At 39.3% G+C, this 69,484-nt stretch overlaps 1 protein-coding gene and 1 non-coding gene across 2 annotated transcripts; both read right to left on the bottom strand.

The window, feature by feature from the left end:
- Window positions 1–12,003: 12,003 nt before the first annotated feature.
- LOC141613540 (uncharacterized) lies at window positions 12,004–12,969 on the bottom strand. The gene has a single exon (XM_074432277.1). It carries the CDS (start codon window positions 12,967–12,969, stop codon window positions 12,004–12,006), a length of 966 nt encoding a protein of 321 aa, XP_074288378.1.
- A 32,954-nt stretch (window positions 12,970–45,923) lies between these two features.
- Window positions 45,924–46,030, bottom strand: LOC141615566 (small nucleolar RNA R71). The gene has a single exon (XR_012529982.1). It is a non-coding gene; the product is annotated as a small nucleolar RNA R71 (small nucleolar RNA).
- Window positions 46,031–69,484: the final 23,454 nt, after the last annotated feature.

The raw sequence follows: 69,484 nt of genomic DNA, 5'->3' as shown, positions 1-69,484 counted from the left end.
TCTATTGTAACTAGTAGTGTCTAGGGGTGTCACAAATTGGGTTGGTGTAGAAGGTCACTAAACTAAAATAACAATGAAAATAAACTAGCAAGGTGAATAAAATAAGGGGTGTAAACAATTGATTAAAAGCACTAGGGTGTCATGGGATCATAGGGGAATCATGGGATATGATCATACAAACATGTTCTCAAATTATAAGCAAGCAATTATTGTTGTGATGGATTAAGTTGGGTTATATCTTACAATCCTAGGAAAGTTTTGGTCCCGGAGCCGAATCGATTAGATTGTACAACACCTACAAGTCGACTTAATCTTTCCTACTCAACACATGCATGGTCTAATGAGACTCGAGTTGGGTTATGTCTTACAAGTCTCATTGAAAAGATAGAAGATGATAGTAAATGCAAGGATTCATAGGCTTAGCATTTCATCAAATATAACATGTGCATGTATTAAGACCAAAACAAGCAAGCAAATAAGATATGAAAGCATATTAATTTAAGCATGAATCATTCCCCATGTTGGTTTCCCCTAATCACCCATTAAACCCTAGCTAAGAGACTACTCACTCATTATCATGTTGATCATGCTAGCAAGGTTGTCAATCATACCAACAATATGAAACATGATGAATAAATGAAAGTAATTAACAATAATTAAAAAGGGATTAAGAGATTATACCTACTAATGATTCCAATAATAAAGCAAGAATAATAGAAGTACTTGAATCCTAGATTGAGAGGTTGTCAATCTCCCAATAATAACCCAAACAATCTTCAATTACCCAAAATAAAGGAAGAACAAGAGAGAGATTAAAGAACTAAAACTTGGATTAAAACTTGATTAATACTTGATTACAATATTGAAGAGAGATTTGATTGATATTAACTACACTAATTATTGATAAGAAGAACATGCTCCTCTAATTAACTTAATGGGGTATTTATAGTGAAAATTAGGGAGGATGCATTAGGGTTAACTAAGGGCTAAACTAGTAATTACACTTTTTAAGTTGAGCAAGGAGACTCAGGTATTTTACGAGAGAAGGGCTTCTCTTTTCGTAGCTTGAAGAATGAAATCCGTCTTTGTCAAGCGAGAATCCGTGGGGATTAGAGTCGGGACGGCCGGATTTGGGCTGTGCAATCCGAGCGGATTCAGGAGAGGGACGCTCGGATTGTTGAGGGGGAATCCGAGCGGATTCCAAGGAGGGACGCTCGGATTGTCTTTGGCCGGACGGGCGGATTGTCTGCAATCCGTTCGGATTGTTGGTCAGCGTCAATTCTTCTTCTTTTCTTCTCTTTTCTTCATAAATTCCTTGGGGATTTCCTTGGGGACGCAAGGATCCTTTCTCAACATTGTTCTTCTACTATAATATGTACAAAGGCCTTCTAGTCTTGTCTCTTCTTGATGCTTGGTCATTGAATACAATCAATTTAGCCTCGTTTTGCCATGAAAATGCAAGACTCTTACTCCTTTCCTACCAAGGGATCAAAATCTCAAAGAATATGCAAAACAAAGAACTAAAGATAAGAAATGACCCAAATAGGCACTAAAAAGCATGGAAACAATGGTAATTCGGGGGCTAAATATGCGCCAATTATGGTCACATCAGGATCCAAGGCCTTCCTAGTAATAAGTTGAAGGATGAGGCCACATCAATGACCTGACAACTAACCTTCCTTTCAATGAGCCCAGTTTGAACTACTAGGTCGATATCCAGTTACCCTGCGAATCGTCCCATCAAAGGCTTGAACCGTTTGAGTGGTTGGAGTAAGGTCATTTTTGTCATGGCCTAAAACTGTTAGTTATTTAGACCATATTAATACTCATCTTATGATATTAAAATTACAAGTTAATTAAAAGTGGTCTAAATCTACATGCATGCAAAAGAATGTATAAAAGAGATGGTCTAAAACCATCTTAAGACAAAAATTCCTTACATTGTTATAAGGCAAAATGGGCACAACTCAAGGACTCCTTCCTTGATGTTGTTCTTGTGCTAATGCAATAAGGATGATCCTCCAATAACACCAATTACCAATATAGGTAATCTCTTTTGGTGGCACCCAAGAATCAACCCAAAAACTACTAAAATTAATAACTAGTTAATAATAGTAGTAACCTTGTAATAGTATATTTGATGTACTAATTAATATTATTACTTTGATAATATTATTAGTAGGTATTTATGTGTGTTTTATATAAGATGATGAAGAAAAATAAGAAGGAAAAAAAGTGGTCTATGGTAGTAGAGTAATTCGGCCAACAATGAAGAACAACCAAGACCAAAAAATTTTTTTCTTCAATTTTTTCCACTACCTTAGTTAGTGGGATTGATAATGGGTATTTGTAGTAACAAAAGGGAGACAAATATAAGTGGCATAATGCCACATATTGGACACTTGTTGTCCTCTCATAAGACCGAATTTAAGTGGACCAAATATGGCTCCATTTCGGTTTTCTACATTTGCCCCACAAATGCTTATAAGTCTTATATTTAATTATCTTACATAATTAAATATTAATTTAATTATTTAACCCTTAAATAATATAAATTAACTACCAATGACTACTTAACTATTAAGTAATCATAAGACCATATTATCAACATACAATGTGTCAATACTAACCCATTTAGCTAATTTTACAACCTCTTGTAAAATACAAATAGCTAATAAATTCCACCTCAAAACTTATATACACATCTCGTATTAATTAACTATTAATTAATAAATTTATTAATTAATTATCCAATAATTAAATAATAAATCCCCTTGGCCCGAGTTCGTAACTCGTCATCAAATAATATATTCACATGACTTGTTAAAAGTCAAATAATACAAGGAATTAATTATCTCGTATCTCATACAAATAATTAATTTATTCTATTTGGGTGTCATCCTATAGGTGTGACCTTAAGGGATCAGCTGATCACCGCCGTCAAACGACAGTAATGTCAAACTCTAGTCAGCCAATCATTACCGAATAACGATGACCAATGACAAATAAATAAATAAATCCCTGATATTCCTTTTACGAGATTTAATATGTAAACGCACTCATTGTGGAGGACACTACTCCAACAATCTCCCACTTGTCTGACACAAGTGTGCGTTACCAATTCTCTTGTCCAATAATATCTCCCACTCAATGCAAGATGTCTTTCAGGTCGTTCTTGCACGTGATCATATCATAAAGTGGTTTCCTCGATCGGAGAATGACTATCGACCGGATAATCTACTATAGATCTCATCCGAGCGTGGCCACGCATTCACAGTCATCTCTCCTCGAGTGGCCTTGAGATAAAATATGACTTATAAGGACAATCCCGTTGACCTATTTTCTTCATTCGATACATATCACAATGACCCAGGAAATGCTCATCAGCCTCCTTTTACGGTGCGACCTAGAGCAAAAACCAAAGCCACCGGAAAACCATACCAACTCAGACAAATAGTCACCAGTCTAAAGAATTGACTCGAAGGAATAAATAGAAGTCCTCGCCACGACCTAGCAACAAAAGGACTCTATAAACGGTCACTGTCCGACAAATTGTCTCACAATATACCTATGTAATCGACCAGTCATCACTATGACCATATGACAGTCGAACCTGTCATCTATCGCCTTACAATCTAGTCACTCCGAGACGTCACCTCATTAAGTAACTAGGGACAAAATATAATGTTAATCCAGTTCACTTAATAGGGTTCGACGTTGTCTTTACAACCTATTTGGAGAAAACAAAGTATATAAATTCAGACATAAAACTGAATATAACGATAAATGCAACTTATCATATATGAAATAATAAATACAATATTTTGATTATTACATATCATATAATTTACAACAGATTACGGCATTCGTCTCAACCCCATCGAAACTACATGACTATCATGTTTAGCTTGAGACAATGGCTTAGTTAAAGGATCGGCGATGTTGTCACCGTCCCAACCTTACAAACTGTAATTTCTTTCCTTTCGATTAAATCTCTAATTACATGAAATTTCCTAAGTACATGTCTAGACTTGTTACTAGACTTGGGCTCTTTTGCTTGAAAAATAGCCCCACTGTAATCACAATACAAAGTGATAGGATCCTCGGCGGTTGGAACTACTTTCAGTCCTTCTAAAAATTGCCTAATCCAAACGACTTCTTTTGCGGCTTCGGAGGCTGCAATGTACTCACTTCCGTTGTAGAATCGCGATCACGAGACTCTTTGAAACTTCTCCAAGAAACCGCCCCTCCGTTCAACAAAAAGACAAAACCAGCCTGGGATTTCAAATCATCCCTATCGGTTTGAAACTGGCATCCGTATAACCTCTTATACGTAATTCAGATTCTCCTCCAAACACTAAGAATGAATCTTTAGTCCTTCTCAAGTACTTCAGAATATTCTTGACGGCTATCCAGTGACTCTCACCTGGAATTTTATGAAAACGACTCGTCATACTCAAAGCATACGAGACATCAGGACGAGAACACATCATAGCATACATGATCGATCCAACAGCGGAAGCATAGGGAATCGATTTCATGCGTTCAATTTCCTTAGGCTCAGTAGGAAACTGTGACTTACTCAAAGTGATCCCTTTGCCCATAGGTAGAAAACCTCTCTTGGAGTTTTTCATATTGAATCGGTCAAGAATCTTATTGATATAGGCTTCTTGACTCAATGCTAATATCCTTTTGGATCTATCCCTATAGATCTGGATACCCAAGATGCGCTGAGCTTCTCCCAAATCTTTCATTTGGAAGTGATTTCCCAACCACTTCTTAACAGAAGCAAGCATATCAACATCATTCCCAATGAGTAATATGTCGTCCACATAAAGAAGTAAGAAAACAACTTTACTCCCACTAAACTTCATGTATAAACATGGTTCCTCAATACTTCAAGAAAAACCATTCTGTTTAATAACATGATCAAAACGATGATTCCAACTCCTTGACGCTTGCTTAAGACCATAAATGGATCTCTTAAGTTTTCATACTTTGTTAGGATTTTTAGGATCCACAAAACCCTCAGGTTGTGTCATGAACACTTCCTCTTCCAGAAACCCGTTCAGAAAGCGGTTTTGACATCCATTTGCCATATCTCATAATCATGAAATGCAATCGCTAACATTATCCGAACAGATCTAAGCATAGCAACCGGTGCAAAAGTTTCATCATAGTGTAAACCATGAACCTGAGTGAAACCTTTTGCAACCAATCTAGCTTTGTAGACATCTTTATGTCCATCCATGCCGATTTTAATCTTGAATATCCACTTACACCGAAGAGGTCGAACATCTTTAGGTAAGTCAACCAGTCCCATACCGATTATCGTACATGGAATCCATTTCGGATTGCATGGCTTCGAGCCATAGCTTAGAGTCAGAACTCATAATAGCTGCTTTATAGGTCTTGGGTTCATCACTTTGTAAAAGTAAAACCTCATAGTCACCATCTTCCTCGATAATACCAAGGTATCTATCAGTGGCGACTAACCCTTTCGACCTCCTAGGTTCGAATGAACAATAACGATTCGGACGTAGAAGGAACATCTTCCTGTATTGTCATATCAGTTTGTGGCTCTTGAACTTCGTCAAGTTCAAATTTTCTCCCACTCTGTCTTCTAGAAATAAATTCTTTTTCTAGAAAGACAGCTTCACGAGCCACAAACACTTTGTTCTCGTTACTATTGTAGAAGTAATATCCACAAGTTTCCTTAGGGTAGCCTACAAAAATACACTTTTCAGAACGAGGTGCAAGCTTATCGTCAGACTTGCTCTTGACATAAGCATTACAACCCCACACTTTCATGTATCGCAGATTCGGGACTTTCCCTTTCCATATCTCATATGGAGTTTTGTCAGTTGCTTTAGTGGGACTTTTATTAAGTGATTGTACAGCATATAAAATGGCAAAACCCCAGAATGACTTAGGTAATTCTGTTTGACTCATCATCGATCGAACCATATCTAATAAAGTTCGATTCCTCCTTTCAGCCACACCATTTAATTGTGGTGTGCCAGGAGGAGTTAACTGAGATACAATACCGTAGTTTATAAGGTGATCTTTAAAGTCATTGCTTAAATATTCCCCACCACGATCTGATCGTAATGCTTTAATCTTCTTATTTAATTGGTTTTCTACTTCATTATGAAACTCTTTGAACTTATCAAAAGCTTCACTTTTATACCTCATTAAGTAGATATACCCATATCTACTCATGTCATCGGTAAAAGTAATGAAATAGTCATAATTACCTCTAGCGTGGATCATTGGGCCACAAACATCAGTATGTATTAAACCCAATAACTCACTAGCTCGAGATCCTTTTCCTAGAAAATGTGAACGAGTCATCTTGCCAAGAAGACAAGATTCGCATGTACCAAATGATTTGAAATCAAAAGGATTAATTACACCATTCGACACTAGTCTTTTAATGCGCTTCTCGTTAATGTGTCCTAAACGACAATGACATAAATAAGATTGATCGGGATCACCTGTTTTGAGTCATTTATTATCTAAATGATAAACATCGTTGCAAGTATCTAGAATATAAATACCATTGTTTGAAATAGCTTGACTATATACAATCCCATTAAGGGAAAAAGTACAACACTTGTCTTTAATTACAAAGGAAAACCCTTCTGTGTCTAACACAGATACGGATATTATATTTCTAGATAGCGTTGGTACAAAATAACAATTATTAAGATGTAACTACAACCCCGAAGCTAAACTAAGTATATAAGTTCCTACTGACGGCAATGACTACTTTAGACCCGTTTCCCATTCGGAGATCGACATCACCCTTGTTTAGCTTTCTTATGCTTTTTAGGCCCTGCAAATGATTGCACAAGTGAGAACCACAACCAGTATCTAATACCCAAGTTGTATTTGAAGCATAATTTATGTCTATCATAAAAGATTCGGTTGAGAAATTACATGTCGGCTTCACAATGCCAGCTTTTATGTCATCCAGGTACTTTGTACAATTACGTCTCCAATGTCCCTTGTTATTACAATAATTACAAGTATCTTTAAGAGGATTACCCTTTATGGATTTTGGCTTGGTAGAGCAATTCACAATTGCTTTACCTTTGCCCTCCACCTGAACGGGCTTCTTACTCGCATTCCTCTTAAATCGCTTCTTCCCCTTCACATTAATCGCAAGCACATCTTTCCTTGTACTCCCACTCAATCCCATGTCCTTCTCTGCTTGCACAAGCAGAGAATGGAGCTCATGTAAACTCTTTCTCATGTTCGTCATATTGTAATTTACCCTAAATTGGGTAAATCCCTTGACGTGCGAGAGAGAGTGGAGCACTCGGTCCACCACAAGTTCGTCGGGATCTTGCATCCCAACCCCTCTAAAGTTTCCACGTACTCAATCATTTTAAGTACGTGTGAACTTACAGTTGACCATCTTTGAGGTTAGCCTCAAAGAAACGAACAATGGTGTCGTCTTGAATTATTCTCGGGGCTTGAGAAAACATAGTTGAAAGCCTCGAGAATACTTCATGTGCATCACGAAATTTGACACATTGCCTTTGTAAAGCAGGATCCATTGAAAAAATCAAAACATTTTTTATTGCAGCGGATTCCTTTTGATAATTTGAAAAAACCTCCCTTACATCGGCAGTGGCCCTAGTACTAGGCGAAGGGGGAGAGGGATCGACAAGGTAACGTAATTTGCCATCACCTGCGGCAGCTAATCGAAGTTGTTCTTCCCAATCTTTAAAATTACTACCGTCGGCTTTTAATACATATTTGTCCATAAAAGAACGTAGCCATGAATCTCTAGCTATGGTGGCGGTTTGACTAGTAGAAGCCATCGTGATTACTACAAAGGAAATAAAGGAAAGATTAACATTTATCGTCTAGAAACATTTAACTTGTGAAACTATTTAACAAGTTCCCATTTATATAATGATCTCCCACTGAATTATATAAATGATTCCAAGATCCAATTTTATATAAACACGGGCACGGTGGACCGATTCAACCCATATTTATATAAATTTGGTGAGTCAACAACTTTGACTGATTCTACGACTAGAACTCTTGGTTGACGGATTTTCTTAAAATCTATCTTTTAGCCCCAGAATAAATATGGGCACGGTGGACCGATTCAACCCATATTTATCCCCTTGAGTCCAACCAATTTTCACGCGTAATAACTTTTATTACCCTACTTACCCAACGTAAAAAGAGTGTACCTCGGTGATCCGAACCTACCTCTAATGAAGAAGGGATTCATAGGTGCTATTATTTGGTAAGGCTTAATCTCAATTTTAAACAAATGTGAGAGATCTTATCAATTTAATTGTCTATCACTTTTAAGTGAACTAAATTGGTGAATGCTAGACAACTAAATCGATAACAACAAAAAATAAAACATGTAGTGACGATTTGGCATGAATGCATAAAAGAATTAAAACAAACAAGTCCTAATATGGCCACCTAGTTAATCTAATTAACTAAAATTATTACACTTCGGAAACCAACTCCTTGGTCCCTTGAGTCTTCATAAATAGGCCTCCTTCTTTAGGATTTCGGAACACCTTTCCGTAAACACCGTCTTCATGAAAACTCCGTCTTTAGAAGCTTCATCTAATTACTAATAATTAAATTACATAACAATACCCTATTATACAATTTGTAATAAAATTAAAATAAAAAACTATTAATTAATTACAAATTAGGCGATACGAAATCGCAATTAATTACAAAACAAGTCGATATTCCCTTACATTTCGGGAAATACCAACTTCTACCTATGGCCATATTAGGCAAAATTACATAATTATAATTCTAAAAAAACATTCATCTAAATGAATAATAAAATGCATTATGGAAAATGACATGCCAAATCGTATAACTTACCAACAACGATCATTTGAGCTTGCCTTGACGGAATTTTTACCAATAAAAATTCATAATCAATTCTTAAAACAATTTTAAGACTTACTCATCATACTAATCTGGTCTATTATCAAAATAATTATTCTCAACAATTATCTTCAATTTATATGGGAATTAAAACACAATTGTGACAAAAAAAAAGATATAATAATTCACAATTATCATACAAAAATTCCATTTAATATAAAAATTCTTGGAAAAATAAATTTCAAAACCATGACCATTCTGGTCTTACACCAAAAATGCCATGCAAGTGAAAATTTTTGTTTTTAAAATTTATTTAAAAAGATTTCACAATTTAATCGGTAAAGCGATAATTTTTACGATTTAATTCTAAATCAAACCATAAAAATTGAAATGACTTAAAAAAAAATTTTATACATTTTGTAACAATTTCCAGGAGCTATAAATTCAGAAATTTCGAGCCCTAAAATTAAATCAATATTTATTTACAAAATAACCATTATTTACCCATTTTTATCAAATAAAAATCAATAAACTGCCTTAATTAATCACATTAATCTAAAGTATCTACTTATCTCATAAATAGAACATGCGTGTGGTTATTTCTAAATAAACATGCATAAAATTAACATGCAACCAAATTTAATTATTTCTTAATTAATTTTAATGCATTTATACTCAATTTTATGCCAATTTAAGTAATAAAAAGTGGAAAAATTTAACAAAAATCAAATTTTCGTCCCATATCATCCTAAGACTAGATTATTTACATGCACGACTATATTATGTGATAAAATGAATTTTAGTAACATAATATCAATTTTATTAATTTATCTCATAAATTACTAAAATCGTCTTAAGATAACATGCATGTATTTAACAATGCTCTGATACCACTTGTTAGTTATTTAGACCATATTAATACTCATCTTATGATATTAAAATTACAAGTTAATTAAAAGTGGTCTAAATCTACATGCATGCAAAAGAATGTATAAAAGAGATGGTCTAAAACCATCTTAAGACAAAAATTCCTTACATTGTTATAAGGCAAAATGGGCACAACTCAAGGACTCCTTCCTTGATGTTGTTCTTGTGCTACTGCAATAAGCATGATCCTCCAATAACACCAATTACCAATATAGGTAATCTCCTTTGGTGGCACCCAAGAATCAACCCAAAAACTACTAAAATTAATAACTAGTTAATAATAGTAGTAACCTTGTAATAGTATATTTGATGTACTAATTAATATTATTACTTTGATAATATTATTAGTAGGTATTTATGTGTGTTTTATATAAGATGATGAAGAAAAATAAGAAGGAAAAAAAAGTGGTCTATGGTAGTAGAGTAATTCGGCCAACAATGAAGAACAACCAAGACCAAAATTTTTTTTCTTCAATTTTTTCCACTACCTTAGTTAGTGGGATTGATAATGGGTATTTGTAGTAACAAAAGGGAGACAAATATAAGTGGCATAATGCCACATATTGGACACTTGTTGTCCTCTCATAAGACCGAATTTAAGTGGACCAAATATGGCTCCATTTCGATTTTCTACATTTGCCCCACAAATGCTTATAAGTCTTATATTTAATTATCTTACATAATTAAATATTAATTTAATTATTTAACCCTTAAATAATATAAATTAACTACCAATGACTACTTAACTATTAAGTAATCATAAGACCATATTATCAACATACAATGTGTCAATATTAACCCGTTTAGCTAATTTTACAACCTCTTGTAAAATATAAATAGCTAATAAATTCCACCCCAAAACTTATATACACATCTCGTATTAATTAACTATTAATTAATAAATTTATTAATTAATTATCAAATAATTAAATAATAAATCCCCTTGGCCCGAGTTCGTAACTCGTCATCAAATAATATATTCACATGACTTGTTAAAAGTCAAATAATACAAGGAATTAATTATCTCGTATCTCATACAAATAATTAATTTATTCTATTTGGGTGTCATCCTATAGGTGTGACCTTAAGGGATCAGCTGATCACCGCCGCCGTCAAACGACTGTAATGTCAAACTCTAGTCAGCCAATCATCACCGATTAACGATGACCAGCTGACAAATAAATAAATAAATCCCTGATATTCCTTTTACGAGATTTAATATGTAAACGCACTCATTGTGGAGGACACTACTCCAACAAAAACGTGTGTTGTCCTTAGTGGTAGAACATTAACAGCTGATCTGTCATCGACAAGGGTCATAGGGACATGCTTTTGAGGACATGTCACAGCAATGTACATGGCTAGGCCGTGTTTGGGCCCTCTAGAGGGTAGATCCTCATCAGAAAAGGTTACCGCATTGACAAGTCGTGGTGGGTTGTTGACAACATATGCCACCACGTCATTTGGAGCAATATCTGGAGACACGTTCATGCTCATTAGTGCTTGTAATAGGGCTTGTCGATGTTCGAATGAACTCAAAATGAGCTCCCAGATAGAAACATCGGCCTTAGTCTTTTGTACCTGCTTAATGAGAGGGACCTCTTGGGTTATCCCCTCACTAAGGGCCTCAACTACAGTAGGTTCCTTAGCTTGTGCAGTTGGAGCATTGGTGGCCTTTTCCGTTCGAAATGGGCGGCCAGCTCGTGTCAAGTTATTGGACTCGAGAGCCTCTTTCCTTAGCTTTACGACTTCGTCCCGAGTATAGGGGATTGTTGCGCCCTTCTCAAGGTACACATCATTCTCATCATCATTCCAGATGCCATTGATTTCGTTGGTACTTCTGAGAATGTAAGGGGTACAGTCGATGGCAAAATCCTCAAATCGAACTTCGTTCTCTATGCTTGCGAGATATTTAGAGAAATCGATGAAATGTTTCCCCACAAGGAAACCATTTAGGCGGCATATAGGACGGATTAGGTGGGACACATCAATGCTGTCTTCGACGAACACCGCATTTGAATGATCCCCAAATGGATTGGTGACATTATTGGGCTTCACAGTGGGTATTGGGATTGTTCCATTCTCAATCATATCTTGGATTTCATGCTTGAGGCGGAAATATTTGTTTGTATCGTGCCCCTTCCCTTGGTGGTAGGCACAGTATGCCTCCGGCATGTACCACTTCGGTCATTGTTCCAAGGGTGGTTCAGGAGTTGGGCCACTTTGGTTTAGCTTCCCTTGGGCCTTGAGTCTTTCAAGTGCATACGTATAAGTACACCCAATGTCAGTAAACACTCTTGGAGTAGAGCGTTGTGGTTTCTTGAAAGTTCCTCCTAGGAAATTAATAGCTTGAACATGATTAGCACTAGTAGTTGCTTTTGATTTAGAGGAGGAAGCCCCAGGGTATCCCTTGGGTTTAGAAAACTCCGCCGTACGGAGGTCATCTTCGATTTTCCTCCAAATTCGAGTCAAGTCTTTGAATGTGCTAAAGTTTTGATATTTTAGCTCATTACGGTAAGCTGGTTGCAGATTGTTTACAAACCTATTGACCATATCGACCTCTTCGGATTTCTTGGTCAATTTCACGCTTTCAGCGCGCCAACGAGCCAGGAAATCAGTAAAGCATTCCTTTTCTCTCTGGGTCATAACTTCGAGAGTCCTCATTGTTGTCTGGATTTCAGCATTGTCAGCATAATGCCTACAGAACTCAGTAGTTAGATCTTCGAATGTGGGGTAATTCTTTAGATCTAGGTTGTAAAACCATGCCCTTGGATGTTCCTCCATGGATTGGGCAAAGATAGCAGTTAGCATGCTCGCAGGCAAACTCTTCAGAGCAAGGTGCTCCTTATAGGACCTAATGTGCTGTAGAGGATTTTCAGTTCCCTTGAATTTAGGGATATCTGTGAGCACGAAGTTCTTAGGGAGCTCCTCCTGGATTGGGGCATAAGCCCTAGCATTCTCGTAGTGGATGCTCTCCCCTTGAGAGAGCTTCAGTTGGTCTTCCACAAGCTTGAATCGCCTTTCAAGCTCAGACATTTCCAGGGTGGTGGTTACAGTAGTCTCCCCACCTACCTTAGTCTCAACTGCAGCCAAGCGAGCTGTAAGCAGCTCCAAAGTGTCGTTCATCTTAGCCAATAGTGCTTCCGTTGACATTTTCTGGTCTGGGGCGGCCTTTGACTCAAAGACAGACTTAGATCTGGGAAATGAGCTAAGTGACTCACTTGTGCAAGGTCAAAGTGTAGGAGAGAGGTTCTAGACCTAACTAGGACTAAAACCTGACTCAACTGACTTAGACTGGACTATAAATAGACTTGATATAGACTTAGCATAGACTTGACATAGACTTGGTGCGACTAAACTGTGATCGAAACCATACATGGCTCATTGGTTTGGAAAGGGGGACGCCCCATAGTGTCTTAGATGGGGTGTTTTTGTGGCTTAGACTTTGACCAAGTGGTCGACTTACTTGACTTGGACCTAAGAGGTGACTTAGGTAACCCACTAGGGTTGTGTTCTAGCCTAGATAAGCTTGGTTCACTTGAACCCTAGATAAAATCAAACATGGCTTAAACTAGAGCAACCAGACTGGGCATGACCCAACTGACTCAAACTCTATTCTAGGTTTGGGTTAGGTTTGGATTATGGTTTATTGGATTTTAAAATTGGAAAGGAATGATTCGAAATAAGCTTTTAAAATGGGCAGCATGCCGTTTTGTAAAAGGCTTGATTTGGTCAAAATTCTAATCCTAATTCGGCAGCACTTTGACTTGGAAATGATTCTTTTTTTCAAAAGAGGTAGGTTCAAAAGTTCGGGATTGAAAAGAGGTTTAAAGATTTGGACCTCAGTAGGTCCAGAAATTTCGAAAATAAGGAGTGGACAGACCGTTTATTTCGAAAACATTGATCCAAGGATGGGTTTTGAAAATGGACTTGGTTTTGAAGACAGACTTGGGAAGACAAGTATCACTTAGTCATTCACATATTATGGATGTTATGCATGAGCCTAGACTCTTCTAAGTCTCGGTCGGTCTTCTAAAAGAAGGTCTGTGTCAGTGATCCCACGAGATTAAAGGAGTGGTCTCCCCTCATACGCACGTTGCTATATGGTAGGTATGGCACTTGATAATCGCATGGAAGCACCTTTGATATTTAAATCAGACACATTGGACGTAATCCCCTTATCTCGAGCTTAAAAGAAAGCTCTCGAGGAGGATGGTCCGAATCCTAAAGTCTCGAGTGATTTATGCATGATTAACATAAAAAAAAAATGCATGTGATAGATATTCCTAATAGCCATTGTTTTACTTTTCAAGTTTCACTGTCCCCAGCAGAGTCGCCAAATTGTTAACAAGGGAATTTATATCCACTTTATGTTTATTATTTCATATTAAACCCTTTTGATTTTGAAAGAGTCGCTACTAAATTTTTAAATGGAATTTAGAAACCAAATTGTAGATATTTTAAGTTCTTGTGAGATTACGTGTTGGGAAATCTATTTTAATTTCATTAATTAACACCCAACCCCGCCCGTAAATATAACGTTCTCTAATAAATAAAACGATGGCTATTATGGATACGTATCTCATGCGAGTATGCAATCATTGTTTTAAACCCTAACATGTGAATTTCATTCTATGTCGATTTAATGCATTTAACTTGTCAAGTTATTTTAGCATGTGAATATTGGTTTAAACTATTCTAGTAAAAAATAAGCATCAAGCAGAAAAAGATTAGAGTATTTCCTACCCTTTCGCGGCGCTGCATAATTTGTTAATTTATTGCAATAAAGATAACAAACTAATAAACAAGCAATTGCAAAATAAAACAAAACAGACCAAAAGAAACGCCCTAATGCCGTGAAGAACTACACGGTTTTCTAGGTGAAAGGGATTCACGCTTAACCTATTCTAAGTCAAGTTGGATTGTTAACATGTAATTTAAGATAAGATGCAATCGTAACATATTTAAACCCAACATACAAGCATATGATTCAAATTAATAACAATCGATAAAATAGGACGAAAAGGGGAAGAGGCACACGGCCCTAGGGTGCATACTACACGGTTTTAAGACGGATTCAAGACAAGACCCATGTTTAATTCTTAAACATGTGAATATGATGTAATAAGACACTAGTAACAAGCATACTATAATCAAGAAGATGCTCTGAACATTCTATTTAGATATTTACAAGAATAAAGAAACTAAATTAGAGATGCATTAGATTAAATTGCAAATTGCCAAAACAAATTAGGAAACTTTCCACAAAAAAGAAAGTGTCTGTGCCACACGCCACCCAAGGTTACGGCTTAGGGGTTGAGTTGCTAGGTTATTTAGGTCATCGAGTGTTAATAAGACGGTGTTAGGCACGCGGTCTTATGCTAGCGAGAAATAAGTTGAAAGATGAGAAAAGATTGATTAATTTAAAGAAAACCAAGATTTTCAAGATTCAAGGTTAAAAGTTGCCTTTAAACATATTCTATATGTCTAATGAACTCGTATGTATGACCTATTGTGTCTAATTGATTAAATTACCAAGATTTGTTACTCCATTGAATTGGGAAGCTCATTATGTTATAAGGTTAGCCACAAGACAACTATTTAACTAAAAAGGTTATAAGATGAGTTAAAAATTAATTACAAATCAAAAACTAAACAGATTAATTAAAAGGGCATGGGGACGTGTGATACGGACAAAGTGAGAAGAAAGAACAGTAAATCAATTTCATCAATTTGCAACTCAATCATGTTCATTAAATGGACCTCTTACAAACACAGGGACATGTAAACAAATAAGGCAAGGCAAATCGATCACTTCAGACGAATTAAGCCCTTTCTTATTCAAATCAACACAAGTGTTTCTAAGGGTATTTTAACTCATACTCATATCTATTATAATATTAGATTTAAACAAAAACCAAACCAAAACAATAATATACAATATGATGAACAAAAGACATAATTAAAAGACATAAACGAAAAGGGAGAAAGGAGGATGTTTTTGGCACCCTCAACCTACATGTATCGTTGTCCGTTGTCTTAAGTCGTGATTTGAATGCAGGGTTTTATCCCAAGGGGCCGTCGTCGACGAAAACAATTGAATTGATTGAAAGGACTCTCGGGTACACGTTTGAAAAAGGTGTTGTATGCGCAACGATTTTCAAATGAACACCACGACTTCGATTCTCAATATTTTTGAGATCCGAAAGAAGTTCTGGAAACTAGATCTATGAAATTACGAATTTTATAAAGAAACTTAGGGTTTAGAAAAGAACTGGGCACGGAAATCGAGAAACAAACCGATGCAGAAACTTTAAAACAAGAAAATGAATCCTTGTTTCCAAGTTGCTACTTCCTTTTACTTGCTTAAGTTTTGGGAGATTTTTGAACGTGAGTATGATGTGAGGGGACTAATATTTTTGGATCCTCTGCTAGGTTTGAGGTGTGGGGGTATTTATAGGGATAGAATTAGGGTAGAAGTAGGAGAGGACAAGGAAGAGTCCAACCGTGTTCCTGCTTAGCCCCACCCGGTTTCTCTCAACTTCTTGATAGGGTTTAGGTTTGTTTTTGATAGATTTAGGATAGGTTCTTATTATGGGGAGATAGTAGGATAGATATTGATGGGAATAGGATTTGGAAATAGGGAATTAGGATCAAAAGAGGACCCGAAAAATAGCTCAGCAAAACCGTGTGGCTTCTACCGTGCGGCTGTTTTGAGTCGGTTTTCTTGGATCCTTTTTGGGCTTTCCTTGGGTGTTTTTTGTAGGCTATAGTAGGGTGGTAGTATGGACTAGGAATATGTTTAGGTTTGGGCCAAAATAGGTAAGGTTTGGGGCTGTTTTAGAACCTTAAAAGACGGTTGCGCAAACGCGAGCCAAAATGGCATGGTTTCGGGTATGGGGTTTTGGATGGGTTCGTTGAGGGGCTAAATGGGGGGTCTACCTGGGGTGGTTAGGTAGGATGGGTAGGCCGGTTAGAATACTCAAAATTCGTGCCAATTCGCAGAAAAAACGGGCTTGACAAATGTGCTAAAACCGAGTTCTAAATCGCTTGTTCAAACGAGTTTTAAACTTGATTTTCAAAGCATTAAAATCCAATTATTCAAATAACACATTTTCAAATTGAATAAAAATATCTCATTTTATTTTCAATAAAACAAGAAAAATAAGATAAATTAATTCAAATTAAATAAATAAAATGAATTTCTTTAAATGAGACGGTAATCAAACGGTTTTTTAAATCGTTAAATTACAAAGATTACTCTACTTTCAAATAAAATAAAATCAAGAAAATAAAACTCAAATTATAACAATAAAATGAATTTACTAATTGAAAATATTAATTCAAATTTCATTTAAATTAAATAGAAAGGATGAAAACATTAATTTAAATCTCATTTAAATTAAATAATAGAATTGTCATCGACAACGGCCATTTTACATCGTAAAACGAACTCAAATAATGACACGGTCAACTTAGCAAATACATGTTTTCCTATCATCATCGGGTGTTTTGACGGGATTTCTATATATGCCAATATCGACAGATATGGGTATCTACATAGACGAATATCTATAATAAGACTAATTGAAAAAGTTAAGCCCAATAAAAGAAGTGAATAGGCAACCACATTTATTTCTAGGCGGCTAGCCTAGGTGTAAGGAGCCGCACTTTTAGCCGCACAATCCCAAAAAATTGCGCGCGCGATCCTTTTATGTATTTTTATTTCTGTTTTTAGTTTCATTTAGTACTCCAAGACTACTTCCCGCATGTCGAATCTTGGAGTCCCGTTTTTAATTTACAATACATTTTTAGGTGTTTACAAAACATATCGCTATTCTGCACAATCAATGTATCCTGCTACAGGACTCAAACTATCAAATTTGACTCTATGAGAGGTGCTAGTCTATTAAAACCGCTTCTCATCTTTAAGCTTGATATTCCTTTCCTATTGCTTTCAATAATCCTATTGCTTATTTTTATTGCTTTTGTGTGCCGGACTTTGATTATCGTGACTAGGATTCCCGACACACCTCAACCGAAACCGATTACGAATGCACTAGTGATCCCTCACTAGTGCTTGAATTCTCTCTTTCACTCTTGTCGTGTGATAGACAATGGTGCGCCGTATTGTTGGCCGGGTTCGATGTGGAGTTCACTTATCGATCGGGAGCAGCGAATAGGGTTGCTGATGCCTTAAGCCGTAGGTGTGATTTATCTGCACTGCACATAATTACTCACTTGTCCACTACTACAGTGGTCACAGCTATTCGAGCTATGGCTAAGGAACACCTCGACCAAGACCCAATGGTGAGGACTCTGAAGTAGTTGGCCTTAGAAGGGAAGACTCGCAAGTTTTGGATAGAATATGAACTTCTATTCACGAAGTGACATCGGATCTTTGTTCCAAAGGTGGCAGGATTGAGGAAGATTCTCCTACAAGAGTGCCATGATACCTTGTAGGCGGGTCACCCGGGATTGCAGAGAACTTTATGCTTATTGAAGAGAAGCTACTACTGCCTAAAATGAAGGATGGTGTAATGGAGTATACAAAGACCTCCCTCATTTTCCAGCAACATAAGGGAGAAAAACAATAGCCGGGAGGGCTGCTGAATCCGTTGCCAGTGCCAACACGGCAATAGGAGAGTATCTCGATGGACTTTATCTCTCGGTTAGTGAAGGTAGGGGTATTAATTGTGATCATTGTCATTGTGGATCGATTTTGAAATATGTGACCTTCATCCCCATTCCTAAGGCGTGCAACGCTGAAGAAACAGCCACGATGTTCTTCAGGCATGTTGTTAAATATTGGGGATTGCCTCAAAGTATAGTTAGTGACCATGATCCTCCCTTAATGGGACTATTTTGGGAAACGTTGTTCAAGGTGCTGGGTTCCAATCTCCGGATGTCCTCAAGTTACCAGCCCTATATGGGTGGCCAGACTGAACGATTCAATAGCATGTTTAAAGAGTACTTGAGGCACTTTGTGGAGGCAACTCAAATGGAGTGGGTGAGACTCCTTGATGTTGCCCAATTTTGCTTTATTGTTCAAACGAGCTCTACGTCCAATAAGAGCCCGTTTCAGCTTGTTACAGGTCAACAGCCGTTTTGCCTCCCACAGTTGCAGATACATATGGAGGCCGGACAAACAAAGCTCACGAGTATGTCAAAGAATGGAACGTGAATGCCGAGATTGCTCGAGCTTACTTGGAGCAAGCACCTCGCCACATGAAGAAGTAGGAGATGAGAAACGGAGACCAAGAGAGTTCAAAGTAGGCGACATGGTCATAGTGAAGCTGACCAAAGAGCAGATGACATTCCTCCAGGGACGGGACAAGTGACTGGTGCGAAAGTACAAAGGCCCCATCTAAATGATCCAGCGGATTGTGGAATTAGCATAAAAGCTTGCGCGGCAATGTCCGTTCCAATCAACTTCCAGCAACATTAACTGACTTAACCAGCCATGCAGATTTTAAGCAATTCTGAGAATGACAACAAACTAGGTGGGGGAGAGTGTAAGGAGCCGCACTTTTAGCCGCATGGTCGGTCCGCTTTGAGCTTAGATTTCGGTTACTTGTCGTTAGGAGCACCTAGACCAAAACAATTTTTATAACTTCACAAACAACTCTACTATTAGTAAAGAGGCAAGTAAAGGTCGGACCCAAGGGACGGGTATTGATGTAGGATTTTCGATTGCCAGTAGTGGTGTCTAGGGGTGTCACAATTTGGGTTGAGATAAGAAGATCACTAAACTAAATAACAATAAAAGTAAACAAGCAAGATGACTAAAATGAGATGTAAACAATTGATTAAAAGCACTAGGGTGTCATGGGTTCATAGGGGATTCATGGGAATTGATCATACAAACATATTCTCAAATTATAAGCAAGCAATTATTGCTGTGATAGGATCGAGTTGGTTTATATCTTACAATCCTAGGAAGGTTTGGGTCCCAGAGCCGAATCGATTAGATTGTACAACACCTACAAGTCGACTTAATCCTCCCTACTCAACTATATGCATGGTCTAATGAGACTCGAGTTAGTTTATGTCTTACAAGTCTCATTGAAAAGGTAAGTGATGGGTAAAAAATGCAAGCATTCATAGGCTCGCATTTCATCAAACATAACATGTGCATAAGTTGAGATCACAACAAGCAAGCAAATAAATTATGTGAACATATTAGATTAAGCACGAATCATCCCCTATGTTGGTTTCCCCTAATTCCCCATTAACCCTAGTTAAAAGAACTACTCACTCATTATCAAGTTTAACATGTTAACAAAGTTGTCAATCATATCAACAAAGCAAAACATGATGAATAAGTAAAGATGATTAACAATAATTAAAAAGGGATTAAGAGAATTATACCTAATGATGATTCCAAAATAATAAGAAAAGAATAATAGAAGTACTTGATGAATGATTGGAAGGTTGTCAATCCTCCAAATAAACCCAAATAATCTTCAATTACCCAAAATAAAGGATGAACAATAGAGAAATTAAGGAAATGAGATTTGTATTAATACTTGATTAAAAGTTGATTATAAGATTAAAGAGAGATTAGAATAATATAAACTATACTAAAGATTGATAAGAAGAACATGATAATCTAATTAGCATAATGGGGTATTTATAATGCGGATTTGGTGCACAAATTAGGGTTACTAAGGGCTTAAATGACGATTAAGTCCTTAAGAAAAGTTGAGGAAATGATCCTCTCGAAGAAAGATGCGAGTCTCCTTTTTGCTAGTCTTTCGAAAATATGCGCATCCCGAGTAGAACAAGAAGAAGCCGGGCTGCACTGAAGAACAATCTGAGCGTCCAAAAGGTCGGAACAAGCGGATTGTGCAGGTGGTGGATGAGCGACTTGGTAGGTGGAACGAGCGGACTGTGGAGTTCTTGGACGAGCGGCTTGGTGCTGGGACGCTCAGATTGTGGCTCTTGGACGAGCGTCCCGATGCTGGGACGAGCGGATTCCAGTCCAGTGAGCTTTTTCTTCTTTCCTTCTTTTCTTCTTCCAACAATCCTCCGAGATCTTGTCAGAGATGCAAGGATCTTCTTCATCATTGCCCATCTACTTCATTATTTACAAAGGCCTTCTAGTCTTGTCTTTACTTTGATGCTTGGTCATTAGATTCGATTAATTTAGCTCTATTTTGCCATGAAAATGCAACGTTTGCACTCCTCTCCTACCAAGTGAACAAAACCTCAAAGAATATGCAAAACAAAGGACTAAAGATAATAAATAACCCAAATATGCACTAAAATGCATAGGAACGAGGCTAATTCGGGGACTAAATATGCTCAAATATTGGTCACATCAAATATCCCCAAACCGAACCTTTGCTCGTCCTGAGTAAAGAGGTGACAAAACTAGGACCCTTATTTAAACTAACCTACTAATATAGCCGACATGAGACAATTAGCGGGTCTCACTCCGCCCCTTCAACTCACAACAAGACAACCATGAGGTAGGATGCCTTCTTGCAAGGCAAGGTGGGTCTTGCCAAAATGGCGACACATCCAATCGTTAAAGCACACAAAATCAAGCAATGGATGCATCTACAAAAGGAATAGCCACTTTCCTCATCTAAGTGGCGGAAATTATCTACAAGGGAAGCAATTCAAGGGTACACACTCCTTCATAGATATGGTTTCATCAAACTACTAAGCCTAGAAGGATACCAATAAATCACCTCCAAATTGTGTCAAGCTAGGGTACCTTTGTCCTCAATCGTTAAATGCTTTCGTCAAGAGTAGACTCCCTATGGTGTTAAGCTATATGCCATGATGCAACAAACATTTATGTCCTCAATCGTTAAATGCCTATGTACACTTGTCAAGCTTCCCAAGTAGATGGTTTCACAAAAATTTTCCCAAATGCAACTATATGCCATGATGCAACTAACATTTATACATCCTAATGCATATGTTTCTACCAACTAATATGCCAAATAATCTAAATGCAATCCTATAATCACATTTTTTATACCGCATCAATCAAAATAAAGCCACATAGTCATTAACATAAAGAGGAAATAAGAGATTGGAAAGATCATACCATGCGGTCTTCAATATCCTCATGTCTCGGATGTGGCGTAGTCGATCAATGTGAAAAAGGATGAACAAACACAATATATACAATACAATATATATACAAGACTACACTACAAAAGAAATGAACATGTTTTTGGATTTTCAATTTTTCAATTTTTTTGGTTTTTTCGAAATTTTTTGATTTTTTTGGATTTTGTATAAAAGTCAAGTTAAAATTTCCCATCCCCACACTAGTATGGGCATTCTCCTCAATGGCCAATACGATAGGAAATTATGCAATGAGAATGCATGATTTTAAACTAAATGCAAACTATACTAAACTACATTACATGATGCATGTGTTTTTGTTATGGCGGAGAGCATAATTTAGATTAGCTCCCAATGCATATGTGATACGTGCATTTTATATAGTCTTTTTAGGCCTTTTTATGCACGTATTTCTATGTTATTATCGTAGTTTATGCTACGAAATGCCCCGAATATGCTACTTTGGTGTGTTTTGCTCTATTTGCAGGAATGAACCAGAAAATAGTGAAATCAAGCCTTTTATCGTCCGTTTAGCATGCATTTGGAGGAAGAGTGAATTTGGAGCGGAATTATAGCTGTCTTGGGATGCGTGAAGCTGTTTCGGGAGCTAAAAGGACAAGTCAAAGCTAAACTAACGAGATTATGAGATGCTGAAGTTAGATTCTACTCGATCGATTACTTAACTAGTCGATCGAGTGGTTTTAGATCAAATAATAAGTCGATCGAGTACTTTAGTTGGTCGATCGAACAGTTGCTATTTAGTGTTTAGTCGATCGAGTACTTATTTTACTCGATCGAACGGTTTGAGCTCGGATTTGCTCGATCGAGTTGTTCTAAATCACTCGATCGAGTGGATTCTCTTACGGGCTTGGGCTTTTTGCTTTATTTCGTTATTAGGTTAATTAATAATCCTATTTTCATATAAATAGGAAGTTAAGACGTCATATTTAGGGGGCTTCTCCTCTCGGTTTTTACCACATACGTTACTTTTACTGCTGCTACTTTATTCCTCTACTAATTCCAGATCTATTTCTGTAATTCTTTCTTTCCCTCTTCTCTTTAATTTATTTAATGTTTATTATTCTCCCTTCCCTTGTTCTTGCTCTTTTATTTATGTCTAGCTAATCTCTCTGCTAGGATTAGGTGATTCAATGGACTAATGTTAATTACTAATTAGGTTATTAGATTCGTCGTTGTTGTTTTTGTCTTTGTTGTTAATCGCTGCCTTAACTGTATCCTGCTAGTTGATTCGAAGCAATTAGCCTTTTAATTTAGGTAAGCCTTGACCTAGACCGAAAGGTTGGAAGGGGTGAGACCCGCAGTGAACAATAGGATGCTTTAGTGAGGGCGAAAGTTAAGCTAATAGCATTTTAGGGTGAATTGAGACCGAAAGGAGATATTCATTGCCCCTTAGACCGACACATCGACTGATTTGTAACCTTAACTGTGATTAACTGACGTTCATTGATAACCTGAAATCCTAGTTCCCTCTTTCTTCTGCTAATTTCTCTTGTCTTTATTTCTCTTGCCTTAGTCTCTTTAGTTTAGTCAAAACAAATCAAACCCCCAACTTGTGACATAGACAGACCGAGTAGACAAGTGAATAGTGACCGCCTCCCTGTGGAGATCGACCCTACTTATCGCTAGCTTCTGTTAGTTATATTTAGGTATTTATTTTTGGTACAGAAATGACCGTATCAAATTTTGGCGCCGTTGCCGGGGAGGCAACTATTTATTTATTTGTTTAATTCTGTCTGTTTTTAGCCTCAGGGGATTTTTTTCCTTGAGGCCGTTCTAATCTTTTTCTTTAGTGCTGTTTTGATAGGCCTTACAGGTTCTACCTAGACAGTTCTAGGTGAAAGATCGTCAAAGGGAAGGCTTGAGTACCTTTGACCCGTCACCTATGTCCCATTATATGGCACAAAGTGATTTCTCATGGGAGATGTGGTGTTTGCGAGCACAATGCGCCTTTTGCATGGCGAGAAATCGACGAGGTCCTCGAGTTCGGGCTTTAGGGACGAGCTAGCCATTCCTCTCGTAGTTGTCTTTGCCCGCATCTACCCTATCAACGAGGCTACCAAGAGCCTCCGTTTGTCTGGCCACCGCAACAACAAATTCCTCCTGATATACGGAAAGAAGAGATTGCGGAGCTAAAATCTTTGCTGGAGACACTTGCACTACAAGTGCAAGAAGGTGATAGAGACACTTGTTCGCGATTTGATAAGCTCGAGTCTGAAATTGCTCAGTTAGCTGCTGAGTCGGATAGTAGGCAACCAGAAGAGGTATACTTTGCCGAGAGCGGTTTTTCCCGTGAAGAAACCGTGTTGCCCAATGCTGAGGATGATTTTTATGACTAGGATTACGAATTTCTATCATATTTCAATGCCTTACACGAAGATTTCAGCACTGTACAGGAAGAATCACTCGATCGAGTGACTTATATTAGTCGATCGAGTGAATTTCCAGAAAAAGCATTCGATCGAGCTGTTCAAAGCACTTGATCGAGTGAAAATCAGGAAGAAAGTTCTCGATCGAATGACAATTCTACTCGATCGAGTATTCTGGCCAGCGAGAGCATTGATTCGTCATGTGGGTTTGTTCTAGATGATGATTTTGATGATGATAATGGATACGGTGAATCTTTCCTATTCAAAGCCGAGTTGGATGCACTTGAGGCTGCGATTTACGGGCTGAATTCAACTGAAGAGGGTGACGAGGAAGCAGCTAAGTCGGTAATTTCTCCTAGCACGGAAGAGGTAATAAATTTCTTTATCTATGATTCCATCGTTGAGAGCAACCAACCCGAGTAGTAAACGATAATTCTACTATTGTTTGTTTGAACAGTACAATTCCATCGTCGCTGTTTTACTCGATCGAGCACTCTTAATCTACTCGATCGAGCACCTGCAAAGAGAGAACAACTCGATCGACCACTATTCCTCTCGATCGAGCTGTTTTGGATGCCCTTTGACTTGGATTAGCTTCTTGTGACGATATTTGAGCTATTTAGCGACCTCCCACGTTGCTGGCTGGTTTGGGGAGGTCCCTTATTCGCGCAGTCTTGTAAGCTTTCCGTATTTACTCTCTTTTTCTCCTTTAGTTTGCATTTCCTTTCCATGTTCTGGTACAATGAGGGCATTATACGGTTTGGTTTGGGGAGGTTATGCATCCATATCTGTGTCTGCATATTGTTTTTATTGCATTTCTGTTATCATATTTAATTTAAGTATGCATTGTTGTTTATTTTCATTAAAAAAAAAATCGAAAATTTCAAAAATTTCACGTTTATTTTAGCATGTAGGTTGAGTCGGAACGGTAGATTTCAATGATGAAACTGCACTGCAATTGTCTCTTTGCTTAAGCCTTGCATTGAACTATATATTCTTTTAGCATTGTCTTATTGCATATCTACGAGTTTATGTTAAAATTTAGCTGAACGAATAGACTTGACCTGAAATTTTGGCAACCTACTTATAAATTCTAAGGAATTAGAGCCGTATAAACTGGTGTCATTTGTGACCGATTTCATGTAGGATTGTGAGTAGTTACTCCTTGCATAACATGTTCATCAATTTGCACATATATGAAATTCAAATGCTTTTTGCCGTCATACATTCGAGTTAGTGGTTGGTGTCACATGCAGGGAGGTGCTTACAAATTTCCCTTTTCTTTCATTTTTACCCATTTAACTCCACATTAGCCAAATTTGCCTGTTGACCCTTAGCTACATTCCAAATCTAGCCTGCCTTGTCAAGCTAGTTTAGTGTATGTTTTGCGGTATATTTTTCATTGTGCCAAGTTTGGCTCGTATTCTGTTGATTCGGAGTTGGTAATCTAAGAAGAAAGGGAGGATGATGAAAAAAGACGTGAAAAAGAAAAAAAAAGAATTTGCAAAAGGAATTCGGAAAAAGAAAAGAAAAGAAGAAACCGAAAAAAATAGAAAAAAAAGATTTCGAAAAAAAAGAAGATGTTGATTGGTTGACGGTTTCACTCCTATGCTTTATTTACATTTATTGAGGAGTATTTTCAGTTCGGTTTGATGAGTTTTGTGCCAAATGAAGGGCATATGTGCTTAATTCATAATTGAGTTGGAAATGGATGTTGTCATATGGTTTTGTTTAGGTACTAGCTTGATCACCTATACCTCCACATTCCCATAAATGTTTTGCCTTTTCTTACCCATTGCCTCACTTTACCTTATTTTTGTAAGCCCTCGGCTATGACAGGACCTTGTTGGGTTGGAATGTATGTACGGTAGTTAGAATTGTCTATCATATTAGTTGCATGCATGTGTATGTGGGTCGTAGTCTAGGTGAGCGACTATTTTTCTTTCTCTCTTACATATATATGTTCATCCTTTGCTTCATGAGAGAAGAGTGACCCGTGAGAGTCCAATTTTAAAGGTCTTGCAAGGTCGACGGTTCAGCTTTATTATGAACATCTTACAACTCGTTTGCATTTGACTGTTTTGCTATAAGTGTTAGTTTGCTTGCATTAAATTGGTTTAAGTGGGCATTTGTAGCTAGCTCTGAGTTATCTTTTCCGTTCCATTAGTTTAGATTTAGTTTACTCGAGGACGAGTAAAGGTTTTGTTTGGGGAGATTTGATACGTGCATTTTATATAGTCTTTTTAGGCCTTTTTATGCACGTATTTCTATCCTATTATCGTAGTTTATGCTACGGAATGCCCCGAATATTCTACTTTGGTGTGTTTTGCTCTATTTGCAGGAATGAACCAGAAAATAGTGAAATCAAGCCGTTTATCGTCAGTTTAGCATGCATTTGGAGGAAGAGTGAATTTGGAGTGGAATTATAGCTGTCTTGGGATACGTGAAGCTGTTTCGGAAGCTAAAAGGAAAAGTCAAAGCTAAACTAACGAGATTAGAAGCTGCTGAAGTTAGATTCTACTCGATCGAGTGGTTTTAGATCAAATAACAAGTCGATCGAGTACTTTAGTTGGTCGATCGAACAGTTGCTATTTAGTGTTTAGTCGATCGAGTACTTATTTTACTCGATCGAACAGTTTGAGCTCGGATTTGCTCGATCGAGTGGTTCTAAATCACTCGATCGAGTGGATTCTCTTACGGGCTTGGGCTTTTTTTTTATTTCGTCATTAGGTTAATTAATAATCCTATTTTCTTATAAATAGGAAGTTAGGACGTCATGTTTAGGGGGCTTTTCCTCTCGGTTTTTACCACATACGTTACTTTTACTGCTGCTACTTTATTCCTCTATTAATTCCAGATCTATTTCAGTAATTCTTTCTTTCCCTCTTCTCTTTAATTTATTTAATGTTTATTATTCTCACTTCCCTTGTCCTTGCTCTTTTATTTATGTCTAGCTAATCTCTCTGCTAGGATTAGGTGATTCAATGGACTAATGTTAATTACTAATTAGGTTATTAGATTCGTCGTTGTTGTTTTAGTCTTTGTTGTTAATCGCTGCCTTAACTGTATCCTGCTAGTTGATTCGAAGCAATTAGCCTTTTAATTTAGGTAAGACTTGACCTAGACCGAAAGGTTGGAAGGGGTGAGACCCGCAGTGAACAATAGGATGCTTTAGTGAGGGCGAAAGTTAAGCTAATAGCATTTTTGGGTGAATTGAGACCGAAAGGAGATATTCATTGCCCCTTAGACCGACACATCGACTGATTTGTGACCTTAACTATGATTAACTGACGTTCATTGATAACCCGAAATCCTAGTTCCCTCTTTCTTCTTCTAATTTCTCTTGTCTTTATTTCTCTTGCCTTAGTCTCTTTAGTTTAGTCAAAACAAATCAAACCCCCAACTTGTGACATAGACAAACCGAGTAGACAAGTGAATGGTGACCGCCTCCCTGTGGAGATCGACCCTACTTATCGCTAGCTTCTGTTAGTTATATTTAGGTATTTATTTTTGGTGCAGAAACGACCGTATCAATATGCATGGACTTCCCAAACCAAAATAGACATTATTTCTAATGTCAAGAATTTTGGGGGAGTTCATGCACATGGAATGCAATGTATGAAACTAAAAATTGTCATTTTGGATTTTTCAAGTCGGGAACAATAAAAATGAACACCTTAATGATGCCAAGGTGTTAGTCCTCAAATGTTGCTAGGACTCCTCAAACACAAAACAAATATAGTACAATAAATTATCAAAACATCAAATTCTTTTCATGAAAATTAAAGAGAGGGGATAAAGGAAACTTCACTTAAGCCTTGATGGGTGCCTCTTGCCCGCTCCATCTAGCTATGAAGTGATCTCTAGAGATCGCCATCATCCCCCTCTAAGTCACTATCCCAAGCCTCTTTGGATGCATCACTCGCATTGAAGTCCATGAACTCATCTCCCTCACTATTGAGCTCCACCGTATCTCCACCACAAGACTTATCACTCCCTTCGCCTTCTTGCCTATTTGCTCCTTCGTTGGTCCTTGCCGAGTTTGGGAATAGAATGTCCATTTGAGCCCAAGAGGGAAATATTCCCTCCTTGCTAATATTCCCTTGTTGAACCAAACGGTGGAATTGTGGGTATAGAGCATAGTAGCTATCCACGGCGGCTTCATATTGACGGAGATGCATGTCTTGGAGAATCCCCATCACAAAATCGTCTCGAGGAAGGATGAAGGGGTTAGGGTGATTGTAGGGTTGATATTGAAAAGGGTAGGGAGGTATCTTGATCTTTTCATTTTGTTGTTGTGGCTCGTTTTTTTGTTGTTGTTGGTTTGGAGGTGGTGCTTGATTTGCTTGGTTCGGGTTCATGGGGATGAGGTATGACGGGATTTGGGATAGAGGGCCCCTCCTTGGTAAAATTCTCGGTAAACCGTTCATTGGCAAGTAGATAGGGTTACTCCCTTTTGTTATCCATTTGATTCTTTTTTCAAAACCCTCGTGGGTTATCCAATGATGGTGCAAAAGAATTAGCTCCTCATTGATCCTTGTATTTTCCGGAAAGGGAGTGTACTCATTGTTTCATTGAACCTTGGATTGAAGTGTTTCGCGAGTCTTGTAATGAGTCCTCTATTGACGATATGCTTCATCCCATCGTCGTCCCCACTTCGAAACTTAGCCCATTTCTCAAGGAGTACAAGTGGTGCATTGAAATGATATCCACTTCTTCCTTGGATCTCAAGATATGATTCCATGAATACGAGATCAAGCTCATTCACAATCGCCGGATCTCGGCGTGCAAGAATAGTTCCGGATAAGAACCGGTAAGTGAGCCTTAGAATAGGGTTTTGGATGTGAAATGCCAAACATTGCTTGATATACAAAAAGTCTCGGCCGGTCATGGCTCTCCACAATGGTGCTACACTATACTTCTTTGGTCTTGATGTTCGGGTAGGCGAAACATCCAAACCGAGCAGATTTGCAAACTCAACAAGAGTCATCATACATGTTACATTTTCCAATCTAAACTCTATGCAAATTGTTTTGTTCAAAGTTGTGATATTTAGGAAACTTAAGAACACGAGAACAAGAGGTCGGTAGGTTTGCTCATGCAAGTGAAACAAGGTAGAAAGACCGAACAACTCAAAAAGGGCTTCCGTTTGATGGTATATTCCAAGCTTTCTTAATGTTTTATGGCATAAGAATTTGGTAGGAAGAATATTCTTACCAAGTAGTCGGTGAAAGACAAGCCGTTGAACATCGTTCACAAACTCAATATTGGCAAAATCGTCAAGCTTGGTGAGATCCACAATCTCTTCATGATCCCTCCTTATAGTGTTGATGTGAGAAGTAGATGAACTTCCTCTCACTCTTGGTCTTCTTCTTTCCCTAAATAAAGATCCTCTTTGTCCCATTCTTGGATTTAGATTTGGGGATTGATTTGTTGAAATATGGAGATGCTCCTTGTGAATTAGATCTTGCTTTTGAATCTTTTTTGAAACCCTAGAATTTGGAGGTTTTTGTTTTTGTGGGGTGAATGAGTGCTTGAGATATGCTTTGGAGTCATAAGAGAGGGGGTTTTATATTATAAGTGGAAGGAAGGATGAGGTGTCACGAATTGTGTGGTGGGGGAGAATTTAAGTCGCGAAAATCTGGAATAAGAGACGCAGGGAGACGAGGGGATTCGACATCGGGACGCTCGGATTTCTGGGCATTGGGACGAGCGGATTCCTTACGGGACGCTCGGATTCCTTTCCAGGGAAAAATCCCAGATTTTGAAGTAGCCAGGACGAGCGTATGCTAGTCGGAACGAGCGTCTTGCTGTAGTAGGATGAGCGGATTCTATAGGAGACGCTCGGATTCTCTTCCAGCGAGGAATGCTAGAAATTTCTGCTAACGAGACGAGCGGATTCCTGATGCGACGGGCGTCCACATCAAGACGAGCGGATTAGCTCAAGAGACGCTCAGATTTTGGGTCAAAATAAAACAGCTGCTTGTCAGCTCTTATAGGACGAGCGGATTCCCAGTCGGACGCTCGGATTCCTTGCTTGGACGGGCGTCTTCATCACGGGACGCTCGGATTTCTCCTGCTTTTCCTTCTCTTCGATAGAAATGTTTCTCCACACTTGAAAACTAGTTCCTTCATTCATCAAAATCATTAGTTACCCTCCCTCACTTACTCTCATGGCAAGAATCATGTTTATGATAAAAATACAATGAATTTAAAAGTACAAGTAAAAAGGGTTAGTATATTTACAAGTGGTGGTTTAGGGAGGACTCCACCAAACTCTCTTTTTGATGATCTCTTCACGGATGATGAGGCCCGAGGTAGGTGACCTCGACCTCTCCAATGAATGCTCCCTCATAATATGGCTTCAATCTTTGGCCATTGACTTTGAATTTGCTTCCATCTTCCGATTTGATCTCAAAGTCTCCATACTTCCCTACCTCGTTGATCACATAAGGACCCATCCATCTAGAGTTCAACTTCCCGGGAAAGAGTCGATATCGGGAATTGAATAGAAGGACTTTATCTCCTTTGTGCAAGGCTTTTTGCTTGATTCTCTTGTCATGAAGCAACCTTGTCCTTTCCTTGTAAATTTTGGCATTCTAATAAGATTGTAGTCGGAATTCTTCCAACTCTTGAATCTGTATCATCCTCTTTTGACCGCTTAATTTGAGATCAAGGTTGAGAGCTTTAATTGCCCAAAAAGCTTTGTACTCTAACTCAATTGGCAAGTGGCATGCCTTCCCATAGACAAGTTTGTAAGGGGAAGCTCCTATGGGAGTCTTATAGGTCGTCCTATAAGCCCAAAGAGCGTCATCAAGCTTCATGCTCCAATCCTTACGAGTCTTGTTGACAACTTTCTCAAGAATTACCTTGATCTCTCTATTTGAGACTTTAACTTGACCGCTTGTTTGAGGATGGTATCCTAAACCGGTTCTATGTTGAACACCATATTTGGTCAAAAGGGATGTGAGCTTCTTTTCGTGAAAATGCGTTCCTCCATCACTTATGATTGCTCTAGGGACTCCGAATCTTGGGAAGATTATTTTCTTAAAGAGCTTAGTGACCGTTTTTGCATCATCGGTTGGGGTGGCAATTGCCTCCACCCATTTTGAGACGTAGTCTACGGCCACAAGGATATATTTGTTCCCTTTGGATGTCACGAACGGCCCTTGGTAATCGATCCCCGAAACGTCGATGATCTCCACCTCCAGTATGCCCCTTTGTGGCATTTGATTCTTCCAAGAGATATTCCCCGTCCTTTGACAAGCATCACAATAAAGGATGAATTCCCTTGCATCTTGGAACATTGTAGGCCAAAAGAAGCCCGATTGAAGAATTTTTGCAATGGTTCTCCTTGCTCCATGGTGTCCACCGTAAGGGGATGAGTGGCATCCTTCCAAAACTCCTTGAATTTCCCATTGAGGGATGCACCTTTGGTAGAGCCCATCACTACACTCCTTGTAAAGATTTGGGTCATCCCAAAAGTACCTCTTTACTTTGAATAAGAACCTCTTCCTTTGGTTGTAGTTTAAGTTTGGAGGGAGTACTCTTCCAACAATATAGTTGGCATAATCGGCAAACCATGGGGTGATATGTCTCTCAAGTTGTGTTTGAATAGCCATTAAGATATCATCGGGGAAAGAGTCATTGATCGGTGTTTCTCCTTCTTCATCATGAAACCGGATTCTTGACAAGTGATCCGCCACTACATTCTCGGCTCCTTTCTTATCTCTTATTTCCAAGTCGAATTCTTGAAGAAGCAAAATCCATCTCAACAACCTTGGTTTTTCCTCTTTCTTTATCAAGAGATGACGAAGAGCACGATGATCCGAAAAGACAATCACTTTGGATCCAAGTAAATAGGAACGGAATTTGTCCAAAGCATAGACAATGACAAGGAGCTCTTTCTCGGTGGTATCATAGTTCACTTGGGAGAATCAAGAGTCTTGCTTATATAGTAGATAGCATGTAAAGCCCTTCCTACCCGTTGGCCAAGAACCGCTCCAACGGCGTAGTTACTAGCATCACACATAATCTCGAACGGTAGTTCCCAATTCGGTGGTTGAATGATCGGTGCCGAGATTAGTGCTTCCTTAATTCTATTAAAGGCTTCAACACACTCATTAGTGAAATGGAATTGAGCATCCTTAAGTAAGAGTTGAGTGAGGGGTTTCGCGATTTTTGAGAAATCTTTTATAAAACGGCGATTGAAACCCGCGTGACCGAGAAAACTTCTCACCTCTCTAACATTCACGGGAGGTGGGAGTTTCTCTATCACCTTAACCTTAGCTTTATAGATCTCGATGCCCTTTTCCGAGATTAAATGACTCAAAACAATTCCTTCATTGACCATGAAGTGACACTTTTCCCAATTTAAAACGAGACTAATATCATCACATTTTTGCAATACAAGAGAAAGATTATGCAAGCATGAGTCAAAGTCTTTTCCATAAACGCTAAAATCATCCATAAAAACTTCCATTATGGTCTCTAGGTAGTCGGAGAAGACACTCATCATGCATCTTTGGAATGTAGCGGGGGCATTACACAAGTAAAAAAGCATTCTCCTATATGCAAAAGTACCATAAGGGCATGTGAAGGTGGTCTTGTGTTGGTCATCCGGGTGTATAGGGATTTGAAAGAATCCCGAATACCCGTCAAGGTAGCAAAAGAACTTGTTGGAGGCTAGCCTCTCAAGCATTTGGTCAATGAATGGTAGGGGAAATGATATTTTCTTTTTCGCGAAATTCAACTTTCGATAGTCAATACACATACGCCAACCGGTGATCTTCCTTGTGGGTATTAGCTCATTCTTTTCATTTGTCACTACCGTGGTACCTCCTTTCTTAGGTACCACTTGAACGGGGCTAACCCACAAAGAGTCCGATATGGGATATATGATTCCCGCATCAAGTAATTTCATAACCTCTCCTTTAACAACTTCTTGCATGTGGGGGTTTAATCTCCTTTGAGATTGGATGGTAGGTATATGGTCTTCCTCTAGATGAATTCTATGCATACAAAAGTTGGGACTTATCCCTTTAAGGTCATCTAGACTATAACCTATAGCCTTTTCATGTTGTTTGAACACATCAAGCAATTTTCCCAATTGGTTTTCAACAAGTTTGTCATTAACAATCACGGGTTTGGTCTTAGATTCATCAAGATAAGCATATTTCAAATTTGGGGGAAGGGGTTTTAAAGTTGGAACTTGTACCTCACTTTCCTCCATTGAAGGTTCATTGAGAACTTGTTCCATTTCCATTAGACACTCCATTCTCATGGCATACTCAACTTGTTCTTCAAGCTCACTAATCTCATCATACTCAAACTCCATGATAAATTCTTATTGCTCTTCGATTTGTATGATGTCTTCTATAATTGCTTGCTCTTGTTCCATGGGTTGATATGCTTCCACAAGGATGTTATGTACTAATTCGGATTTCTCATGAGTAAGTTCTTTGTTAGCTATAGCGGCCTCAAGAAGATCTACCTCCAACTCCCAATGCATATTTTTGGCCTCACTTGCTTCCAAAGCTTCCAATGCTTGCATGGGGTCTTTGAAGAAAGGTATACTCAAGTGGTCCTCAACAAAACAATCTATAATATCCATCTTGCAAAAGATCGAACAACTCGAAAATAATTATAACGAACCTTGAGGAGTTTTACTTCCCCAAGGCAAAGAAAGACACAACTAATAACAATCAAAGAAAATCAAATCAAGTTAACACCGTCCCCGGCAACGGCGCCATTTTTGGTCGGTCCGCTTTGAGCTTAGATTTCGGTTACTTGTCGTTAGGAGCACCTAGACCAAAACAATATTTATAACTTCACAAACAACTCTAATATTAGTAAAGAGGCAAGTAAAGGTCGGATCCCAAGGGACGGGTATTGATGTAGGATTTTCGATTGCAAGTAGTGGTGTCTAGGGGTGTCACAATTTGGGTTGAGATAAGAAGATCACTAAACTAAATAACAATAAAAGTAAACAAGCAAGATGACTAAAATGAGATGTAAACAATTGATTAAAAGCACTAGGGTGTCATGGGTTCATGGGGGATTCATGGGAATTGATCATACAAACATATTCTCAAATTATAAGCAAGCAATTATTGTTGTGATTGGATCGAGTTGGTTTATATCTTACAATCCTAGGAAGGTTTGGGTCCCGGAGCCGAATCGATTAGATTGTACAACACCTACAAGTCGACTTAATCCTCCCTACTCAATTATATGCATGGTGTAATGAGACTCGAGTAAGTTTATGTCTTACAAGTTTCATTGAAAAGGTAACCGATGGGTAAAAAATGCAAGGATTCATAGGCTCGCATTTCATCAAACATAACATGTGCATAAGTTGAGATCACAACAAGCAAGCAAATAAATTATGTGAACATATTAGATTAAGCACGAATCATCCCCCATATTGGTTTCCCCTAATTCCCCATTAACCCTAGTTAAAAGAACTACTCACTCATTATCAATTTTAACATGTTAACAAGGTTGTCAATCATATCAACAAAGCAAAACATGATGAATAAGTAAAGATGATTAACAATAATTAAAAAGGGATTAAGAGAATTATACCTAATGATGATTCCAAAATAATAAGCAAAGAATAATAGAAGTACTTAATGAATGATTGGAAGGTTGTCAATCCTCCATATAAACCCAAATAATCTTCAATTACCCAAAATAAAGGATGAACAATAGAGAAATTAAGGAAATGAGATTTGTATTAATACTTGATTAAAAGTTGATTACAAGATTAAAGAGAGATTAGAATAATATAAACTATACTAAAGATTGATAAGAAGAACATGATAATCTAATTAGCATATTGGGGTATTAATAATGGGGATTAGGTGCACAAATTTGGGTTACTAAGGGCTTAAATGACGATTAAGTCCTTAAGAAAAGTTGAGGAAATGCTCCTCTCGAAGAAAGATGCGAGTCTCCTTTTTGCTAGTCTTTCGAAAATATGCGCATCCCGAGTAGAACAAGAAGAAGTCGGGCTGCACTGGAGAACAATCCGAGCGTCCAAAAGGTCGGGACGAGCGGATTGTGCAGGTGGTGGACGAGCGGCTTGGTAGGTGGGACGAGCGGACTGTGGAGTTCTTGGACGAGCGGCTTGGTGCTGGGACGCTCGGATTGTGGCTCTTGGACGAGCGTCTCGAATCTGGGACGAGCGGATTCCAGTCCAGTGAGCTTTTTCTTCTTTCCTTCTTTTCTTTTTCCAACAATCCTCCGGGATCTTGTAGGAGATGCAAGGATATTCTTCATCATTGCCCATCTACTTCATTATTTACAAAGGCCTTCTAGTCTTGTCTTTACTTTGATGCTTGGTCATTAGATTTGATCAATTTAGCTCTATTTTGCCATGAAAATGCAAGGTATGCACTCCTCTCCTACCAAGGGAACAAAACCTCAAAGAATATGAAAAACAAAGGACTAAAGATAATAAATGACCCAAATATGCACTAAAAAGCATAGGAACGAGGCTAATTCGGGGACTAAATATGCTCAAATATTGGTCACATCACCGCACAATCCCTGATAATTGCGCGCGCGGTCCTTTCACTTCGAGCCCTTAGATTTATTATTTGTACTCATGTATTTTCATTTCTGTTTTTAGTTTCATTTAGTACTCTAAGACTATTTTCTACATGTCGAACTATCAAATTTGACTCTATGAGAGCTGTTACTCAATCAAAACCGCTTCTCATCTTTAAGCTTGATAATGCTTGCCTCATTCTTTCAATAATCATATTGCTTACTTTTATTACTTTCGTGTGCCGCACTTTGATAATCGTGACTAGGATTCCCGACACACGCCAACTGAGACCGATTATGAATGCACTAGTGATCCCTCACTAGTGCTTGACGCTCTCGCTTGCATTCTTGTCGTGTGATAGACAAGGGTGCGCGCCACGTTCTAGCTCAAAATTCCGGACCGTAACACTAGGGATGACATGGTCGTCTTCGTTCTCTTCTTTGTGAGTCATCATCATCATCAAGCTTTAAGCTATCAGTTTCCAACTCAGATTAACACTCTATAAGTAAGTATCCAATATAAGTTGTATTTTCATATGCAATGTAAGCACGATGCGAGTGCTACACATCATCACACACTATGTCACAGCAAATAACGCATTTGGCTCTTCGCATAACACTTTGTTAAGACTGCCGCCTCCACCATTTTGTCACATTAGTATGATATTGTCCACTTTGGGCCGAGCCAGAATGGTTTTGTTCTTGGGCTCCTTCCCAAAAGGCCTATTACTAATGGAGTGGTGAGTTTGTTATAAACAAGACAATACTCCTCTTCTTCTCCAATGTGGCCTTAGACTTGGGGTGGTCATCTCAACACACTTTATTGACCATCTTATCATGTAAAAATTTGAGTTACTAGCTAGTCAGCAACTGAAGTACGACACCAATCTCAGGGATTATTTGGTTGATGTGAGGATTATAAATTCGTATGAGAGAATTTTATAGGATATAAACTGTTTTGGTAAATTTCTACCAATTAGGGTTAAAGTGGTCTTAGTGCCTAATCAATATTATAGTTTTATGTGTTACGATTTGCTCGAGTATTGTCGTGATTTATGTATGATATTTAGCTAAAATTTGACAATGAACACAAGATATTTTGGTGATACCGAAAACCCGATGTGGGAAACAACCGCGGGGGGAGACGGAATCCCACCAAGATTTGCACTCCCACCAAGATTTGCACTATAATTGAGTTTGGGATTACAATGAAGAATAAAGCTAACGGTTAAGTTCGTTGTATTCTAGGGTTTCTTCTGTGTCTTTCTGAGTGCCTCTTAGGTCTGTCGTTATGTTGCTTATATAGGGGAGCTCCCCATCTAGGGTTCCTTGCTTGTTCCCCAAGTCTTCAGAATTTGGCAACGTCTTGGACTTCTTTGCTTCGTCCTTGGGCCTATCAACACTTCAGCCCAAGCCAGGCTCTTCACCTCTCATTACCATACCCGAGCTTCACTGCTTCCAGGTCAGCTCTCCTCAACTCAACCCATAGCCAGAATTTGGGCCTAACAGTTTGCCCCCAATTTTTCGCTAAAGACGCCTTTTAATATTGAGCGGGAAATTGCAGTGTATCCTTGAACAACTTCCCACACACGCCTCACTACTCCCTATATTTCCTCATTAAAATCCTAACTACCCTTTATTTACACTTCATCATCCGTCTCCCTCTTCCTTCTGTCTCATCAATCATCACAAAAACTTCTCAAATCCCCAAAAACCCTCGGTATGCCAAACGCCTTCTCTGATTAATGTTGTCGTCGCCGCCGCCTCATCTTTACCGTCTTCCAGGTATTCCATTTCCATCTTCTTTTTCAATTTACCATGGCTAAAATGCGCCAAGCTTCTTCTTCATCTGCCCCTAGTGACTTTGCCCCAGACGAAACCTACCCCTCTCAAGGTATCCTTAAAAAACCCTATTTCTGCGATTCCTCCCTTACCCAAATGACATACCTATGATCAAGGCATATCTGGGTTTAGGAGACGATGTGGTGATTCATATTCTTAGCCCTGGCCAGAAAGCTGACGCCATTCGTAAGGGTTGGATATGCTTATACACATACCCCTTTGTTCTTGGCCTTAAGTTCCCTTTTTCCACCCATGATCAAGGAGTTCATTCGCCTGAACTCCCTTCCAATGGCTCAAATTGCTCCATATGCATGGATAATCCTTCTGTCAACCGCTGCCCTAAACAACAATCTGGGTACTGAAATCGCGCTAGCAGATCTGGCTCACAGATTTTAGTGTCGATCCCTGGGAAATGGCCAGTACACCTTCAGGGCCATGGAGAAGACTGAAAACATTCTTCAGTCCGCGGCCAAGGGCAAAGATGACGGTTCGTATGAGGGATTCTTCTATATCAAGCTTGAGTTTATCCCCCTGCATGTTGACTACCTCTTTGAGCGCTGGATCCAGACCAAAAGTAAGTGTGCTTGTATGTCCTTTTTCCCGATTCCTCCTGCTGCTTGCGCCCTTTAACTTTTGATTTTCTGCAGAACTCAAGAACCCTGCAAAGTCTCCAGACGAGGATACCTTGGTTGCTAAGCTGTTTTCCATTCCCGAGGAACAAAGAAGATTCCTTGCTCTGCTCTCTGGTCCTGTCACCTATGCCACCGAAGAAACCATATCTTATGGTAAGTGTCTGTTTCTGCTCCATGTTTGATTCTGGCGGCTCTTGGTTCTGAGACTCTCCACCTGCTTCCCGAAATTTGCAGGAAATACCAGGCCCAGCACTTCTGAGATCCTGATGCGCCAAGCAAGAAAGAGGGTGGCTGAATTTACCCCATCCCCTGCTTCCTCAAAAAGAAGACATGCCCCTAGGCCTACTCTTGAACCGATAGAGGTCACCCCTATCTCATGTGCCCCTGGCTCCCCTCCTCATGCTAAGGACCATTAGATTCGCCTCCCTGCCGGATATGGCGATATAGATCATATTGCCTACTGGCCTCTAATGGAGCTCTTCCTGATGCCAGCCTGCTCCCAGATCTTTATGAAACAGATCCTCAGAAGATGGTTGACTTGGCTGCTGAACAAAGTTTTGCTGTAAGTCCGCTTTGTTCTCTCTCTTTCTCGCTTTCATTATTGCTTTGCAGCTTCTTTGCTAACTGCTTCCCGTATGTCTAGGCTCTGCAATCTTCATTATACCTTGGTAACATGCTGAAGAGGTCCAAAACTGAATGCCTGGCAGCAGTGGGGAAGAATAAGGAGTTTTCGGCTACCTGTGCTAAGCTGAGGGAGCAGCGACATGCAGCCAAGAAGGAGAGGGAGGTGGCCAGTGATCAACTGACCCGGACGCAGGAGGCTAATCGTGTTCTGACTATAGAGCTGACAAAAGCTGAGGCTCGTGCTGAGGAGATGGCTGAACTGGCCAGAAATATGGGAGCCTACACTGTCTTCGAGGAGAGGATTGACTGCATCAGGGCCTTCACTGAGGGGAGACACACCACCTAGAACCTGGAGGAAGAGGTGGCTGAATTTGCCCGTGCCTTCCCCAATGGCATTGACTTGAGAGCTTTATGCCCCCCTGAGGCCGAGGTTGCTGACCATGAGCCTGAATTTCTTGCCATGCATACCTCTAGAACCATCTCTGAGATAAATGCTGTAGAGGAGGACCTGGCACAGGTGGCTGGTGGTGACGCCGTTGTGATTCCTGAAGCTGATCAGGAACCTGCACTGAAGGATCAGATAGAGCATGGGAGGCAGGGTAAAAATCAGGACTCCGTTATTGAGAGGATTGACCTCTCTTAAAAATTTCAATCATGTTTCTGGGGACTTGGCCCTGTGTGGACAATTTTTGTAATTATACTTTGAAACTTTTTATTTTTGTTGTTTTTTGCCTGTGCCTGCCGGTGTTTAGGCTGGAACTCTTGGCATCTGCTCTGGGTAGCAGGTGACTTTATTTTGAAATGTCTTAAGCCTGGCTCACATGCCTCTTTTGTTATACCTTGCATTGCTTTGTGACGTGTATCCTCTTAGTCTGGGTTCAGTACCCACCTTATGATTTTTCAGGAGACTGCCTTGGTACCAGGTGCACAGTCCTGGTTACGATGTAGGTGTTTGATAAAATATTTTACCCATGACGTAAAATATTTTATCAATAGGATAGCTAGTTAAAGCGTACCGCTCGTTGTCCTTTTCTGGTTAACAAGGACTGTTGCGTCCCCTGTGGTTCCAGCGTTTTACTGCGTGCATGCACCTATGTATATGGCCCTGGGATCTCAATGCCCTCGATGTAGCTACATTTTAATTTATCCGGGATTAACGCTGAGATGCAGGTGGTCTTTGTACCACCATGCCATGCCATCTCCAGTTCATATACCTTTCATGTGGTTGACTTTGTCGCGTCTGGTAACTTCACATGGCAGGGATTTGACCCTCAAGATTTATTCTGCCTGACAAACAACTGACGTTAGTACTCAAAGCCTTTCTTCCAAGAAGAACAAAAATTCCAAGCAGCACAAATTACCTGGTGCTATCTCATGGTGTTCCAGGGCAACGACCGGATCCAGGAAGCCACAGCTTGAAATACTTGGCTTTCAAAATGACTCAATTGTTAAGAAATAACTGGAAACAAAAATGAAAGGAAAAACTAACCATAAATTAATAAGTATAGTATATATTACCCCAACCCCTTTTTTTTCTTTTTGACTTTTTTTTTTGCTTCGCGGACTGTTGAAAAGTCCTTTGTACACTAAGTTCCAGCACCTTGTCAGACAAAGTACTGTTTTAGATGGCAAATGATCCAAGGTTTGTGCAGAATTTGACTTTGCATGGTCATCAACCTGTATGCACCATTCCCACAATGCTTTCGACCTGATACGGTCCTTCCCATTTGTAAGCAAACTTTTCTGCCTTATGGTTCTTTGTGTTTTCAAACACCCTTCTAAGCACTAGGTCCCCTACTACGAGGGTCCTTACATTGACACTTTTGTTATACGTCCTTGATACGGATTGCTTGTACGATGTCATGCGAATGTAAGCGCTTTCTCTTAGTTCGTCAACTGTGTCCAGGTTCCTGGCCATTTCGATCTGATTCTGCTCTCCTGTCTGGCACCCATATCTGTGTATTGGTACTAGGAAATCTGATGGAATTATGGCTTCTGCACCGAATAGTAGACTGAGTGACGTTTGCCCTGTTGCCGACTTCGGTGTCGTTCTCTCTGACCAAAGAACTAGTGGCAATTCATCTGCCCACTTGCCTCCAAGTTCCTCTAATCTTTTCCTGAGGTTCTTTACTATGATTTTATTATTGAATTCTGCTTCTCCATTCGTCTGTGGATACCGGGGAGCAGACTTTCTTAACGTTATGTTCCATCGTGAGCAAAACTCTTCGGTGTTATCAAATATGAATTGAGATCCATTGTCACATATGATTTCGGATGGTATTCCGAATCTGCAGATGATGTTACATTTTATAAAAGAGATTACTTGGGTCTCCTTTACCTTAGTCATTTCTTATGCCTCAATCCATTTCGAGAAATAATCTGTCATGACAAGCATGTACACTCTGTTTCCTGGTGCCCTAGGTAGTTTCCCCCAATAAGTCCATCCCCCACATCATGAATGGCCATGGTGAGATAATGGGATTCAATGGTTCTCCGGGTTGGTGAATTGCTGGAGCTGCCCTTTGACACGAGTTGCACCATTTGACATATTCCATGGCATCTGCCCTCATCGTAGGCCATAAATACCCCTGTCTTAGGGCTTTGTTAGATAGACTTCTACCCCCAGCATGATTCCCACAATCGCCACTGTGTATATCCTGCAGCACCGTGCTCGCCTCGTCTATTAGTACAAATCTGGAGTCCTTAATCCTGAAACTTTGAGCCTCTTTGCTATCTTCTGGGAGCATGCCGTCTCTTAGCCATTCTTCGTAAGGCTTTCGCCAATCTGGGCCTACTTGCTGGGCTTCATCTGATACCAGGATCCTAGCTCCATTTACATGCTGCGATTGAGCTGTTTTCTCTTGTTCATGCTTCTCAACCTCTTGTTGTATTGCCGGAATGAGCACATGGGTAATGGGTATGATGGACAATTATGTGGGCTTGAAAGTAGCTCCTAGCGTGGCTAGGGCGTCTGCTTCCACATTCTGGTCTCTAGGGATCTGAGTGATCTTAAAAGACAGGAATTTTAGTTTCTGCTCTGTGGCTATATTCAGGTAGGCTATCATTTTTTAATCACGCACCATGTATTCATTGTTCACATGGTTTACCACAAGTAACAAGTCATGATACACTCTCAGGTTCTTGATATTAATTCCATGTGCCATCTGCATCCCGAGTATGAGTGCTTCGTACTCTGCTTCGTTATTGGTGTCTTTGAATGCACATTTGACTACCTAGACCATCATATCTCCTTTCAGGGACCGAAGGACCAACCCCACACCAGCTCCCCGGGCATTTAAGGCCCCATCTATGTACAAAATTCAGGTATTACTTTCCTGGTTTCTACATAACGTTAGAACCCCCTTCTCTGCTTCCGCCTGGGTAGCAGGGCAGAAATCTGCCAGTGCCTGCGTCTTGATTGCTGTTCTGGGCTCAAATTGGAAATCGTAACCACTAAGGTGGACTGACCACTTGGTCATTCTTCCTGACAGCTCAGGTTTCCTCATGTTTGTTTTCAGAGGATAGTTAGTTACTATGTGGATAGTATGAGATTCAAAATATGGATGTAGTTTAAATGAAGCAGTGACTAAATCAAGAACTAATTTTTCGAAGGATGTGTACCTGGTCTCCACAGGAAGCAGAGACTTACTGATGTAATATACTGGATGTTGTATCCCATCTTGCTCTTTGACCAAGACGACGCTTACTGCTACTTTTGTGACTGATAAATACAAGAACAGTGGCTCCCTTTGCTCTGGCTTGGCTATTAGTGGTGGCGTGCTGAGGTAGCACTTGAGTTCTTTGAATGCTTTCTTATGCTCTTCCATCCATTCGAACTTCTGGCTTTTTCTTAGTATACCGTGAAACAACTTGCATCTATCTGAAGCTCGTGAGATGAATCTGCTTAACGCGGCCACTTTTCCCGCTAGCCGTTGTACGTCTTTGGGGTTATGAGGGGACTCTAACTGGAGCACTGCCTTGATCTGCTCCACGCACTACAAAAAGAAATAAAACAGCCGACCGATTTTGGCGAATGAAATCAATCGCTAAACTCAATATAGCGACTGACTTTAGTCGCCAAACACCAGTCGCAGACCTTGCTAGCTTTTTCTGATTTTAGAGACTAAAGTCAGTCGCTAAATTTAGCGACTGCAATTTCAGTCGCTAAATGGGGAAAATAGCGACTAAAATGGTAGTCACCAATTTGGCGACCGACAGCTGGTAGTCGCCAAAATAGCGACTGATTCTCGGTCGCTAAAATGCTTTTCAGTCGTTATTTTGGGTGACCCAGCCAAAATCAGGGAGGCTGTTTGGCGACTGATTTGTGGTCGCTAAACTGCTTTTCAGTCGCTAAAGCTACTGACTATTTTCGTGGTTTTTTTCGTTTTCATTGCTAGCCAAATGTTTACAACCTGCATACAAACCGAAGTTCCACAACGCCATACATCCCAAACTTCAACACACACAACACCATACATTTCAAATTCGACCCAACACCACACATTTCAAACATACTGATGTGACCATAATTGGCGCATATTTAGCCCCCGAATTAGCCTTGTTTCCATGCTTTTTAGTGCTTATTTGGGTCATTTCTTATCTTTAGTTCTTTGTTTTGCATATTCTTTGAGATTTTGATCCCTTGGTAGGAAAGGAGTAAGAATCTTGCGTTTTCATGGCAAAACGAGACTAAATTGATCGAATTCAATGACCAAGCATCAAGGAGAGACAAGATTAGAAGGCCTTTGTACATATCATAGTAGAAGAGCAATGTCGAGGAAAGATCCTTGAGTCCCCAAGGAAATCCCCAAGGAATTTATGAAGAAAAGGGAAGAAAAGAAGAAGTTACTATGCTGACTGACAATCCGAGCGGATTGCCATCAATCCGCCCGTCCAGCCCCTGCACAATCCGAGCGTCCCGTGCCTGAATCCGCTCGGATTCCCCCTCAACAATCCGTCCGGATTCCCCAGAATCCGCTCGGATTCCACCGCCAAATCCGGCCGTCCCGACCTTATTCCGCCCCGGATTTCTTCACAAAGACGGATTGCCTTCTTCAAGCTACGAAAAGAGAAGCCCTTCTCTCAGAAAATACCGGGTCCTCCTTGCTCAACTTAAAAAGTGTAATTACTAGTTTAGCCCTTAGTTAACCCTAATGCATCCTCCCTAATTTTCACTATAAATACCCCATTAGGCTAATTAGAGGAGCATGTTCTTCTTATCAATAATTAGTGTAGTTAATATCAATCAAATCTCTCTTCAATATTGTAATCAAGTATTAATCAAGTTTTAATCCAAGTTTTAGTTCTTTAATCTCTCTTTTGTTCATCCTTTATTTTGGGTAATTGAAGATTATTTGGGTTATTATTGGGGGATTGACAACCTCTCAATCTAGCATTCAAGTACTTCTATTATTCTTGCTTTATTATTGGAATCATTAGTAGGTATAATCTCTTAATCCCTTTTTAATTATTGTTAATTACTTTCATTTATTCATCATGTTTCATATTGTTGGTATGATTGACAACCTTGCTAGCATGATCAACATGATAATGAGTGAGTAGTCTCTTAGCTAGGGTTAATGGGTGATTAGGGAAACCAACATGGGGAATGATTCATGCTTAAATTAATATGCTTTCATGCTTTATTTGCTTGCTTGTTTTGATCTCAACTCATGCACATGTTATACTTGATGAAATGCTAAGCCTATGAATCCTTGCATTTACTATCATCTCCTATCTTTTCAATGAGACTTGTAAGACATAACCCAACTCGAGTCTCATTAGACCATGCATGTTGTTGAGTAGGGAAGATTAAGTCGACTTGTAGGTGTTGTACAATCTAATCGATTCGGCTCCGGGACCCAAACTTTCCTAGGATTGTAAGATATAACCCAACTCAATCCATCACAACAATAATTGCTTGCTTATAATTTGAGAACATGTTTGTATGATCATATCCCATGATTCCTCTATGATCCCATGACACCCTAGTGCCTTTAATCAATTGTTTACACCCCTTTTTATTCATCTTGCTTGTTTATTTTCATTGTTATTCTAGTTTAGTAACCTTCTACATCAACCCAATTTGTGACACCCCTTAGACACCGCTAGTTACAATAGAAATCTCATTTCAACTCCCGTCCCTTGGGATCCGACCTTTACTTGCCTCTTTACTAATTGTAGAGTTGCTTGTTAAGCTATAAATTGTGTTTTGATTCGACCGTGACCAACGACCACATCTATTTATTTGTGAATACGAAACGGACCGATCAAAAATGGCGCCGTTGCCGGGGACGGTGTTTGTTTGATTTAGATTTCTTCTTTTTGTTATTAGTTGTGTCTTTCTTCACCTTGAGGAAGTAAAACTCCTCAAGGTTTGTTCTAATTGTTTTTGAGTTGTTTGATATTTTGCATGTCTAGAAGGTTACAAAGTGATTTGTTACCTTTTGACCGTGAAATCGAAAGAACCTTGACGAACAATAGGAGACTTGTTAGGAGGAATTTGAGAGGTGTTGGTGAAGTTGTTCAACCCACTAGTGAGTTTGTCAATCCTTTCGGAATAGAAGGAGAAGAAAACCCATTACACAATACCCCACAAAATCCACCTACAATGCCAAAATTCTCGTCACACTCCGTACCCACCGAGGATAATCTACCAAATGGTACTCCTACACCGCAACATCTCACCGGAAATTTTATTGCCAAGTCCGCCTTCATCCAACTAGTTGGGAGGACCCAATTTGGGGGGATGCCTAGTGAGGATCCTCATTCTCATATGGAAACCTTTTGCGATTATTGTGATGCTATCTCTCAAACGGGCGTGACTCAAGACCAAATTAGATGGGTCTTATTTCCTTTTTCCTTAATCGGCACCGCAAAGCAATGGTTGAAGGGCCTTGATAAGGCCATCCTTGGAATAGATTCTTGGAAGAAGTTGGCTCTAGCTTTCTACAAAAAATTCTACCCACCGGAAAAGACCAACATGCTAAGAGCTCAAATTACGGGTTTTAAGCAAAGGGATGAAGAGTCTTTGTATGAATCTTGGGAGCGGTTTAAAGGTATTTGTCGCTCATGTCCTCACCATGGACTTAGCGAATGGTTTTTGGTGCAACAATTTTGGAATGGTTTATATGAAGATTCTAGGAACATTCTCAATATGGGATCAAATGGAATGTTCACCGAAGTTGATGACAATCAAACATGGAACAAGATTGAGGAAATGGCGGTCCATAACTCACAATATAGTAGACCTCGCAATGCTACTAGAGGAGGAAAGCATGAAGTGGACTCCGTTACTCAATTGGGTGCTCAACTTAGTGCTCACATTGACACAATCAACTTGAAGTTTGAACAAGCTATGGCTAGACTTGAGGAAAACTCAAAATCATCGAAGCATCATGTCAATGCCATGACGGCATCCTCATCAATCCCAAGTGGGATATGTGAGAATTGTGGAACTTTGGGTCATGACCCAAGTGAGTGTAGGGGAACAACCGAACAAGTTAATGCTTTCCAAGCTTACAAGAGTGGTACCCCTTATTCCAATTTTTACAATGAGAACACCAAGTTCCATCCAAATCTCTCATACAAAAGCCAAAATGTTCAAAACCCTCAAACAACATACACTCCACCACCCATGAGAAACCAAAATCAAAGATCCTTTTACAATCAAAACCAAGGTTACCAAAATCAAAATCCATACAATCACCAAAATGACCAAGGTTTTGATGTCCAAAAAGCAGTCCTCCAAATGAAAAAGAATCAACAAGAATTTTTCACCCAAATGCAAAAAGATAGCCAAGCAAAGGAAACCACCATCAACAACATTCTAGCTCACACCAAGATGTTGGAAACACAATTGACTCAACTAGCATCTTCAAGCTCACAAAGACAAAAGGGGCAATTACCACCTCAAAGTAATCCCCTAGACATGAAACGTTAGTGCCATTCACTTGAGAAGTGGTACAAGGTATGAAGCACCGAAGAAGCAAGTTGAGGATGAAGTTGTAGAAGCTAGTGAAAAGGAAGAAATTGTGCAAAACTCCAAAGATGGAGAATCAACAAAAGAAGAAAGTTCAAAGAAAAGTGAAGACAAGGCCAAAGAGAAGGAGCCCATTGTGATTAGACTTCCTTTTCCAAGTCGTCAAGCCAAGCCCAAATTTGATGATCAACTTGGAAAGTTCATGGAAATTGTGAAGAATTTAGAAGTCTCAATTCCTTTCACGGAATTAATCAATCACGTTCCGGCCTATGCGAAGTATATGAAAGATATCCTCACAAAGAAGAAGTCGATCCGGAAACTTGAGACTATCGCCTTCACTAAGGTGAGTAGTGCAATTCTTCAAGGCAGTTCACCTCCAAAGTTAAAGGATCCGGGAAGCTTCTCAATACCGTGTACCATTGGCGACACAACGATCAACAAAGCCTTATGTGATCTAGGGGCTAGTGTGAGTGTCATGCCATACTCGGTAAGTAAAAGGTTGGGGATGGGAGAGCTTAAATGCACCAACATCACACTCCAAATGGCCGATAGATCGACGAAGACACCGTTAGGGATATGGGAAGATGTCCCCGTGCGAATTGGGAAGTTTTTCATCCCGGTGGACTTTGTCATTGTTGATATGGAGGAAGATTCCAACATTCCAATCATCCTAGGAAGACCTTTCCTACACACCGCCGGTGCGGTGATTGATGTGAAACATGGAGAGTTCACTCTAGAAGTGGGAGATGAAAGCATAACTTTTAATCTTGACAGGACTATGAGAGCTCCTCGTTTGCATGAGCCGTGTTTCATGATTGATCATTATAGCCGAAAAGATGAAAGGAAGAAATCGGAACTCCAATGGAGGAAGAAAGTTGAAGATGCTCCATTCAAAGAGCAAGTGAATTATGACAAGGAGAGCTTGCAAAGCTCATCAAAATCAACCAAGGAAGAAGAGGATGGCCTCATTGGCCAAGAGAAGAAATTGGGAGAGTTGTCTCCATCTAAGCAAGAGATTTTCAATGATCAACTCAATGAAGTTTGTGGTCTTTGGGACGACGAGTTTGAAGGGATTTTTAATCCCTACATTGGACATGCCATCGATCATGATCAACAACAAGGGCCACGGTCTATTGAGGACCTCTACCATAATAATGAACAAGCTTTTGATTACTTTTTCAAGGTGTTGAGCAACATCAACAACACCTTGAACATGCCCCCTTGACATCTCATCAAGAATGAGAGTTTGGTGGAGTCCTCCCTAAACCACCACTTGTAAATATTTCTAACTCCCTAACTTACATTTCAATTCTTGTATTGCATTTTTGTCATCTTTGGATTTTTATTTACTTTGATCAAAATAATTGTCATGTAAGAGAGAAGTGAGGGAGGGACTAACAATTTCAATTGATGTGTAGTGCTTTACCTTAGTGTGGGGATGGCAATTGCCTAGGCTATCCATGCCTTAGTAGTGCCCCCACAAAGAAGAACACAAGACTTGAAAGAAAGAATGGAAGAATGATAAAGGGAATGCGCTGTGCACGGGTGGAACTGAATCCGTGTACACAGAGGACGAATCCGAGCGGATTCCCAAGAATCCGCCCGTCTTATGCAATCCGAGCGTCCTGCAGAAAAGACGCCCGTCTTGAACTGAGCTGAATTTTGAAATTTTCTTGACTGTTAAAGAATCCGAGCGGATTTCTGAAAATCCGCCCGTCCTGCAGAATCCGACCGTCCTGGGAAAAAGACGCCCGTCCTTGCAACTGAGGAAAACAAGCAAATTTCTCTGGACGAAAATTCGTCCGTCCTTGAGCAAATCCGCCCGTCCCGTGTTCAGCAAATCCGAGCGGATTGTACCAATTCCGCCCGTCTTTAGGCGAGCTTTTGCAAAGGTAGAAGAAGCAGAATCCGCACGGATTGAGCCTAATCCGCACGGATTGCCCCTGCAGTTTTGAAATTTTCGGCCTCTTTAAAACCCCTCCCACCTTCATTCATTCATTCATTCATTCATAAACACTACCCACAACATCAAAACCCTCATCCCCTCCATCATAAAAACAAAAACCCTCAACAACATTCAACAAAAACAAATCAAACCACCCTTCCAACAAAAAATTAATCACTCCTTCTTCAACAAAAACCAAAACCAAGAACAAAATCTTCAACCTTTGAGTCGATTTTTGTTTTCATAAAGGCAAAGCCTTTCACCTTCAAATCGATTTGGGCATCCTACAAATTGAAGATTTTTCACTCTTTTCTTGGTTAAGCTCATCAATGGCAAGGACTAAGGGTGCAACAAAGGCAACAAAGGCACCAAAGGCTAAGGCACTCTCACAAAGGCAAAAGGCTCTTCAAACAAAGAAAGCTTTGGCTATGGTGGTGGCAACACCAAACTTGGAAGTGCAACAACAACAACAACCTTCTATGGGACCATCAACATCTTCTACTCCGGTAATTAATCAACTTTTGCATTATCCGAAGGTAACTTTTATTTCCGATACCCATAGAAATACCTTTGTCAAGTTTGCTATGAAATCTATTCAATCCACCAAATTCATATGTAAAGATGCCTTGGAAAAATTGGGTGTTCTTGAACAAACAAAAGCCTTTTTCAAAGCCATGGGGTTGGAGAAATTGTTTGAAACAAAGGAATTGACATACCCCTCCCTTGTCTTGGAATTCTTAAGTTCTTTGAAAGTCACCAAAGTTGAGAATAGAGAAAATCTCGAGTTTCGTCTAGCTAATGTTAGTAGACGCATTACCTTTACGGAATTGGGTGAAATTTTGGGTCTTAGTGATGAATCAAGTTATCTTAAGCATTATGGAAAGTATGACCCCGAGCCTCTTTGGGAGGCAATCTCCGGGAAGAAATTTGAGGATTTTCATGCATGTCGTGCTCTTTTGGTCCATCATCCGGGCATAAGAGTATGGCACAAGGTTGTGGGAAATACCATAATTGCTAGGAAAGACACCAATCATTTCACAAGACTTGATTTTATTCTCCTTGAATCGGCTTTGAATATCGGAAGAATTCATACCAAGCCTTACAATTCTTTGAGGCTCTTGGTAGAAAGATGGCTTAATGTTGATAATGGGAAGAAGGGCACAACCGTTATTGTCAATGGCGGCCTAGTCACACTCCTAGCCAAGCACTTTGATCCTAATTTCAATAAGGATAGCAAGTACAAAGCAAAGGAAGGTGGCCATCTTATTGATATGCATATTATGATTCACAAGTTCAAGTGGGTTGCCCATAACCCCCTTGACACTAAGTATGGATGGCTAACTAGTGAAGCTAGATCGTTCACCTTGCTCTCGAAGATTTGTCGCCTAAGCGTCCACCGGACCAATTATCTACTTCCCCTTTCCGAAGAAGCCGAGTATATCATTCAACAACAAAAGGGTGATCTTGAAGCTCCCTCCTCTTCCATTGTCATACAACCTTACCCCTTTGAGTATGAAGAGTTCAAACCGGAAGGAATTGAAATTGGGAAAGACTATGTGACTCTCCTCATGCAAGCAATGCACAAGCAAGCCCATGAAGATCGGAAAAATGCGTATTTGGCTCAATATCCACCCCTCCTACATCTAGCTAGGCAAGGACTCCTTGATCCATCTTGTCCTTTGCCTAGTTGGGCGGATAGAGAAGTCTTATTTCCGGGTGCATCTAGGGACGTGGTGGGAGACAATGAGGTTGTTGGAAATGATGAAAAAGTTGATGATAATATCGAGGAAGATGCAAGTGCAGATGGAGAAAGAAATGGTGAAGATGAGGAAGAAAGTGAAGAAGCAAATGACAAGGAAAGTGGCAATGTGACCACTTCTCATGAGGGAAGTGATGATGATGATAGCATGATGGAAGACTAGCAAGCCTTGGAGACTCCTACACTCCCATGGTTTGTGTCTTGTCTCTTTGTATTTTATTTCATTTTGATCATTGTAGGAGTAGTCCTAGCAACATCAAAGGACTCACACCTCGGTACCATTGAGGTGTTCTTATTCTATTGTTCCCATTTGTAAAATCCAAAATGACAAGCTAGTTTCATGCATAGCATAGTGTGTGCATGAACTATACCCATCCTTGGACATTAGCAATAGTGTCTCACTCGGTTTAGGGAAGTTAATGCATACGCAACGGGAGGTAATCTAAATTATCCTCTCCGTCATAACAAAAACCATGCATCATGTAGCGTAGCTTAGTATAGAATTGCATTTAGTATAGAAATCATGCATCATCTTTGCATAATTTCCATCATTTTGGCCATTGAGGACAATGCCCATATTAGTGTGGGATGGGAATTCTAACATTTAACTCTTATTCAAAAAAACCCATAAAAATTGAAAAATTTCAAAAATCATAAAAATTGAAAAAAATTGAAAACCCAAAAACAAGTTCATTTCCTTTGTATATATTGTTTTGTATATATTGTGTTTGTTTTATCCTTGTTCACATTGATTGACTACGCCACATCCGAGACATGAGGATATTGAAGACCGCATGGTATGATCTTTCCAATCTCCTTTTTCCTCTTTATGTTAATGACTATGTGGCTTCATTTTGATTGATGCGGTACAACAATGTGAACTTAGGACTTGCATTTAGATTATTTGTCATATTAGTTGGTAGAATCATATGCATTAGGATGTTTATATGGTAGTTGCATCATGGCATGTAGTTTGCATGTTAGAAAAAATTTTGCGAAACCGTCTACTTGGGAAGCTTGACAAGTGTATATAGGCCCTAGTAGATGCTTTTTATTCTTAAGACTTTGCTTGTTAGAATACTTGTAAAACACCCTAGGATGTGTCATGCTAGTATCCTTTGACCCATGGTTTAAGGCCGAGTCAAGAGTACCTTGTGGTGTGATAACTCCTTGGCTACCGTTTATTCCAAGGTGACCCTTGAAACCATGCACCTATACATCCATCATCCATGTTCTACCATATTTTTGTCAACAAAAGGGAATGGGCACAAAAAGAAATCAATTTGAGTTCAATGAAATGAAAAGTGAAAGAAAGTTTGCAAAAATGCATCAAAAGAAAAAAATGAGCAAAAATAGAACTCCTAAGCTTCAAATACAAGGCACCCTCGTTACTAATTGGGGTGACTTTGAATATGTTCAAAAAGAAATGCAAAAAAGTTGTCAAGTATTGAAATGCCAAAAATCAAAAAGAAATGGCAAAGAAAGTGTTCTCAAATGTCAAATGCCACAAGAAATTGGGGGGAAAACAAAAACAAAGGCAAACTCCCAAAGAGAAACTCAAATACTATTGGTCCCTTTTATCCACCGTATCCATTTTTGTGCATGGTAGAGAGGGGATGACCCTTCTTCTTGTCTAGGCAAGAGGGGGAATTCCGCGATCCTCCAGTGTTTCTAACACCATAGGGAGACTACTCTTGACAAAAGCATTTAACGATTGAGGACAAAGGTACCCTAGCTTGACACATTTTGGAGGTGATTTATTGGTATCCTTCTAGGCTTAGTAGTTTGAACAAATTGCATCTATGAAGGATTGTGTACCCTTGAATTGCTTCCCTTGTAGATAATTTCCGCCACTTAGATGAGGAAAGTGGCCATTCTTTTTGTAGATGCATCCATTATGTGTTTTTGTGTGCTTTAATATTTGGATGTGTCGCCATTTTGGCAAGACCTACCTTGCCTTGCAAGAAGGCATCCTACCTCATGGTTGTCTTGTTGTGAGTTGAAGGGGCGGAGTGAGACCCACTAATTGTCTCATATCGGCTATATTATTAGGATAGGTTAGTATTGGTCCTAGTCTTTGTCACCTCTTTACTCGGGACGAGCAAAGGTTCGGTTTGGGGATATTTGATGTGACCATAATTGGCGCATATTTAGCCCCCGAATTAGCCTTGTTTCCATGCTTTTTAGTGCTTATTTGGGTCATTTCTTATCTTTAGTTCTTTGTTTTGCATATTCTTTGAGATTTTGATCCCTTGGTAGGAAAGGAGTAAGAATCTTGCGTTTTCATGGCAAAACGAGACTAAATTGATCGAATTCAATGACCAAGCATCAAGGAGAGACAAGATTAGAAGGCCTTTGTACATATCATAGTACAAGAGCAATGTCGAGGAAAGATCCTTGAGTCCCCAAGGAAATCCCCAAGGAATTTATGAAGAAAAGGGAAGAAAAGAAGAAGTTACTATGCTGACTGACAATCCGAGCGGATTGCCAGCAATCCGCCCGTCCAGCCCCTGCACAATCCGAGCGTCCCGTGCCTGAATCCGCTCGGATTCCCCCTCAACAATCCGTCCGGATTCCCCAGAATCCGCTCGGATTCCACCGCCCAAATCCGACCGTCCCGACCTTATTCCGCCCGGATTTCTTCACAGCACGGATTGCCTTCTTCAAGCTACAAAAAGAGAAGCCCTTCTCTCAGAAAATACCGGGTCCTCCTTGCTCAACTTAAAAAGTGTAATTACTAGTTTAGCCCTTAGTTAACCCTAATGCATCCTCCCTAATTTTCACTATAAATACCCCATTAGGCTAATTAGAGGAGCATGTTCTTCTTATCAATAATTAGTGTAGTTAATATCAATCAAATCTCTCTTCAATATTGTAATCAAGTATTAATCAAGTTTTAATCCAAGTTTTAGTTCTTTAATCTCTCTTTTGTTCATCCTTTATTTTGGGTAATTGAAGATTATTTGGGTTATTATTGGGGGATTGACAACCTCTCAATCTAGCATTCAAGTACTTCTATTATTCTTGCTTTATTATTGGAATCATTAGTAGGTATAATCTCTTAATCCCTTTTTAATTATTGTTAATTACTTTCATTTATTCATCATGTTTCATATTGTTGGTATGATTGACAACCTTGCTAGCATGATCAACATGATAATGAGTGAGTAGTCTCTTAGCTAGGGTTAATGGGTGATTAGGGGAAACCAACATGGGGAATGATTCATGCTTAAATTAATATGCTTTCATGCTTTATTTGCTTGCTTGTTTTGATCTCAACTCATGCACATGTTATACTTGATGAAATGCTAAGCCTATGAATCCTTGCATTTACTATCATCTCCTATCTTTTCAATGAGACTTGTAAGACATAACCCAACTCGAGTCTCATTAGACCATGCATGTTGTTGAGTAGGGAAGATTAAGTCGACTTGTAGGTGTTGTACAATCTAATCGATTCGGCTCCGGGACCCAAACTTTCCTAGGATTGTAAGATATAACCCAACTCAATCCATCACAACAATAATTGCTTGCTTATAATTTGAGAACATGTTTGTATGATCATATCCCATGATTCCCCTATGATCCCATGACACCCTAGTGCCTTTAATCAATTGTTTACACCCCTTTTTATTCATCTTGCTTGTTTATTTTCATTGTTATTCTAGTTTAGTAACCTTCTACATCAACCCAATTTGTGACACCCCTTAGACACCGCTAGTTACAATAGAAATCTCATTTCAACTCCCGTCCCTTGGGATCCGACCTTTACTTGCCTCTTTACTAATTGTAGAGTTGCTTGTTAAGCTATAAATTGTGTTTTGATTCGACCGTGACCAACGACCACATCTATTTATTTGTAAATACGAAACGGACCGATCACATACATTTTCCCAAACTTCATTTCATATATTGAAAATGAAAGGTTTACAAGTTACATATTCTAAAGTTCAAGTCTTACATGCTAAATTAAACTTACTTAACTACTTGGAAGCCAACACCGGCTCCGCTCTCCCCTTGTGGACCATGCGGATAAAAAGGATCGTAGTCGGGTCTAGGTACGGGGTTACAACTTTGCCACCAATTCTCAAACATTGCCATTTTTTCCTTCATTTGGCGGAGTTCTTCATCACGTTTTCTGTCACGTTCATCATGCTCTCTTAGTTGAGTTTGAAATTGACTAATAACTCCCGGTTGATATATGTTGCTGGGAATTGTTGAAATCGATCTCCTACGCGTGTTGTCATAGAAAGCCGGTGTTGAACTTCCAGTACCATACACGTTTCCTTTTTGAAGCCTTTCACCAACTCAAACCATATGTCATTATCCGCCTTTTCTGGATTGGTGGCTTTTCTATGTTCAAATGCATCCTACAATATTAAACAAAACATTATAAGTTAATATGGTAACCAAAATAAGACATTAAAAAAGAGTAAATTAACAAAAATTAAGTGTTACGGAAAACATACATATAATTCTTTGTCTTTTGGCTTAGTCCAAATCCTTATCCCTTTGTGGTCAACCCTGGAATGCGTGTCAAGAAACAGTTCCGGTGCCGTCGTAACCGTTTTTGACTTCTTCTTTCCTTTCTGAATGAAAAAAAAAACATACATGTTAGAAAATCAACAAAAAATCTAACATAAAACATGTTGAAAACCAAAAAAAGTGTGAAATAATAGACAAACTTACACCTAATACACGGTCCCAGAACGACCGAGATCCCCCGTAATGAGTAGGCTCGACCACGGGATCTTTCTGTCATCCTTTTTTGTTGAGGGATGCTTGTTTAGACCTTTTCTGAAAACCTTCGGTTTTAGTATGCTTTATTAGGCCTTCAAACTTCTCACCTGCAATTACACATATGAAATCATAACTAATAAGTTACTGATATTATTTATAATAAAAGAGAGTATGTATATGCTAATTAATACAAATAACAAAACAAGTTAATTAAATACCTTTCATGTTCTCTAGCTCCTTCGGGCGCCTGACTGTCTTCCAGATCACGTCCCGATATCGTCGAGTACCGACTTCATTGTACCTTTCACGGACATTCTATTCTTGAGACTTATCCCAAGCAAATGATTGCTACAAAAAAAAGGCGACAAAAATACATATCAGTATAAAATAAAAGTCTAACTTGGTTCTTAAAAAATTTATCAGATATATTTGGTTTCTAAAACAAAGAACTACGGAAAATATATACCCGAAAGTTATTGAACCACGCCTCTTTTTGTGCATCAGAAGCAAAAATCCACGCTGTAGGAACTGGACCCACGAAATTAGTCTTCGTGCTTTTCGTTACACCTCGTATCACGCAATCGTCCCTAAACCTGCATTTATTTCGAACATGTAAAATTAGAAACAATTATTATTTTACAAAAAAAAAGATAATAATAATCGTAGACTAACAAAGAAAAAGACTTACCATAATCCTGCCGGCTCAAGTATCATCTGACGATCCGCAGTGTACCGTATCTGCACCTGTGGTCCTGCCTCGTCGGTAGCGTCAGGCTGATCCTCGTCATCATCACCGTCACCGTCTGTCTGCATCGGATCCTCCCGCACAAACTCCTCCTCCTCCTCACGCGTACTCTATCGACAACCTGAGCCGCCTCCCCGCTTCCTACCTCGACCTCCTCCAGCCATCTGCAGTAATACAAATAAAATTAACACAAATAATGATAAATGAAAATTATACGGACTTCTAAATTTTAATTATTTACTCTTGAGGAATACAAAATTATACCAATTTAATCATACTCATCATCGTTTTCTTCCCCATCACCATCATCGTCGTCGTCGTCCTCCTTATCCTCATCATCATCATCATCATCATAATCATAATCATCTTCATCTCCAAACCCCTCGTCCCTCCTCCTCCTCCTTTTCTCCTCCTCCCTTCTCCTCCTCACCTCCTCTTCCCCCCTCCTCTCCTCCTCTTCTTTCCTCCTCTCCTCTTCCTCCTCCTCCTCCTCATCCTCCCCCGGCAGTCTCTCTTCCACCTCATAATCTTCTTCCTCTTCCATGTCTTCACCATCTTTATTCTCATGCTCATAGTTGATTTCATCGGGTTGAGACAAAAGTGTTTCATTTGAAACGTTTTCTTCTTGGAAAAAAGTTGTATCAATTAGTGACCGTGACTTTGTCTTAAAGATTGCACACCACGCCTTTTGATTTCTATCATTTGTTGTGCTTGGATAAGTAGCAAAATACACTTGATGAGCTTGATGTGCAAGTATAAATGGATCATACTTAGAGTATGTTCTAGTACGATTCACTTCTACAAGCTTGTATTGTTCATGTACTCTCATTCCAGCCACAGAATTATCCTTACAGTCAACCTTGAATAAGACAGTTTTATAAGCTCGGTCACGTCCATTATAACTAATTTCAAAGATATCTTCAACTATACCATAGTATTCGTTGTAATCAAGAGAAGAAATAGTAACCCCTCAATTGCACCTATAGCCTTACCTTTACCGTGGTTGAAGTTTGAAAATTAAACCCATTAACCGAGTATCGATTCAACGTTCTTACCATTCTTGAAGGACCAAACGCCAAACTTCTTATCAAATCATCTTGAATATTCAACTCAATTACATGTTTCTGAAACCATGTTGGAAATTGGTCCTCATGTTTGTCCCAAACATCATCCTTGCTTATATTAGGATTCCTCTCAATGAAATCATTAACAACTGTGTTTCGTATAACTCCAAGAGGTCACAATTAGATAGCACGTAAAGGTGGGCACGATTATACTCCTTATCATCCAAATATCTTGTTTGCCCCTTTGATGAACACCCTTCATCATCTTGAGTTTGAAAATACTCCGGTAAACTTCCGTCTATTTCATCCGGTTTCTCAACATTCAAGTTTCTTGCTTTGGTTTCTATATTTTTTTCAAAGTAAAGAGAACAAAAGTTTGCAATCTCTTCCGTTAAATAAGCATTGCATATAGAACCTTCCACCCTAGCTCTATTACCAATTTTTTTCTTCAATTGATTAAGAAACCTATAAAAGTTAATGATGAGTTTTATTAATAGTTAATTAATAATAAAGTTAACTTATAATAAATAGATTAGTTATTATTATTAATTTCAATTTAAAAGTAGCTAGATTATCTTAATTACCTTTCAAATGGATACATCCACCTATATTGGACGGGTCCCCCAACTTTGGCTTCATATGGCAAATGAACCGGTAAATGCTCCATGGAGTTAAAAAATGCAGGAGGAAAGTGTGGGTTAATATCCGTATACTACCCTTTAAATTTAGGACTATAACGTAAATTTAAACATGTGATTATTGTCATAAAACATAAAATACAATAGAAACGATAAGTGTATAGAAATCAACCTCGGGTCCTTTAAATTGCGGCGTAAAGAACAGAAATCTAAGCAGATTTCCTCCTAATCGTTGCACCCAAGACTTTGTCCGAGATATGCCCTTGTGCTAGAATAGTGTTCTCCGATTGCCTTGCAATATTGGGAGAACTGATGTGAGTTTGCTTGAGATGTGAGATCTCGGTTTCTCCAGAGAAGAATGCTCTTTTTCGAAACCCTAATTTCTTTCACTGATGAAGATTAGGTTAGACAAGAGGAGAAGCTCTCCTTATGTCCTTGGATGGCTCGGCCAAACCGTGAGGAGGGAGCCTCATGGGCTTTTTAATTTCCTCTTCACTTAAGCTTGCGGTCCGGTCCAAAACTCGCTAAGTGTATATGACGCGGTCTGATTATAAACTGTTATCGGTTATCGGAAATTAAGGCATCAGCTAATAATACGGGTTAGCTGAATTATTAATTCGTGTCCGACAAAACAGTATTGTATAATTACATTCAATATACATTTAATTAAATATAAATCACGTATATTTAATTTTACGAATTAACAGGTTAATTCGCCTTAGCCCATGATATTTAATCCGTATTAAATATTATATCTCAACATCACATATTTGACTAATTATTAGTCAAATAACTCGGACTAACTGGTTAGTCAATTTTGGCATCTACATGACAGTATTTTCATACCGTCACATCTCTCGAACGTATCCTATAGGTGTGACTTTTAGGGACCAGTTGATCACCGCCATCTGTATGACAATAACGTCAAACTTATCTAGCAAGCCAACCGTTATTGATAAACGTGGATCAACTGATAATGATACCAAAGTATGCCCTTTGATCCTTTTAGAGGTTTATAAGTCCTTGCACTAACTGTTAAGGACACCAACCCCAACAAGCTCCCACTTGTCCGTACAAGTGTATGTGCAATGACGTTATCCGCACTAACTGGAGGACACAAGCTCCAACAAACTCCCACTTGTCCGAACAAGTGTATGTGCGATAACCGATTCTCATATTCATTTAAAATCTCTCCCACTCAATGTAAAACAATTTGCAGATCTGGATCCACAAAGGTCGTATTTTACAATCGATCTGTATCTAGAGTGGTTTCCCCGACTAGAGAGTAACTTAACCGATAAAACGAATCCGTATCCGAGCATGGCCATGCATTTCGATTCTGACTCCTCGAGTGGCCCTGAGAAATATCGAGTACCCGATAAAGGCTGAATATTTCCTTCAACTCGACTCCTTCCGATCTAAGCACAAAGATGAAATGACCCAAAAAAAATCTACTTGGCCCCCTGTTACGGATGACCGTGAGAAAGAAACCAAAGTCACCCAAAATCTGCCGTAGTCTCAAGAGACAGTCGATAGTCTAAGAATCGACTCTTAGGATCACCATGGAAGTCCTATCCACGACCGGGCAACGAATGTTATAAAACATTTAGGACTCCACGTCGATGTCACAATTGTGTCCTACGAAATATCCGTATAAATCGCCTCTGTGATTGGTCGGTCAACTTTGTTGACTTATGGCTCGTTGAACCCACCATCAACCAACGTCACGAAATAATTGCCGAGTTATCACTCATGTGGGCAATTAAGGACAAACAAGATATGATGTTTGTTCAGTTCACTTTGTGGTGTTCAAAATTGTCGTACAATTCCACATGAAAAACAAAATATATATATAAAATATCAAAACGATGATGTCGTATGGAGTACAAAGGAGAATGAATCTGATCCATAAAAGAGTACTACAACTCAGGAACACGTTTGATTCCCATGGAATTTACGTGCCCTTCATGCTTATCTTGTCGTAATGCTTTAGTGAGAGGATCTGCTATGTTATCATCAGTAGCAATCTTTTCTATCACTACTTCCTTTTGCTCCACGTAATCCCGGATTAGATGAGCTTTCCGTTGTACATGTCTAGATTTGTTGCTAGACTTTGGCTCCTTAGCTTGGAAGATGGCACCACTATTGTCGCAATAGATGGTGATCGGGTCATTCGAACTAGGCACTACAGAGAGCCCATGTAAGAATTGACGCATCCATATCGCTTCCTTTGTTGCTTCGTACGCGGCATAGTACTCGGACTCGATCGTAGAATCTCAGTTTGAATAGTTTGTTTTTCGAACTCTTCCAAATGATCATAGCGGCGCCATTAAGAGTAAAAACGAATCCAGGATCGAGATTTCGAGTCATCTCGATCCGTTTGGAAGCTAGCATCTGCACAGAATCGGTTGCGCATAGCTTTTGAGAGCCTCCATAAGTCAATGCCCAATCTTTAGTCCTCCGGAGGTACTTAAGAATGTTCTTGACAGCCAACCAATGTGGTTCACCTGGTTCTTTGTTGGAATCGACTTGTCATACTCAATGCATATGCCACGTCTGGACGTGTGCATATCATGGCATACATGATTGATCCTATTGCCGAAGCATAAGGAATCCGTGTCATGCGCTCTTTCTCTTCCGGTGTCTCTGGTGCCTGAGACTTGCTCAAATGCACCCCTGGAGCCATAGGAAGGAACCCCTTCTTGGAGTTAGTCATGCTTTGAATCTCTCTAGGACTTTGTCTATGTAAGACTCTGATCGAGAGATAACATCCGTCGTGATCTATCTCGATAGATACGGATGCCTAGAATTCTTTGTGCCTCTCCCAGATCTTTCATCCGGAAATGGTTTTTCAACCATACTTTCACCGAAGTTAAGAGAGGTATGTCATTCCCAATCGGGAGTATGTCGTCAACATACAATATTAGGAAGACAATCTTGCTCCCACTCGACTTGATATATAGACATGGTTCCTCGACCGATCGAGTAAATCCATTTTCTTTTATCACTTGGTCGAAGCGATGATTCCAACTCCTTGATGCTTGCTTAAGTCCATAAATGGAACGCTTAAGCTTGCACACTTTCTTAGGATGTGTTGGATCGATGAAACCTTCGGGTTGTACCATGTACAACTCTTCCTCCAAAAAGCCGTTTAAGAAGGCGGTTTTCACATCCATTTGCCAAATTTCATAGTCATGAAAAGCGGCGATCGCTAAGATAATCCGAATGGAACGCAAAGATAACTACGGGTGCAAAAATCTCATCGTAGTGCAAACCTGGCACTTGGGTGAAACCTTTAGCAACTAGTCGTGCTTTGTAGATATCTTGCGACCTTCCACGAATGCTTTATCTTGTAAAGCCATTTGCATTGAAGGGGACGAACCTTAGCAGGTAAGTCAACAAGATCCCACACGTTGTTCTCATACATGGAGTCCATCTCGGATTGCATGGCCTCAAGCCATAGCTTTGAGTCAGAACTGGTCATGGCACCTTTATAGGTTGCGGGTTCACTACTCGTTAAGAGTAGAACGTCATCTATGTCATGTTCCTCGACCATACCGATGTATCTGTCCGGAGGAATAGAGACTCTTCCCGACCTCCTAGGTTCCTCAGGAATATTCACCGCAGCCGGGATTGAAGGAATTGGTTCCTCCAATGGTTGCTCGGTGTTTGGTTCTGGAATCTCCGACAGGTCGAAGGTTCTATCACTCTTTGCATTCTCGAGAAATTCCTTCTCTAAGAATGTCGCACTAGCCGCAACAAAAACGCGTTGTTCGGTTGGCGAATAGAAGTAATGACCACGTGTTCCTTTAGGATAACCTATAAAGTATGTCTTGACCGATCGCGGACCGAGCTTATCCTCGTGTCTCCACTTGACATAAGCCTCGCAGCCCCAAATCCGTATAAAGGACAAGTTAGGGACCGTTCCCTTCCATAGTTCATATGGAGTCTTGTCAACAGCTTTAGACGGACTTCGGTTAAGTATTAGAGCGGCTGACATAAGAGCATAACCCCATAATGAATCAGGTAATATCGTGTGACTCATCATGGATCGAACCATATCAAGTAGTGTTCGATTTCTCCGTTCGGACACACCGTTCAAATTGAGGTGTTCCAGTGGAGTTAATCGTAGGGCAATCCCACGATCCTTCGGTGTTGATCAAACTCGTGAGAAAGATACTCGCCACCACGATCTGAACGCAGTGTTTTAATCTTTCTACCTAATAGGTTCTGTACCCTATTTTGGTATTCCTTGAATTTCTCAAAGGATTCACTTTTGTGCTTCATTAAGTAGACATAGCCATATCTACTCAAATCGTCCGTGAAAGTGATAAAATACCTATAGCCTTCTCGTGCGGTGATTGACATAGGACCACATACATCCGTGTGTATGAGCCCTAATAGGCCAGCAGCGCGCATTCCAACACCTTTGAAGGAAATCCGAGTCATCTTACCGATGAGACATGATTCACACGTGCCAAATGATTGAAAATCAAAGGCCGAGATAGCTCCATGTTTGATGAGCTGTTTTACGCGTTTCTCATTAATGTGTCCCATACGGCAGTGCCATAGATATGTTTGATCTTTGTCACCAACCTTTAACTTTTTATTCATTACGTGTAATATTTCCGAGGTCTGATCTAAAACATAAATTCCATTCATGGAGACTGCCTTGCCATAAATCATATTGTGTAATGAGAAAATGCAAGAATTATTCTCTATTACAAATGAAAAACCAAGTTTATCAAGCGCAGAAACAGAAATAATGTTTTTAGAAAGACTAGGTACATAATAGCAGTCATATAATGACAACTCAAATCCGCTTGGAAGCTGGATCACATATGTCCCTTTGGAGATGGCAGCTACTCTTGCTCCATTCCCGACACGCAGTCCACCTCACCCTTTACGAGGGGTTCGATGTTTCGGAGCCCCCGCACATGATTACACAGATGAGAACCACAACCAGGATCAAGTACCCAAGTTCCGTAACTTGCGTGGTTAATCTCAATCATATGAATAAAAGTAGAAGAGAGAGAAGACATACCAACAAAGTTTAACACGACCCGCCTTTAAGTCCTCATGATAAACAGGACATGTGCGTCTCCAATGCCCAGTCTTGTGGCAATGATGGCATTCCATGTTTTCACTCTTGCTCTTTGTCATGCCCGATGAGTTACTCGCCTCACCAGGACCACTCTTCCCCGAACCCGACTTCTTGAACTTCGCCTTACCTATCATTAGGTTTGCCGAGCTTTGCCCTTACCTTTCCCTTTGTTTGACACAACGAGAACATCCTGTTTGAGCTCCCACTGCACTTCATGTCCTTCTCGGTGCATACGAGGAGGGAGTGCAATTCATGGGGAGTTTTCTTCAAATCATTCATATAGTAATTCGCTCTAAATTGCGAAAAACCATCGTGGAGTGAGTGAAGCATACGGTCGATAACAATGTTCTCGCTGATGTTACAGTTAAAGGTCTCCAGCTTCTCGACATTCTCAATCATGCTGAGAATGTGTGGGCTAACCGGTTGGCCCTTCTGGAGTCTCGCATCAAAGAAGCGAGTGGTATGCTCATAGGTCACGATTCTCGGTGCTTTCGAGAATTCCTTAGTGAGCGTGGTGAAAATCTTGTTTGCACCTTGGGCTATGAAGCGTTTCTGCAAATTGGGTTCCATTGCAAAAATAAGTACGTTCTTCACCGCACCCGCTTCTAAAGCGAAATCGTTATACTTGTTGATTTCGTTAATTCCAGCCGTGGGGCCTGGGTTTAACGGCATGGGCTCAAGCAGATATTTGAGCTTTCCGTCGAGCGGCAGGCATTCCGTAATGCCGCCTCCCGGTCCGCGAAGTTGGATCCATCATTCTTCGATCCGAGTAGACCGATTCATCCGACTCATGAAGATCCGAAGCCCGGACTCACGGTCCAATGTGGCACTTGGCATTGGGTTATCACTTGAACCACCATTTGTTGTTAAGCGGTTTAAAACGTGATCTACACCGAAAAAGAAAGAAAAACAAAACGAAATAAGCAACTCATCGAGGTGATTTAAGTCTATTTTAAAATTCATTTTAAACATGTAGACTCTCGCACTTGCATAATTGATCTCCCTCAAGAATGATACAAGTGATCCCAAGACTCAATTTCAAAGAAATTGATAAGCCAACTGTTTAGCTAATTCTTCCGGAAGAACTCTTGGTCGATAGATTTCCGTAAATCCTATCTATAGTCCACCATGATCACAGGATCGTATTTAGTGACCATAGTGTTGAGATAAAATAGGTCAATCGGTTCCAACTTACCTGACGTAGAAGGGGTCATAGTATGCCTACCGACGAAGAAGGGACTCATTGGAGTTTGACCTATAAAGACCGTTCTCAATTTTAGTTTATACGAGGAAGATCCCATCAACAAAATTATAATTCATTTTAAGTGAACGAATAACTAGCGTCTGTCGTGAATGAATTTATTTGGATGATGGCTTAAAACGTGTGACATGAGAATGTCAATGAAAACTAACTCGTGACCTCTATATGTGTCAGTTTTCATGCAATAATTAGGTGGTTTGGTTTTTAGGCGGAATATGATGCAAATTATCGTTGCGAAAAATAAATAAAGGAATGCAAAAACGTAAATAAAAAATTTCCTAGTGTGGCCTATCCTAGTATAAGAACATAATACAACTTTGGAATCCACCGTTGGACCCGAAAAGCTTGTCTTGATGTTCCATCTTGATCCATGTAGCGGGAGTGAGCATCCGGTCTCCATCTTTGGTCTTCTCAAAAAATTACAATTAAAATTACAAAATATAAACCTATTTACATTCTAATTAAAACTGTAATTACAAGTGAAAAATCCAAAACGGAGATACAAGATCTCAAAATACAACCAAGACCGTGTTCCATCATTACGGTAACACGTTCTACTAAGGCCACACTAAGTTACAACCGCTTGTAAAATTAAATACGTAATTAAAATGGCATTCACGGCATTCAACAAAACGATAAATAAAATTGCATCAACTAAAACAAATTCATTCGTGACATAATTCCGTAATTATGTTAAATTTATCCAAACCACCTTTTAATGATTAAAATTCGTGTGATAAAACCGCTTCTATCATTTAATTTTAATCTATTATAATCCGTTACTTTAAATATAATTTAAAATAACTTAATGGTACGTGTGTGAACCGTTTCACAATCATAGCGAGTGTACTATATCCGGATAAAGTACATATTGAAGCCAAAAGAAAATTTAAATCAAAAGAAACAAATTTTCAAAAGCTTTTAAAGATTTAAATCCCTCGATCCAGGGACATAAGTGCTCGATCGAGGACAGAGGGCTCGATCGACCGAACTCGCAAGTCGATCGAGAGGTATGCTAATCAGGAGGTGCTCGATCGACTAAACTGGTGGTCGATCGAGTACCTATATCAAAGAAAACTACTCGATCGAGTACGAGGACAACTCGATCGAAAGCAAGGGTTTAGAAGGGGGTCGATCGAGTACAACAGGGACTCGATCGAGAAAAAGGTTTTTGACACGGGGTCGATCGAGTACAACAGGGACTCGATCGAGCAAAAACAAGCAGAAAAAACACTCGATCGATGGAAATATTGTTCGATCGAGTACAAAAAATTCTGAAAAATTCCAAACCCTCGTGAAAACAGATTTTCGAGACAAAATCAATTGTAATTTCGATCAAAACGCATCAAAACAAATTTGACAATTGACAAAACATGACATATTGTTATAATCTCTGTATAAAACAACAATATGCATAAAACCAAATCGAAAAAGATGATAAAACCGTGTAAAACATGTCACGGTTTCAACAAAAACATGAACGAATCAGCCGTGTATGTATGGCACGGAATTCGATGCAGAAAATCATCGTTTCAAAAACGTTTTATGAAAAACACATGAAAAATTCACGTGGCCTCGCTCTGATACCACTTGTGGGTTAATATCCGTATACTACCCTTTAAATTTAGGACTATAACGTAAATTTAAACATGTGATTATTGTCATAAAACATAAAATACAATAGAAACGATAAGTGTATAGAAATCAACCTCGGGTCCTTTAAATTGCGGCGTAAAGAACAGAAATCTAAGCAGATTTCCTCCTAATCGTTGCACCCAAGACTTTGTCCGAGATATGCCCTTGTGCTAGAATAGTGTTCTCCGATTGCCTTGCAATATTGGGAGAACTGATGTGAGTTTGCTTGAGATGTGAGATCTCGGTTTCTCCAGAGAAGAATGCTCTTTTTCGAAACCCTAATTTCTTTCACTGATGAAGATTAGGTTAGACAAGAGGAGAAGCTCTCCTTATGTCCTTGGATGGCTCGGCCAAACCGTGAGGAGGGAGCCTCATGGGCTTTTTAATTTCCTCTTCACTTAAGCTTGCGGTCCGGTCCAAAACTCGCTAAGTGTATATGACGCGGTCTGATTATAAATCACATTATCGGTTATCGGAAATTAAGGCATCAGCTAATAATACGGGTTAGCTGAATTATTAATTCGTGTCCGACAAAACAGTATTGTATAATTACATTCAATATACATTTAATTAAATATAAATCACGTATATTTAATTTTACGAATTAACAGGTTAATTCGCCTTAGCCCATGATATTTAATCCGTATTAAATATTATATCTCAACATCACATATTTGACTAATTATTAGTCAAATAACTCGGACTAACTGGTTAGTCAATTTTGGCATCTACATGACAGTATTTTCATACCGTCACATCTCTCGAACGTATCCTATAGGTGTGACTTTTAGGGACCAGTTGATCACCGCCATCTGTATGACAATAACGTCAAACTTATCTAGCAAGCCAACCGTTATTGATAAACGTGGATCAACTGATAATGATACCAAAGTATGCCCTTTGATCCTTTTAGAGGTTTATAAGTCCTTGCACTAACTGTTAAGGACACCAACCCCAACAAGCTCCCACTTGTCCGTACAAGTGTATGTGCAATGACGTTATCCGCACTAACTGGAGGACACAAGCTCCAACAGAAAGATCATTTCAAGCTTACACAATATCTCTGGTATTTGCTCTGCCAGACGAATCATGTCATCAACACATATTGAAGAGGCACATAAATCTCGGAAGAATTGACTAATCTCAACAACTGCATTCCAAACGTTTGTCGGCACGAGGTGTTTCAAAGCAACGGGTAATAATCGCTCCATGAATACATGACAATCATGACTTTTCAAGCCTTGCAACTTCAGCTTCTTAAGATCAACACATCGACTAAAATCTGATGCATATCCATCAGGAAACTTCAAATTTTGTAACCACTCACACAATACCTTTCTTTTAGCTTTGTCGAGAGTGAAAATGGATGTTGGCTTAGACCCGTAGCCTTGAATGTGTAATTTGGGATGATGAAAAAATGTCTACAAATCTTTTTCAGAAGCAATACTATCACATTTTTCACCTTCTACATCCATGATCATGTCAATTAGTTGCTCAAAGAAATTCTTTTCTATGTGCATTACATCCAAATTATGTCTTATCAACATTGTCTTCCAATAAGGAAGGTCCCAAAGAATGCTTCTTTTAAACCAACCGTTTTTCAGCTTTTTCAATTCTTTAAATTCTTCTTCGGGTACCATCAACAGGGGATGGTAAATCACATACCGTCTTCCATATCTCATCCCCATGCACTCGTTTCGGAGGGGCATCAAGCACCTCTTTACCTTTTCTGAAAGCTTTCTTGTTCCTCCTATGTGGATTTCCTTCTCATAAGAAGCATCTATGACAATCAAACCAGCTTATTTTCTTGCTATTAGGAAGCCAAAATGCTTTACTCTCGCCCATGCAACAAGGACATGCTTTTTGTCCTTGTGTAGACCACCCAGATAGCATACCATAGGCGGGAAAATCATTTATTGTCCACAAAAGGGAAGCTTTAAGTTGAAAATTTTGTTTTTTAGACACATCATAAGTTTCCACCCCAACTTCCCACAAATGTTTCAACTCCTCCACCAATGGTTGTAAATAAACATCCAAATTACGTTTCGGGCTTTTTGGTCCGGGAACAATAAGTGACAAGAAGATAAATGGTCTTTTCATACATAACCAAGGTGGTAAGTTGTATGGTGTGACCATAACGGGCCAACAAGAATACTTCCTCCCAAAATTACCGAAAGGATCAAATCCATCCGTACACAAGCCAAGTCGTACATTGCGAGGTTCCTTGGCAAATTCAGGATACATCTGATCAAATCGTTTCCATTCTTCCCCATCACTAGGATGACACATCTTCTCCAGAGCACGTGGGTTTTTTTTGTGCCATCTCATTTGTTCGGCAATGTTTTTGGTGGCATAGATTCTTTGAAGTCTTGGAGCGAGAGGAAAGTAAAACAATTGGTTACATGCTATTGGTTTCTTACTCTTTTTGGCCCTCTTACTACCCTTGCCTTTTTTCAACACCAAAAATGTATCTCCCTCACTTGTCTCATATCTATCCGCCCCACAATCTTTGCATTTGTCAAGCAAAGCATCATCTTTCCAAAATAGCATACATCCTTCAGGACATGCATCAATCTTTTCATGCGGTAACTGAAGACCTTTAACTACTTTTTTGGTAGTGTAGAAACTTCAGGTCATGATATTATCATCGGGGAAAGATTCCTCAAAGAATGAGGCAATGCCATCAACAGCAAGAAATGACATATTAAACTCACATTTCAAGGTAACTAGCCTAGAAGCAGCTTGTAACAATGTCATTCTGCTTCCTTCATACAAGGGTTTTTCTGAGGCTTTTAACATGTCAAGAAAGGCTTTTGCTTGTGGGTGTGGCGGTTGTTCTTCACAAATGGTTGTATGGTCATCACTATTAAAAATAGTGGAATCCATAGCATCAACAACCATCTCTCTATATGGGTTCTCATCAATTTGTATTTGTTGGATGTGAACTTGTTCGTGAATTGGAGAATATGCTTCTCCATGTGAAATCCAATTGTAATATTTTGGCTTAAACCCATTTATAATGAGATGTTCTTCTACTTTAATGTCAAGCTGGTATTTCAGGTTTTTGCATTTGGCACAAGGACACCTAAGTTTTTTCTCTACCAAGTCATATTCATCTTGTTGTTTAGCAAATTCAATAAACTCGCCAACACCCTTTATATATCTAGCGGTAGGACGTCTTTTCTTATTGGAATTGTCTAATCTTCCTTCATACATCCATGAACGTTCCAATCTCTTCATTTTAATCTAAAGAAGAACCCACAATAATTTAAACATTTTTTAAAAATAACAATAATATTACATACAAAATTTTCACATTATACTCCACATTATACAATAAACATATGAAAACAATATATAAATATTGTCAATAAGTAATCCATCTTCGAATGGGGTCCTTATCACTCCAACCTAAACCCGTCAATGTATGTTTCAAGTCACTAGCAAACACACTTGTAATTTATTAATGAGGAAAAAATTCGGCAGCAATTCCCTTCAGTTCTCCAAATACACATCAATGTATAATATATAATTACTCCACATATACATGTATTCGGAGAACATTAAAGGGATCGCCACCAAACTCATTCCTCATTAATAAATCACAAGTACGTGTTTACTACCTAAATGACTTGAAATGTACAAAGACAATCCCAAAATGGGGACTATTC

The sequence above is a fragment of the Silene latifolia genome, chromosome 11 (genome assembly GCF_048544455.1).
Source record: "Silene latifolia isolate original U9 population chromosome 11, ASM4854445v1, whole genome shotgun sequence".
In the NCBI taxonomy this organism is placed as follows: domain Eukaryota; kingdom Viridiplantae; phylum Streptophyta; class Magnoliopsida; order Caryophyllales; family Caryophyllaceae; genus Silene; species Silene latifolia.
Note: the sequence above shows the minus strand (reverse complement) of the source record. Positions and strands in the feature narration are given on the sequence as shown.

What these genes read in the sequence shown, in the direction of transcription:
- LOC141613540 (XM_074432277.1), bottom strand. Translation starts at nt 12,969, where the DNA reads ATGTCAACGGAAGCACTATTGGCTAAGATGAACGACACTTTGGAGCTG.